This window comes from Myotis daubentonii, chromosome 11 (genome assembly GCF_963259705.1).
Source record: "Myotis daubentonii chromosome 11, mMyoDau2.1, whole genome shotgun sequence".
NCBI classification, from domain to species: domain Eukaryota; kingdom Metazoa; phylum Chordata; class Mammalia; order Chiroptera; family Vespertilionidae; genus Myotis; species Myotis daubentonii.
The window spans coordinates 35,054,694-35,126,782 of NC_081850.1; the positions used below are offsets into that span (position 1 = coordinate 35,054,694).

At 43.5% G+C, this 72,089-nt stretch overlaps 1 protein-coding gene across 3 annotated transcripts; it reads right to left on the reverse strand.

The window, feature by feature from the left end:
* Positions 1-3,410: 3,410 nt before the first annotated feature.
* On the reverse strand, positions 3,411-37,753 carry VLDLR (very low density lipoprotein receptor). 3 transcript variants are annotated; one of them, XM_059656796.1, is made up of 20 exons: positions 37,348-37,753; positions 37,025-37,178; positions 24,705-24,824; positions 20,445-20,567; positions 18,946-19,068; positions 16,888-17,259; positions 16,663-16,785; positions 16,454-16,576; positions 15,902-16,021; positions 15,672-15,797; positions 14,721-14,892; positions 13,919-14,137; positions 12,757-12,875; positions 11,808-11,947; positions 11,353-11,494; positions 7,622-7,768; positions 6,368-6,451; positions 5,912-5,992; positions 4,909-5,078; positions 3,411-4,052 (listed from the first exon to the last, which is right to left on the reverse strand). In XM_059656796.1, exons 2-20 carry the CDS (start codon positions 37,104-37,106, stop codon positions 4,017-4,019), a joined length of 2,622 nt encoding a protein of 873 aa, XP_059512779.1. In that variant the 5' UTR covers positions 37,107-37,178; positions 37,348-37,753; the 3' UTR covers positions 3,411-4,016. The 3 variants fall into 3 exon arrangements, with proteins under 3 accessions (XP_059512779.1, XP_059512778.1, XP_059512781.1); XM_059656795.1 differs by lacking the exon at positions 37,348-37,753 and having other exon boundaries at positions 37,025-37,313; XM_059656798.1 differs by lacking the exons at positions 6,368-6,451; positions 37,348-37,753 and having other exon boundaries at positions 37,025-37,313.
* Between the last annotated feature and the right edge of the window lie 34,336 nt (positions 37,754-72,089).

Sequence of the window (72,089 nt, forward strand, 5' to 3'; positions counted from 1 at the left end):
AAGAGCGCTTGCCTTGGACGCTCAGTGCACTGCGCAGTGGAAGCCACCGTAAGGGCCCAGAGACACCCGAGGAAGTGCCGAAGCACCCCAAGGTCAGCAGCAACAAGGACTCAGCAAACAGACAGTGTGACATCCAACTTCCCCTTGACGCAGTCCTGCCCCTTTTCCTGAGAGCAGATGGCGATAAGCACAGAGGGGATGAAATCACATGTTATTTGTAGCCTCAGTTTTCACATTGGAATAATACTTACCGACTCGGGGTGTTGTGAAGATCAAATAAAACACACGAGAGCATTTATTTAGTATGTTGTTAAGCATATGGTAAAAAGTTTAGGGAGACTGCAAATATTTGTTTCCATGTCTCGGGCAGTAAAGTCAAAAGGCTGAGGCAGAACCATCCCAACTGTTTCTGGGATTAAAACCACGCAGTCCTTTAAGCCTTTCTAACTACACAAAAGTGATATCACACTTGCATTTCAGACTTCGATCTCATTGGGCAGGTGTAGTGGAAAACACTTGGGTGAAGGTGTAATGCGTGTTACCCTCTATATTGATTCATTACCTATATCTCTCACTGGTAAAGGCGCTTCTCAGTTTCTAGACTGTGTCACAACACATGCAAAGAGAGGCATATCATTGAAAGTGATGTTTAGCAGTGATATCTGCCCTGCACCTACTAAATGACAGAGGCTGCGCTGAGCACTTTGTGTGCATTCTCACTTAATCCTGACCCTGTCGCAGAAGACAGTCCCATCGTCTCTATTTAGAGAGAAAATTAGTAACTTCCCTGAGGTACCACCTGCAACACTGATGCAGAAGTCAGTGCTGCCAATCTCCTCACTTTTCCCTTGAGCACAGTGAAGAAAAAACATCTATGATGTGTCACAGAGTCACCTGCAGAGCTGGCACCCCTACCCTCAGCCTCAGTGAGCACAGATGGAAAGAGGTTTATGGGGGATTGTCAGCCAGTGGTCCCAGTTTGCTCCTGTTTCCCTGGTGAGCCAGCCTCAAAAATGTGAAACAGATTCAGGAGATAATAGAGAGATGGACCATGACTGTAATCTGTTTCTTAGTAGCTTATCTGTGGACCCCCAAATTTCAGACAGGACCTCTCTGCTAACTCACATTCAGCTTTTCTTGTGTGAAAGTACACGGGCATGAGGAATGTGCAAAGAAGGTCGATGACCTTTCACATGAAGCTGAAAAGCTTCTATGCTTGATTTGAGAGAAATGAGCCCCCAGAATAAGCCCTTGTTCAATCTTTATATACACTCCCCCTGTATTTGGAAATAAGAACCCTTTGCAGACTTTTACTACTTTTATGTATTCCTAAACTTCTACAATGAGATTCATGATATGCCTAAAACAGGGACATACCATTCTCAGTTTTCCCAAAGAGTAAGGCTGAACACTTGATTATGTAACTGAAGGGCTCAAATTCAGTGTATATGATTTTTGTTTGTTTTGTGAGTTTCCCCACCATTACAAGGATTCTAGTTTCCTTGGATACAAAATAATAAGCTGCTTCCCTAGGTAAGAATTCTAGGAAACCACTCCATTTAGACTACCTGGAACAGGAGTACATCCCACCAGAATTTTTTGGTTGGGGTGAAGATAGTTAAAACATTACGCTTTAAAGTCTCCCATTTCCAAGTGTGAACTGAAGAGTTAGTCCTTGAAATGTCCTATAGTTTTTCTATTTAAAGCCTGTCTTCTTCTTCTTCTTCTTTTTTTTTGAGAACTATCTGACTTGGATAAAAGGAACAGAAGTGAGAGCCAAAGTGGAAGCCTTACTACTACTGCTACTACTACTACTACTACTACTACTACTACTACTACTACTACTACTTCTACTTCTACTATTTCCTTGTGTTCCCATCAAGAACAGAAAAAAGGCTTGAAAGTTATACGAAAACTTTAAGATAGCTGTAAGAATGTTTTCAGGGAGCTGGTTGAACAGCTGGGATTATCTCTCACCAAATAGATAGCTTGCAAAGGCCACTTAACAAACATTTGCATTCAGGGACTTGACTGAATTTCTTTGCCAGGGGCCACAAAATTGTTTATTCCTTTCATCAATCTTAATAGAAATTCTTAGTGTCTGGAGGACCCACTTTCGGCGAATTTGTGTGACAGGCTGATTTAACTCCAAGCATCCCCTTTTAGTGTTTACAAAGATTCACATTTTACCTCTTAATTTTCATCTTCTACAATAAATTCTAGAGACGTAGCAAACTGACCCCAATACATCTCACAGAGGATCCTTGATGTTCTCGTTTGGGTATGGAAGCCCAAGGCTCTGGTCGCTCATCAATGACTATCACATGCTGAACTGACTGGGGATATATAACTCTCCTTAGTTCAATAGAAATATCTGGCTATTTAATTTCTTCAAATGAGTTTGTTCCTCTTAAGTTAAAGTTTCTGTCCTTGGCTACTTACTGAGGAGGGCAAGATAAAAGAATGAGATGTTTTTGACTCTTTGAAGGTTGAAAAATGGAACTTAGCACCTGAAGGAACACACTAGGGACTTGAATCCAAGAGAAGATAATGGAGAATAATACTTTGTTCTTAAAAATGATGACTTTGGGCCTTATAGTTGACTAATACTATATAATACTTGTAACATTGGTATCATTAAGCTTCTTCTTCTACCTAAAATCTGCTTTTCATACTAAATGTTTTAGAAGTTGTCCATGGAAGGAATCCATCCTATGCCAGCTAGACTGAAAAATTAGGAGATGTTACAGATTCTTCACGAAATAACATGAGAACAGTGATTTTCAAACATTAGTTTACATCATCACCTGAAGGGCTTGTGAAAACACATATTCCTGGACCCCACCTCCAGAGCTTCTGACCTAGCGTTTTTAGCAAGTTCCCAGGTAACAGAGATGCTAACCTTAACCTCACTGAGAACCGCTACTTTAGATTGTTCAAGAATGGTACTACTGGTTATTCTTCTTAGCTCTCTTCATGGTAGACTGGTAGACTCATAAAGGAAGAAAGTCCTTTCCCATGGCTTAGAAGGCACTGGTTCTTGAACTATATATATAATTATAGAACATGGAAAAATGAATTTAATATGAAGAAGCCGAATTGATAGAAATCTTAGCATATGTTTCTAGATCAGGAAACAAATTAATAAGAAAAGAAAGTTTCCTCTAAGCAAGAGAAATTCAAGGTACATGCTACCTTAGCTTTCTTTTCTTTTCTTTTTTTTTTAGAAAATAAATTATTGCAGAGGAAATATTTAGTAGTACCTTGTCCTTTTTGCGTTTGGTTATTAAAAAATAGTAATATTATAGACTTAATTATACAACTTCAAGACCTATAGCTCATATATTTAGTTAGAACATTTGATACTATTTAGACTGTTTATAGTTTCTCCTAGAGGAATAGGCATAAACCATGGTTAAGCTGCTTAGTTTAATTTTTTAGCACTTGGAAAAAAAATGTACAGTAGTTTGAACACTCAGTCTTTGCAAACCTCCATTGAGGTCAAAGATTTCACTCATAGGTACAAAATTAGTTTACAAATTTTTTGGCAATTTCATCTTAGTAACCCGTTTTATCCTATTGCCATTGTCCCAACCATTGAAAAAGTTTACAATAATTTACATAGAAATATTTTCAAAGTGCTTAAGAATAGTGATTGTTCTCTGGGATATTTACAGGTGGCCTATACAATGTATGTACAGGTGGTATACACTATAGCACAAGTTTCATTGCTGGAATATGGCTTTCTAGGGAAAGTGCATATTTGGCCAGAGGTGGCAATACTGTCTAGAAATTCAAGGGTTATAGGGAACCACATCCAAAGCTGAAGCAGAGTGTGGACAGGAAATTTATGAAAGTCATATAAAAACGGTCAAGTACACAAGCTTGATCCACGCAGATATCTTGATGTTCTTCCAGGCTGGAGGAAGAAAGAGACTTCAGCTGCTGGCTCGGTTACCATTCCAAATAGGGGAATTATTGGTTTGGATCTCAAAGGTTGAGACTTGTCTCAGAAGTCAAGCTAGATCATCATCTGTGCTTACAATTGATATCTGTGGAAAAGAAAAAAATATGGAGTGAGCTTGATCACTCATTGGTAGCACTTCTAGTCACTAAAATGGACCTTGCTTTTGAGTTGGTCATTCAGAACTCAAAGGTACCTAGAAGGGAAGTCAGATCCAAAATAGTATTGAGTTGTGTCACTAATGCAGTTTAACTTGAATTTAGCTGCATCTACTTGGTAGAGAGAGGAAATAATGTGACTAATTCTGCATCTTCTACTTAATGATCTTAAGTCCTGGAGAAAAATATGAATAGACAGACACACGTGTGCCATGAATTGGCTACCATTCTTTGTTTTACCAGAATGTTGGAGAGGGAGTGCTCAGCACTTGTTTTGTTCAGATTGGTCCCTAAACGAAGGCCAAATACTCCATTTGGGTTTCAACTAAAGAACCAGTGAGTGAAAAACTAGCTCGCTATACCAGGTGGGACAGGACACTTCCAAGCATTTGGTAATTTTGGCCCAAAGAATCTTGCTCAATACACTGACTTGAAGCTAACTCTCCTATATATGATATGCTAATTTACTTATTTAACAGTTCAAAAAGGAGCTACTTGGTTCATGCAAATATTTACATGTAGTTTCTATAACCCAAAATACCTCCAATAGTATAGTGATGACCTGAAGTTGACTTACTTGTCATCCTGTACGGGGCAGGTGCTGGTCAACTGACTGACTTATGTTCTAACAGGCTAGACTGTGTAATCTCTGGTAAATGAAGTATTTGGTGGGTTCATGATCCTACTGGCTCTTCCTAGCCCAGACAGTCATAGCTTGAGTTTGAAGTCTCCTTACCAAAAAGTCTTACTGCAAGCAATGGCATAGAGGACACAAAGCTGACTTACTGCTGGGTACGTGTGTCCAACCGAAGCACTGTGTCTACCAATGTCTATAGACAGGTCCTCTTCAGTGGTCTTCAAGTACACAGGATTGTCAAAGTTCATGCTTTTCATGTTCTTGTGTTGCCAGTTCCGCCACATCAAGTAGCCACCGACTGCTGCCATTGCTAAGAGCACTGAAAAAAGTTAGAAGGCAACTAAGCAAGGTCTTGTCTCAAAACACAGAAAAAAGATCATGTTCATGAATCCGTAAGCGACATTCCTAAAAGTTTCATGTTCTATGATGCTGAATAACCAGAAGTTAGAATCTAAATGGGCAGGAGCTTGAAACAAGGTCAGACCAATGGTTAAGTGTTATTCTCTAGACTGGGCAAACGTAGTGTCCAGGGCCCCTTCCCAGGCGGAACGAATTGAAATTATGGAAGCTTCTGGAGAGCTCTTCAAGGGGTCCTCCTAGTCTAGTGTGTTCGCTAAGCTTGCAATCCAGTAATTTAGGATAAAGAGGCCATTATAGTATAGTGCCTTAGCATCCACATACTCAGTAGTAGCTTTATAGGTCCATCTCCTTGGGTTTGAAAATTCTTAACTTTTTAATTTACTCCCTATACGTCCTAATTCTTCAAGAAAGCATTTGAGCATTGTATCTCCTCTGTGTGAAATACTATATATATCTCCAAGAGAATTAGAACAGTTTTCTTTACTTAAAGGGACTTACTATGAAATGGAGTATGCCAGACTAACCACTCTGAAGTAGCAAGCTATAAGCACCCTTCATGTAATAGCTGAACATTTATCACTGCCAGTCACTGTGGGAAGGATACCACCGAAGAGAAAGGCATGGACTCTCAACTCAGTGTGCCATGTTGGGGAGGGAGTAAAATGTAATTCAGTATCATGAGAGCTATGAAAGTACAAGGGGCCATGGGAAGTATGTCTCTAGATGAACTACAAATGCCCATCTGGTATCTAAGAAGTTCATGGGCTCCACATATATAAAGAATCGACTTACAGAGGGGAAGGATGGCCCACGCAGCAGAAGTCCCTTTTGGGGGAACACTGACCTCCGATACTGCTGTGGTCACGTTGATCCCTATAGGCGGATAAAAAGAACCAGTTTAGAAGAATCTGAACTCAGACTTGGAAATGCACCCATCTCGTGGAGAGCCTCATACCCTTGCATCCATCACGATGCTCAGTATCTACTATGATTGTATAGCAGCAACAACTGATCTAGAAGTATTTGAGAGTCACATGCTGTTATAGCCATTTCATTAACATTTCTGTAACACAGTCCTTAATAAGTCAGGTCAGACTAAGACTCGAAGCTTCTTAGTCTTTGTAGTTTAAAAGTAGGTTACCAATCGGGGCAGAGCTAGTAGTTAAAGGCTGTATTAATTATTTAAGTAATAGATACAAAGTGTGGCTGTTAGTTGAGATTAACAGTTTGCAGTACTGAACCCAATACCTCCAGGAACTAGTCCACTAGTTGGTGAAATTTCTGTTGTGTTGGTATCTTTTGTCTCACTGTAAGCCATAGTAGTTGCAGTACCTGAATTATAAAAACCAAGAACCTGGTTAATGCCAAGGTTCCAGAGTGTCTAGTTGTTTAGTCCAGATTAGCCCTGGCTAGGTTATTTTAATACCACGGGAAACAGACAAATCACTGCTGAACTAAGTTGCATGGTGGATGTATCAAAACTGGGAGAAACAGCAGTCTTCGGACAAAACCAGACACATGAGACTTTAGGCAGAAGAGCAAGCATTTGAAAGTTGACAATTTAAAAAGACACACAGCCACACTTCATGACCCCTCTAAGCAATGTCCAGGTTCCTGAAAGTTACAAAAAAAGCCTGTGAGCCCGGCAGCAGTGGTTCAGTGGTTGAACCAGGAGGTCACTGTTCGATTCCCAGTCAGGGCACATGCCTGGGTTGTGGGTTTGATACCCCAATAGGGGGCATGCAGGAGGCAGCCAATCAATGGTTCACTTTCATCATTGATATTTCTCTCTCTCTCTCTCTCTCTCTCTCTCTCTCTCTCTCTCTCTCTCTCTCTCTCTCTCTCCCTCTCCCTTCCTCTCTGAAATCAATCAATAAAAATATATTTTTAAAAAAGAAATGCTCTTGAAAACAGATGACCAGGAATACTAGTCTTACCCCAGATTGTCTTGCAACTACTTTCTCAATAAATGGAGCTAGTCCCTGAAGGGACTCGGGATTAAACTAATAAAAACCTCACTATATGAGCTCCTTGCTTACAACTTGTGAGTTGAATTTGCCACTTAACCAAAATCTAAGAACAGAAGACTAAAAATGTAAGTTTAAGTGTGAGTTTAAGATAGTGTCACGCACTGGGGCTATGAGGTTTCCTGTAACCATAACCTTCTTTGTGCATAATTTCTGGCCTCTCTCTTCAGAGGAAATGTTAAGGCTTTGTTCTGTTATCTGCACGTTGCCTAGCTCAGTGTTGTTATGGGACTAATCAGTAAGAGGCCTGTTAATACTTTGACAAAAGTGTCACTTATAGACTCATCTGATGTTGAAATGAGTAAAAAGTCAACTCTGAAGTAAAACCATGAGTACCTGGTAGGCAATAGTACCAGGCTATTCCTAGAGTTAGTTAAAACAGAATTCTTAAAATCCAGGCTAGTTTTCATAGCTAGTGTCTTATTCTATAGCCTGTTGTATGTCTGGCTAGTGGATGGAAAGTAAAAAGTCTTACTTTGGCACTCCCGGCCATTTGCCCGTAGGTTGAACCCATTGGGACAGGAACACGTGTATTTTGGGGAGTGATCATTAATCTGTGGTGCTGGCAGACATAGGTATTCACATCCTCCATTCTCCATGTCTTCTTCACACCAATTTTTACCTGTTCAGACACAAAAATCCTTTAAAAGAAGTACGCCAGAGCCTGTTATATACACAAAGTCCTGTTCTAGGTGCTGAAGACATGAATCCTTGGCCCCAAGGAGTTTAAACTTGTCTACTCAGCCTAACCTTCCAGTTAAACCAATACCAGTGAAGACTAAATATAAGAGTACAGACAGCATGCTCTAAGGACACCAGAGATCCAAAGAAACTTCTTGGAAGTAGAACAAGAGTTATGCCTTAAACAGATGGATGCTGAGGGAGTAGGTGGAGAATGGAGGTGAGTGACCAGGAGTGGCACTAATTACTGGTCCAAAGCTCATACTGAAGGCTCTGAGGAAGGAGATAAGCATGTTCTCCAGGCTTTATCATGCCTTGTTCCCACAAAGTGGAAGGCACCCTACTATATGGACGTTTAAGAGTTTCGTTCATTCATTTTTATGCATATAACACCCCTCCACACATACACACACAACATACACACACAGTTCACCTAATCAGCCTTCCTCTCTCAAGCTCCTGGTAACCACTAATCTGTTTATTATTTGTACTAGAGGCCTGGTGCATGAAATTAGTGCACTGGGGGGGGGGCGGTCCCTCAGTCTGGCCTATGACCTCTTGCAGTCCGGGAGCCCTCGGGGGATGTCCGACTGCCACAGAGGCAGGAGAGGCTCCCACCACTGCTGCTGCGCTCGCCAGCCATGAGCCTGGCTTCTGGCTGAGTGGTGTGCCCCCTATAGGAGCACACTGACTAACAGGGGGCAGCTCCTGCATTGAGCGTCTGCCCCCTGGTGGTCAGTGCGCACCATAGCAACCGATCATTAGGCCATTCGGTCGATTTGCATATTAGCCTTTTATTATATTATATAGGATAGTTTCCCCTTCTTCAAGGTGTTATATAAATGTAGTTACACAGTTCTTTTCAAACTCTCTTCTTTCATTTATCAATATTAAGAGTTATGAAGTGTACCTCATTATAGCTTAGTCATTGTATTTCCCTAATGACTAAGGGTTTTGAACATCTTTTCATGTACTTATTGGACATGTAGAGCTTCTTTGGAGAAATGCCTATTCAAATAATTTATCCATTTTTAATTTTTTATATTATTTTCCCCTTTTACCCTCATTTACCCCCTTCTCTGCACTATTGTCTGTCCATGGATTATGCATATATGCATGTAAGTTTTTTGATTAATCTACCCCCCTCCCCAACCTCCCCTTTCCCTCTGAGATTTGTCAGTCTGTTCCATGCTTTTATGTCTCTGGATCTATTTTATTCATCATTTTATTTTGTGCATTAGATTCCATATTTAAGAGAGATCATGTGATACCTGTCTTTTTCTGACTTGCTTATTTTGCCGAGCATAATACTCTCCAGGTCCCTCCATGCTACCTCGGATATTTGCTTTTTTATTTTTGAGTTGTAAGAGTCCTTTATGTATTCTGGGTAATAGATTCTTATTGGCTTTATGGTTTGCAAATATTTTCTCCCATTCTGGGGTTGCCTTTTCACTTTTTTGATGGTATACTTGGAAACACAAAATTTTTAAAAATTCTGATGAAGTTCTATTTATCTATTTCTTCTGTCACTTGTGCTTTTGGTATCATATATTAGAAACCATTAACTCAAGGACATGAAGATTTACTCCTAAGTTCTCTCTCTTTTTTTAAATGAATGTGCATTAGGGTCACTTGAGAAACTGGGAGCATTTTATTCTATGGATTCTAATGCTCAGTCTTTTTCAAACTTATATCTCCAGGGCCTAGAACTGTACCTGTCACCTAATAGATTTTTAAAAAATTATTCCCATTTCATAGCCCCTCCCCTTTGGGAACTAAGCTTGTTCTCTTCTGTATCTCTGGGTCTGTTTCTGTTTATTCATTTATTTTGTTTTTTAGATTCCACATATGTATAAATGAAATAATATGGTATTTGTCTTTCTCTGTCTGACTTACTTCATTTAATCCTAATACCCTCTAGGTCAGCCATGGGCAAACTACGGCCCGCGGGCCGGATCCGGCCCGTTTGAAATGAATAAAACTAAAAAAAAAAAGACCGTACCCTTTTATGTAATGATGTTTACTTTGAATTTATATTAGTTCACACAACCACTCCATCCATGCTTTTGTTCCGGCCCTCCGGTCCAGTTTAAGAACCCATTGTGGCCCTCAAGTCAAAAAGTTTGCCCACCCCTGCTCTAGGTCCATCCATATTGTTGCAAACAGGAAAATTTCATTCTAATTTATTACTCAATAATATTCCATTGATGTCCATTCATTTATGGACATCTAGGTTGCTTCCATATTTTGGCTAGTACTAGTAATGCTGCAATGAACATAGGGGTTCATATATCTTTTTGAATTAGAATTTTTGTTTTCTTCAGGTAAATACTCAGAAGTGGAATTCTGGATCATATGAAAGTTCTATTTTTAATTTTTTTGAGGAATCTCCATATTGTTTTCCATATGGCTGTACTAATTTACAATCCCACCAACAGTGCATGAGGGTTCCCTTTTGAGTACATCATCACCAACACTTGTTGTTTGTTGATTTATTGGTGATAGCCATCTGACAGTGGTGTGAGGTGATGACTCACTGTGACTTTTATTTGCATTTCCCTGGTGATTAGTGACATTGAGCATCTTTTCATATGTCTGTTGGCCACTTGTATGTTGTCTTGGGAGAAATATCAATTCAGGCAGGTCCTCTGCCCATGTTGTTGTTGTTGTTGTTGTTTTAATCCTCGCCCAAGATATTTTCCCATTGATTTTTAGGGAGAATTGAAAAGAGAGGGAAAGACAGAAACATCAATGTGAGAGAAACACATCAATTGGTTGCCTCCTGCATGTGCCCCAGCCAGGGCCTGGGCCGGGGAGGAGCCCGCAACCAATGTACATGCCCTTGACTGGAATCGAACCCGGGATCCTTTGGTCCACAGGCCCACGCTCTATCCACTGAGCTAAACTGGCCAGGGCCCTCTGCCCATTTTTCAGTTGGGTTGTTGTGTGTTTTTTGGTGCTACATTGTATGAGTTCTTTATATATATTGGATATTAACCCCTTATTAGATGTATCATTTGCAAATGTTTTCTTCTATTCAGTAGGTTGTCTTTTCATTTTGTTGGTAGTTTCCTTTGCTGCACAAAAACTCTTTAGGTTGATATTAAAAGTTCCATTTAGATACAACCAATCAAGTCTTTTGAGGAGACAATATGACCAGATGTGTCTGAGCATCTACACAATCCTATACAAGATGCGTCATGAGGGGTGGAGGAAGGGAAAGTTTGTGGCTACTTCGGAGGCTAGTGCCATAGTCTTAGCAAGAAGGGATGTAGGCCGAGGGTATGTGGAAAAGACTGAACATGGAAGGTTGGGAGGGAATAGGAGAGCTCAAGTCCTGAAGCTCTTTTACTAGGAAGCCAGAAATAAAATATCCCAAACTCCAGGTTTGAAGTGTTTGGTATAGAAGGGAAAAGCTCCATTTTAGAGCAAGTTGAATTGCTAACAAGCTACTGATACCCAGCAGGTACTGTGTCATGCTCCTGCCCTTAAAGTGGCCATGAAGGGTCCTGCTTCCCCGGTTACCTGATGGCTGGACGAGTTCATGATAGACAATGATGTCTTGGGCGTCATTAAGGTTGTTAACTAGAGTGGCCAGCTCCGACCCAGTGAATTTATTGGCACCATAGACGGCTTCATTTTCCCCGTCTATCCAGTAGACACGATCCTAAAACAGAACCCCCAGATTAGCACGTGCATGTAGGATTAACACATATCACTGTCTAACTAAGGTCATTATTATTTACTGGCAAATTAATGGACCAAGTTTATTTAAGGCTGGTCTGGGATACTGGATGAGAAACTGTAAGAGAGCAAGTTCAGGTTTCTTAAAGTGCTACAAAGAATCAAAGCGTATCTAACTTGTCCCAGGTTTTAAGTGACAGCAGCTTTTCAAGTCATGCCCTCTGCTCTCCCCTCCTCCCCCCAAGGTGCTATAGTAACTCAAAGGTATACACTTGGACGTGAGGCAGGCGTCTTACCTCAAATATCGTTAGTGCAAGAGGATGGGCGAGGAACTCCAGAGACTTGAGCACTATCCTCCGATCTTGGCCATTCAAGTCCACACTGGATAACATGTGCAACTTGGAATCAAGCCAATAGAGACGGCTCTTTATGAGGTCTAGGCAGGAAAAGAATTTCGTTGCATGGTAAGTCAGTATGGCTCTGGCTTCCATTTAAAATCTCTAAGGAATCCGATATTTGACTTTTATGATTCCTGCTCCAGTAGGGATTCTTTTTTTTTTTTTTTAAATATATTTTATTGATTTTTTACAGAGAGGAAGGGAGGGGGATAGAGTTAGAAACACGATGAGAGAGAAACATCGATCAGCTGCCTCCTGCACGTCCCCTACTGGGATGTGCCCACAACCAAAGTACATGCCCTTGACCAGAATCGAACCTGGGACCCTTCAGTCTGCAGGCTGACGCTCTATCCACTGAGCCAAACCGGTTAGGGCTCCAGCAGGGATTCTTAATGGGATCCGGCAAATCTTGTGACATGGCATGCCATTTCGGGAAACTCAAGGGGTACCTACGGTTCTCAAAGCAACTGACTTAAGAAATGTTACTCACATGATGGAAGTTTTAAAAGAGGCTAGCATTTTGTGGTTCTCCCCTTCTGAGCCAGAAAAACTGTTATAAGCTGGCAATTCAGGAAATGCTAAGGCACCTGGGCCAGGAGTATTTAGGGTGAGAGTTCCCGAGACCCACCAGTCACTGAATTTGTGTCAGATATTAGGCCCCCATGGACTAGCTAGTAATTACGCAGTATGTAATTTAAATTCCCCTTCCATTGGTATTGCTCAGTTATTTCCATCCAAAGCCACTGCTCTAGCACTGTCTGCTGTAGTCTAGAGTTAACAATGGAGATCAGTTAAAGCCAGGTGACGGCTGTTGAGCTGGTGGTCAACATAGGAAGAACATACGTACCAAGTGTAATTCCGTTAGGCCATTGGATATCCACTGCCACCAGCGGCCGTCTATCAAATCCATTCATTCCTGCTTTTTCTATTTTAGCTGGCTCACCCCAGTCTGACCAGTAAACAAATCTGGGAAGAATGAAGTTAGAAATAAGCCTCAGTGGCTTTAGAACGAATAAAGTTGTAGCTTAGGACAAACGTTCAAAGAGTGAACAGAAAAATTCTAGGGGTTGATTACGACAAATAGTAACACTTCAGACTATAACTTATGTTCTGCATAAACAAAACACTGAGAACCTACAAGCTCATTCACTATATTAATGTATTTGAGTCAGCCAAAAGTCACATATTATATGTTCTGTTTTTATTTCTATTTTTTATTTTTTTGTTAATCCTCACCTGAGGAGGATATTTTTTCCCATTGATTTTTAGAGAGACTGGAAGGGAGGGGGAGAGACAGAGAAAACCATCATTGTGAGAGAGACACGTACATTGGAATCAAACCCGGGACTCTTCAGTCCGAGGGCCAATGCCCTCACAACTGAGCCAAACCGGAAGAGCTATGTTCCATTTTTAAAAGGCTGATTCTTTCTGAGGAGTGAAGAAGAGTAACTGTTAAGTTGTATAGCAGGGGTAGCTGATCATGTGCTGGTGAGGTTACAGGGCCCATTTCTGATGACTGCAGGCTTAGCTTCCTTAGCTGTTCTGTTTATTATTTAGTGGCAATTTAGGAAACCTCTCCATGAAATGTTTCTAGCGAGGTCTGTCAATTTCAACAGGACTTTTGGATAAGACTTGAGGTAATGTAGTTACCCAAATCCTCACAACTCATGCTAAGACTTAGGTTTGATCATCCAGAGCTAACCTGACAAAGCATTCCGACAAAAATGAAAAGTCCCTTGTGTAGAAGCTGGGTGGGTACGAGGGTTCAGATCCACCCTCTGTTGCACATCAAATCAGAAGCGTTGTTTCCTTAACTTCCACCAGCAGTCAGGCTGCCCTGGGAGGGCCTGGCACACAGGTGGGACCATGACATGTTGAACCAGACAATTCTTTCTCGTGGGCAGCTGATAGGTCTTGATATTTCAGTTCTACTTCAGGCATGAGGAGGGCTGCTGGCCTATGCAAACGGCACCCAAAAGGCTACGGGATGCAGAACACAGAATACACACCCGGACAGGGGGTCCACGGCTATGGAGGCCGGCTCTCGCAGGTCCGAGTTAAACAGGAGCTTCCTTTTGGTTCCATCCAGGGTAGCCACTGAAATAGTCTTAGAAGCCGCGTCAGTCCAGTAGAGGGTCTTGTACACCCAATCAACAGCAATGGCTGCAGGATTATAGACATTGTCGATCATTTTAACATGTCTACCAACCTTGTCATCCAGGGAGGCGCTGAAACAGAGTAGGTCACAAGAAATTTCAGAGGTTGACGCCATCGGAGCCTGGAGAACAGACTTTCTGCTTACAAAATGGTCCGTAGCCTTGTTCGGAGAGAACTCTAGTAACACCGCTCACCGCTCCAATGACTGAACCGGGCTGCTCACTGGCCCTGCATTAACAGTAGGCTAACTAGTTGCCGTGTGTGTTCCATATGCCAGACCCACACGCTTCTAAGTGGAGCTATTTGTTTCAGTAGCCATCATCTGAGTTCCTCTAGTTCCCATTAAGGAAAAACTGCACTTCCATTTCTATTTGTAGCCACCATAAACGGTTCTCAATTAACAGTTAAGGGGAGAAAATAGGAGACATTAAGATGTCAGCTGGGATCATCTTTTAGCTGTAGACACTTTTTATTTCATAGGTGACTGTTCATTTCTAACGAGGAACTGATAGTCATGGAACAGTTAAAGGATGGGTGTTTAGATTCACTATCTCCAGCTAACGAGATGCTAGATGGAGACAAGAGAAATTCCTTCAAACCTTCCCAAAGGCCAAGCGATTTAGACCAAGACACCAAAATGGAACTGAAAGTTACCTGAAGATGGCCTTTTGGCTCAGATCAGCCCAGAATAGTTTCTGGGCAGCAATGTCAGCATCGAGAGCCACAGTGTTTCTTAGCTGCTCCACTAGTTGGATATATTCTTTCCTCTCTAAGCCAATCTTCCTGATGTCTCTGCGATTAGTGAAGATTAGACTTGGCTCTTTCCCTGCAAGACAGGAGTCCAGTGTATTTAGTTTTGCTGCAAGAAGGTAAGGTCCTTCTCAGCTACCTCCTCCCAAGAAAGCAGCACTTAAAAAGTGAAGCCACCGCCCTGGCCAGTGTGGGCAGTGGTTAGAGCATCAGCCATGCTCCAAAGGGTCTCAGGTCTGGTTCCTGGTCAAGGGCATATACCTGGGTTACAGGTTCCATCCCTACCCCATTTTGGGTGTGTGGGGGAGGCAACCAATTGATGTGTCTCTCTCACATTGATGTTTCTCTCGCCCTCCCTCTCTCCTCCTCCCTCACTCCCTTATATTCTCTAAGAAATCAATGGAAAAAATATCCTTGGGTGAGGATTGGAAAAAAAAAAAAAGTGAAGCCATTGCTGAACACCTCAGGAATACTCGTGCCAGAGGCCGTGCCCCAGAGACCTGCAAGTGCTTCCCACTACTTACGAAGGCAGTTCTGAGGTCTCAGCATTCAGCAACAGGGCTGCTGGCGAATAAGTTATTTATTTGAATTGCACTCAAGTATTGGAAGCAGGAAGTAAGCAAAGCTGGCAGGTATTCATGGTATCATGTGCAAAAGGAATAGACCAAGGCAGGAATCTGGGGAAATGATCTCTGTTTAACCTGTGATAGAGAATGCGCTGTGATCTTAGCAGCATTGCTCTCAGGTACTATTTTAGTTTCATCTTCAATTTGGCTATTGTCATCACAGGCTGTACCTTTCCTAAGCACTTAACTCTTAAAGATATCAGAGCAACACCAGTCCTAGTCCATTTACCTACAGCCTTGCACACGCCAGTGGCAAGATCCATTTGGTAGCCACGACTACATTCACACTTGTAACCGCCTTTTAAGTTGATACAGATCTGACTGCAGATTCCCGGGTTTTGGCATTCGTCAATATCTAGGAGGGAAGTTAGAATTAGTCTTGCTGTTCCTGGGTAACCCACAGAGATTCACTGTCCTTTCCCGCCACCCCCAGGGCTGAGGGCCTCCTCTTTGACTCACCTCCACAGGTTTTCCTGTCTATCAGCTCAAACCCAGCCGCACAGTCACATTCGTAGCCTATAACCAAGTCTCTGCAGATATGGGAGCATCCACCATTGTTAACCAAGCATTCATTTACATCTGAAATAAAAATGTCGTCGAGTTACTTGACAACTTATTCCAAATAGATATTTGTCCTAGTAACATTAAAAATCCAGGCTCTCTGCAATAACTTATCTACTTAGTCTGCTCAAATCTATGATTTTTCCAAGCTCTACTAATTTTTCTTATAAATATGCATCTTAGAGTGTACTGGGGGAATAATAGAGCCCATCTCCCTGGTCAGTTGGTTGAGCAGGATTTGATCAAGCTTCTCTATTACTGGTTAGTTATCTTTAAGGAGGTAAATTATGAACTAGTTTGTCACTACATGGGCTCTTGAGTCATAAAAATTCACTCTTAAGTCCAACAATTAAACTTAGTTCATTAAAAGTGAAGCCAGGCATTATGCATTAGCCATGCTAGATTGAACGAGCCAACCCAGCTCTGTCCCCAAGCAACCCCTTCACTTACGACATTCTTTCAGGGGCTCGTCACTCCAGTCCCTGCAGTCCTGCTCCTGGTTACATACTTTAATGATGTCTATGCATTCCCCGCTTCTGCACTTGAACTTTCCGGGACCCAAGCACTGATTGACTGCAAAGAGAAACACAGAAGAGAGACTCCCTGAGTGGGTCCGATCAGGGTAGTCCCTTGACAAACCCACACGAAGAGGCCCTTACCATTTTTGCAGTTGACTTCGTCAGAACCATCCACACAGTCTCGGATGCCATTACACTGCCTGCTGCCATGGATGCAGCTACCATCCTCACATTCAAACTGGTCTGGTCGGCAGGTTCGAGAAGCTACAAAGGGAGGAAACACCATGGGATGAAGCCAGCCAAGTTGTCCCCAGTGGATCCATGGAAGAGAACCGAACATGCCACACTGATGAGAATGCTACGTACGACAGTTGACCTCATCGCTGCCATCCCTGCAGTCCGGATCGCCGTCACAGCGCCACTTCTTGTGGATGCACTCGCCAGAGCCACACTGGATCTCGCTGGCTGGGCACTTGGTGTGCATCACTGGCTGGCGGCCACACTGCTCCAGGGACTCATCAGACTGGTCCGAGCAGTCGGCATCATCGTCACACACCCAGCTGAGGGGGATGCAGGAGGAGGCGCTGCACTGGAACTCGTGGGCACCACAGGACGGCGGGGCACAGTTGAGCTCATCACTGCCATCGTTACAGTCATCCTGGCCATTGCACACAAAATTCCTGGAGATGCAGCGGCCGCTGGAGCAAGTGAACTCATCAGAGCTGCATGTTACGTTGACTATTAAGAGAGAGGAGGCCCCATTGAAAGTGCATCAGGACTGGTCCTTTTAGGACTTTTGTCTGGAAATCTAACCTGCAGATCTTTGGTCATGAATCCTAGCTTTCTAGCTTAACTTAAAAGCTAAAGTGTAATTATCTCAATATCCAAGTTCCTGGAATACCAGGAACAGTCTCACCACATAAAAGATGCAGGGGCACTTGAATAAGAACAGAAATAAAGGACCAAGAAAAGAGTTGAAGACCAGAAGTTAATTTGAGATGAGAGCCACAGTGAACTCTTACAGGAAGTGATCAATAACTTAAACAAGGAATTCCTTTCTGGAAGGCAGAGACTGAGTTATCTTTAAATGGACATAGTGCTTATCAGGCCAGACCACATTATTAGCTGAGAGGATCATGCATCAGGTATTCAGGCAAATGTACACTCATAGTAAGCACTATCACACGATCACCCGAAAGGAGCCATTATGTTATACCATCATGCATGGCTCCTTCTCTTTACATCCCTCAAATGAGGATCAGGATTAACAGGTCGTAAATACTTAAAAGTTTCAGAAAGTCAGTTCGAGGGCTAGCATGACAGTCTAGCAGCCAGGTATGCCAATAATGATAAGCTAGTCAGAGTCAAAGATAAGCCAGTTTGTACTTTGATTCAGATTCGGGCCAAATGGATTCAGTCACAATTTGGTGGTAATTAGGGTAGAGACCACGACTCTCTTGGGAAGCAAAGTCTAGATTTAAGAGGGAAACACTAGGCAGCTCCAGGTCTTACCAACACACAAAGCTCAATTCTAGGATTAAACACCAAAACTCATTGGACTAGGTGCAGTGGTATTGACCTCCAAAGCTAATTTCTACATGGAGGATGTGTTTCAGCTGCAAGCGTCCTCAGCTCACTGGCACACTACTGCACTAGGAGGCCCGTGCTTCTGGGCAGCTGTAGTTACAGAGGCCCTATAAAAAGGGCGGTAGCTTGAAAGAGCGTTCAAAACAATGTTTGTTCAACCTTGAGATTTTCCCAGGGCCTCACCTTTAAGGTGTAGCATTTATTACACACTTTCCAAGAACAGAAGCATGAAAGGGAAGGAAACAGAGTTGGCTTTTACAGGTAGAAACTGACAGAAGACAAAATTACCACCAGTTGGGTAGTTTTTCTTTGGGTATCTGCTAACGATGTTCACGAACACGTCGGTGCCAGTTTAACTTCTGGAAGGGTTAAAATAGAAGCTGGTGTTGGAGCTAAGACATGCTGGTATGATACTTAAGTGATTTATTTCCATCAGGAGATCCAATTTAGACCGAGGAATGTGTTTGCTGGCCCTATTCCCCTCCTGGGATGGCGCCAAAGCGAGGAAGGCCCATGAATTACTGTCCTCACAGAGACAAAAGCCCACCCACTTGGTGCTTGACTGGGCTACTTCTAAATGTAAGTGCCTTGAATGACTTACCTTTTTATTTCTATTTGTCTAGAAGAAACACCAAAGCAAGCCGTGGTCAATGACCATGTGAACTTCTTTCAGACTTTTTGGGGCAGTTAGGAAGGGCAAGTAGTTGAGCAGATAGTAAAGTCACTGGAAAGCGAGTCAACGTAACTGCCTCTTCATGCTTAAGTTAGCTTCCCCTGCCCACCCTTCTTTGAGCAAAAGGGTCCTTGGGATAAGCCACTCAACACTGATCTTCTTACCACAGTTTTCTTCATCTTCTCCATTGTCACAATCATTTTCACCATCACACCTCCAGGACTCTGGGATACACTGAGTAGAATGGGCGCCACAGCTGATTTCATTTGTGCGGCATGTTCTCATATCTGTTGATGATATACAGTCTCAAAAGAGCCTCCAGACTCATCAGTGCAAAGTCGCTGCTCCTGTGCTGCTTGGAGGTACACCTATTGACTCAGTGGCCTGGCATGCTGGTGAAATTGGACTTAACTAGTTGAAGCCTGGGTAGATCCTTTGCCAGCTCCGTTGCTTAGAAGCCATGCCAACCTATGCTACCTGGCAGTACACCTGAGAGCCTTGACCGTGTTACTCCTTCAAGGTTCCGTGGAGTGCCCAGTTCTGGCTTTTGTTTTACTTGGCCTAGTTAGGTTTACTGGCTGGCCTGCTCCTGGACCATTGTTTATCTGTTGGCTATCAAGTGGTACACACAATCCCAATTTCATTAAAGGCCAGATGGTCTAAGACACATGAAGTCTTCCTTCTAGTTCCTTTACAGGCCTCCTTCACAATCTCCTTTAGATTTATATTTTGCAAAGTAGTGACATCCCATACATTTTGACTTTACTGGGTCATCCTCTACTAAAATGTGGGGCTGAATCTTTATGGAACCAGTCTTTACATGTACTAGCTTACATGCCTTAACCAAGATTCTTATTACTCCCCTCGCTTCCTGCCTAGAAAATTGATATCACACATTTATTTTCCTTTCTGCTTGATTTGCTTTTGTAACCATTTTCCCAACTAAAACTTTGTTCATTGTTCCTCCACATTTGGTGCTTCAGTAGGTTTCTATTGCCTGAAAATGAACTCCTAGACTTTCTTCATCTTGACATTCAAATAATTGCAAATCCTCCTCCTCTATCACCTCATAGGCTTTTTCCAAATATCAGCCTAAGAACTCAGATATACATTTGCTTAACTATGAAATTTCTCTTATTTAAGAACAAGCTGTAAGTTTCCTACTTTAATAACTTTAGATTACATGTTTATTCAAAATAACGATATCACCCTACTTCTAGCCATTCTACCTCTTCAGTAACAGATTTTTTTTTTCCATAAAAGGAGAAGCTGTGTATCTAAAAGCTTATATTTGGCCTACAGGGGAGCCTTACATCTTGACTTAGCTTCCAGGACCAGAGTACCATCTGCTCATATTCATCATTATCAAACATTTGAAATCTGTGCACCTAGTCAAGGAGTTCTTAATGAAGTCTGCTGGCTTCAGTCTTAAATGTGCAACAGTGAAGCTACCCAAGAGAACGTCAGTCTTGTTAAACTAAGGAGAACATTCTTTAGAGGCTACTGATCAACTGTTCACGACTTGACTGACTTTGGAGTCAATTGGCCTACACTTCAAGGGAGTCAAAGGAAATTAACACCAAGTATTGGATTAAACAATACTTAGAGATATGAGACACAGAACGGCTTAGAAAAGTTCAAGTCTAAAGCAAGGCACACTCACGGCACTGTTCTGGGCTGTCATCAGAGCCATCTTCACAGTCGGGATCCCCATCGCACTGCCATCGGCTGGGGATACACTGGCCGTTGTTGCACACAAAGTCAGACTCGGCACATGTCTTCTTCTCTACAAAAGTTTATTTGCAGGGTTAAAGTTGGAGTCCCTTACCCAAGAGCCCTATAATCCCATGGGGGTAAAACTGCATTTTGATGTATTTCACTTGTAAAAGAAAGCTGAATCAGTTAGCACCCAACTGCCAATATCCAGGAGAACTATGAAAATCCCACCCTCCCCAGAGGCCAAAGTCACTCACTTAAGAAACTTGGAGGATACTGAGGTCAAGATAAGACAAAGGTTTCTAATTATCTTACAACCCAGGGATTCCTTACAACTCTTGTCTGTTTCATAATGTTGAGATTAAGTAATAGTTTCATGCTCTTCATGCATTTCTTCCAACTCTTTCCAAGTTCTTTATAAATTGAATAGCCAAACACTCCACCCTATGACTGGATCATAGTGTAATTGCTCTAGGGACATACCTTAACAACACATGGTATAGAGCAGGGGTGGGCAAACTTTCTGACTCGAGGGCCACAATGGGTTCTTAAACTGGACTGGAGGGCCGGAACAAAAGCATGGATAGAGTGTTTGTGTGAACTAATATAAATTCAAAGTAAACATCATTACATAAAAGGGTACGGTCTTTTTTTTCAATAGTTTTATTCATTTCAAACGCCGGATCCGGCCCGCGGGCCATAGTTTGCCCACGGCTGGTATAGAGACAGATGAAGCCTCAGTACTGAATACTGTCACCCCTACAGGTCTATTGGGGAGAGGAATCCACTCAGTAAGAAATAAACAGAGCTTGAATCCAAAAACAGGAGAGGTGCCAGAATCCAGCTTGAAGTGATTGCAGTTGCCAATACCCATAACTGATGGCCTGCAAGGTACCCATTTTGCTATTCTTACTAGGGCAGGCCTTTTCTCCTGTAGTTAGGGTGACCATGCAATTTATTGTCCAAATTGGAACAATCTCAGTAGAAAGGGGACACTGTTCGTTGTACCAAGAAGATAAGCATAAACCAAGACTATCCTAAACCAGGCAGCTTGGTCCCCCTACCCACGAGGAAGTCAGAGGGTAAGAAGAGTGTTAAAAAGTAGCCACATAGGATAGTCTAGGCTCGTCCTTCTCAGACTATATTCTTCCTTACCCATGTGTCTATACCTTCCATCGTAATTTCTAGTTTTAAACATTCTTCTCTAACAAATATTATGTAATGGTACGTCAACTAAAAGCTGACGATTTGCTGAAAATTTGAAAGGAACCGCTTCAAGACAGGGGTTTAAACTAGGCACAACACTCAGAGCTTAGAGTATCCTAACTGAGAGGGCCGCTCTGGTTTAGCCTCTGATATTATAAAGGGGGGAGACAGTGATTAGAGTCAATTTCTAGAACTCAAGATGAGGAATTATAATGATTCGAAAAGGGTTATTTATCTCCTTGAATTGTGTAGCCAAGGAAACAAGAAAGGCCACATTAGCTCTTCGATTCACACCTATTTCTAAAATCACTGAAAATACCAACCCCCTAGTGTTAATGTTTAAGTGATATCCTAGGCCCATGTTCTCCTGAGCATGTAGTGGGGTTGGGGTGGATGGGAGTTGGGGAGTTTACAAAGCCAGTTGCTGTAATTCAACCTGTGATATTCCTTAGAAGTTGTAAAAGAGGGAGTAGGAGGTGGCTGGTTGTAAAGAAACCACATGTCTTTAAGAAGCAGAAAATATTACAGGAATAGGAAAGACTGGCTGTATTACCTAGTGTTTGAGAAAAAGATAAATAGCGACAGATTGCTAGAGTTAATCTCTCTCCATTCTGAGCATAGACTGGGAGGGTAAGGAGGCTACTTGAACTGAGCCTTGAGATGGATAGAAAGTTCGATGTGCCACAGGGCAAGAGAGCTACTCGTTACATCCTTAGGGTATCTGAGTCACTGATAATCAGCTCAGCCTAACACACAAGAATGAGGTACTGGGACCAACAGGAACACACGGCTTGTGGAGTTCAAGCTGCAGTTGACTAAATACGCTAGTTGACATACTTGAAAGAAAGAGCTCGGCTGAAACTGTAACCAAGTTCAATATCAAGAGGTTGGACTAGAAAAACAGAAAGTGGCTTTATAAGTTTCCAGTAATTGTGGAGCTTTTCCCTTGGGAACATCTCAAAATAAGCATATTCAGAGATCCCCTGAGGGCTTTCCTTTCCCGCTTTCATACCTGGGAGGTGGAGACAAATTCTAGTGAAGAAATATTTAATTTTTTCCATCTTGTGTGATCTTGATACACATCCTTCTCTTTACCTCTTCCAAGCCCTCCTGCCATGCGGCTAGAAGTTATTTATGCAAAGACTGTTTTAGGAAAAGCCAGCGATGACCCTAAGACGACCCAGGTCAGTTCCTACTAGGAATTGACTCTAATCGCTGTTTCCCCCTTTACAATATCAGAGGCTAAACCAGAGTGGCCCTCTCCTTTAGGACACTTTAAACCAGTGGTTCTCAACCTTCTGGCCCTTTAAATACAGTTCCTCATGCTGTGACCCAACCATAAAATTATTTTCGTTGCTACTTCATAGCTGTAATGTTGCTACTGTTATGAATCATCATGTAAATATCTGATATGCAGGATGGTCTTAGGCGACCCCTGTGAAAGGGTCGTTCGACCGCCAAAGGGGTCTCGACCCACAGGTTGAGAACCGCTGTTCTAAACTCTGAGAGTGGGACCAAGTTTAAACCCCTGACTTGAAGCGGTCCCTTTCAAATTGTCAGCAAATTGTCAGCAAATTGTCAGCAAATTGTCAGCAAATTGTCAGCTTTTAGTCGACTTCCCATTACAGAATTGGTCAGATGGGAAAAGACTTCCCACCCATGAAGAGAATAATTACTTTCTAAGAAAAAACAGTGGGTTTTGCCAAACATGTAAGCTTAGACTAGAGGAAGAATTACTACTTACACCAAGAGAACAGCTGACAAGAGTGAGTTTACGAGTGGGATAGTTACTGAGGAAATTATAGTACCTAACTAAGTAAACCCAGAAATAGCATAGAACTGAGTGTCTTATAGAATATATGAAAATCTTAGTGTTAGAATGCAAATGATGGAAAAGTGTTGCCCAGAACTATTTTTTTTTGTCTTGAGATTGGAGAGAAGTCTCTTCCCCGAGACTGTAGAATGGACTTCTTATGCTTCCACATAAGCTACTAATCCACAGATTGGCACGACAACATCCATGGTGTTGCTGAGAGCTCAAGCACAGGACAGTCGGCTACAATGTTCACACTATAATATGTTAGTAATGATGCATAAAGAAGTAGGTAACGGTATAACAAGATAGCAGTTGGTGAAATTTACATTAAGCTAGTTTTCTTCTGTATTTCTAGTTTGTATAGTGGAGATCTCTATGTAACATCTTTTAAAAGGCAGATGACGATGTTATCACCGGCATTCACACACAACATTATTTTTACAGCATAGAACAAAGGGGTCAAGGTACCTACATGAGAGCATGTAGTTCTCAGCGGTTCTGGCTTGACATGAGGTTATATACATGGCATAAACAAGCATTCCTCACAATGATCTTTTCATAGATGCTGATCAATTGTCACGATGGCATATCCCCGTGGTCTTGGGAGAGATGTCTTCCACCCTGTCTAATGCTTTAGAATTAGCATCTATTGTAGACAGAGAATTGAAGAATAATTCTTATCTAATCTTTGATCTGTGCTGGCTTGTAGCTTCTGTGCCAGGAGTTAATTGATCCCATGAAACTTTACGGATCTTTTTACCATCTGTGACTTTCTTTTGGGGGGAGGAGGGGAATCAAAGCTATTTGAAAATTGCACAAAGAAAGTCTGTTCTAAGCAGTCTTCTGTCTATCTTCACTTCTGGTCCTCCCCTCCCTTCTCCTAGCTTCCTACACCAAATGTTTGCCTGATCTCAGATAAACCAGCTCCTGTCATTTGAAAGGGACTCCACTTTATCTTCAACATTCTGTACCCAAGTTGATAACCCTGTGTCAAACATTCAATTATATTCCTCTAGACCAGGGAATACAGAATCTTTGGACTCTGGTTCAAAGGAAGTCTTAGGAGTAGATTCTGTTTTCAGAATCTCGATACATTTGTAGAAACTAAGATAACATCACCCCTTTTCAATGAAATGCGTAAGTCCCAGTGAGGTGGCAAGTGAGACTGTCAAACTCGTGACTCACCACAGTTCTTTTCGTCACTGCCATCAGCACAGTCTTCGTCCCCATCGCATTTCCACAGCAGTGTGATACAGCGGCCATTTGTGCACTGGAATTGGGAAGGATCACATTTGGCTTTTCTTCCTAAAATCAGGAGGGAACACTTAGCTAAGCCTGGGATATAGGGGTGATAAGTTAGAGATTCCAGTTACCCAAAACCTATGGACAGGGGTCCTCTGAGAAGGACAGCTACAGACTCAGCAGGCTAACACATTCTCGGATGCAGACTTGGGTGGGCCTTGGGGCAGTGACTGATAGTAACTGAGTTCTTAGCTGGGCACACACCGTTTAGATAAGACTAGATTTCCCAGCCTCCCTCGCAATGAGGAATCACCGTGAGAATCAGTTCTGGTTAATGCACTGTAAGCAGGATTGGCATATACAACTTCTAGGAAATATCCTCTATTTTCCTTCCCTTTATTCCTTTCTGGTTCCTGAAATTTGGGCCTGGTGGCTGGAATAATGATCTTGGACCAATGCAGCCAGATCAAGATAGAAGGGATCTAGATTTCCCAGAGAACATGGGGCATTTCCATCTGCCCTGGACTCACTCCCCTCATTTGTTTAAAAGTCACTTGTGTGGCTATAACCACACAGCCAAATCCTAATCCTTCAATGGCATTTCTGGTCCACATTCCATACTGTTATTCATGAATGATGCTCCTATTACAAGCAAAGTGAAGGAGATTTAGAAGGAGCAGCAGGGAAAGGGGAGACATAGAGGCTTAATACCATGGTTCCTCATCTCAGACCTTGAGGTCTGATTGCAAAAAACACATGTTTACACAATGACTCCAAGATAAGATAAAAAGCATCAAGAAGGTATAGTTAAGAGACAAATGAAAATCTTTTTTAACTTAGTGATAGGAGAAAAGCAAGTAAGGTAGAGCCACAGACTTGGGTTCCATTCCTCCGAACCTCAGTTTTCTTATGTTCAATGTATAAACATTTCACTCACACAATGATATGAACTAATTCTTGTAAATAAGTAGGGCACTTGGGTTGTTTTTGTTTTTTGCCTGGCACAGACAGCTAACATCCAGGTGTTTCCCATCATTAGCAGGTCTGTCCTTCTGGAGGATATGATGTCTTTGAGATAAAAGGCAAAGATCCGGTTGCTTAATGCCAATATCCTGCAAATATTCGAGAAACCCAGTGGAGCCATATATAGTTCAAGCAGATTACTTAGGGAGGCCTTCCGATTTCCTGCCACCTTTCAGCATCTGCAGCTGTGACATGCTGGCGTCAGAACAGATGCTACAGTGACAAGCACAGACTGGAACTCTTGTGTTATGCACACAATACTCTAGTTGGCCTCCCTACTGTTGGCTACTCCCCACTGTCGGGAAGATTCTATGCTTTGTGGCAAATTCCCAGGGAGATTAAAATTTGGTCCAAGTCAAGTTCACCGTATGGGTATGGGTGTGGTTATTTTCTTAGACTAAATGTATTTGCTTAAAACCTGCTCCCAGGAGTCTAGTTAAGCTAAGATCCAGGTAAAAAGCAGTGTGATTCCATCGCATTTCCTACATACATTTCATACTATTCATTCATTCCACAAATATTTTGTTGGGTATAAGATACCAGGGACTTAGAAGGGAAAACAGGGGAGAGTAGAGGTTGCTGTCAGGAAGCATCACCTGCTAGTTTTTATAGAAGTACCTGGCTGCCTCCCAACTCTCCCTCATCATCAGTCTAGTCCCCATCTATTCTCAATATGCTCGGGGTTGAGGTACCTGCTCCAGGGGCCATTGGCTGTAGTTCTATATCCCCACTATGTTTGAGGTCTGTGGGAGTAATAAGAATCTATGCTGAGCATTGCATTTAAAAAGTAGAAAAAAAAAACCCAACTGATAGAGTACACAGATATAAATGTACTTGGAAAGAACAGCTGGGTTATAGTTAGGATACTGTGCAGACTGAAAGGCTCTGAATTTTTCAAAGGTTTTAGTCACCCAGGTCAAAATGAGACAAAAACACTGACATTGATATCTACACTGTCAAAAAGGTAACCGTATGGTAAGACTTGGACATGGACTTAAAAGTAGGTGCCTAATGATGGTTTTCCACGTCAGGGTTAGGTACCTGGAAATCTCCTTACAAATGAGTCACCTGGAAGCTACATATTTTATAGACACTCAAACTGTCTTGAGATTAAATACAGACACACAACACCTTAAGCCTGATGTTTAGTCCAGTGTTCCCTTCAAGAGGGTCTCTGAATGTAGCTGTAATGTACAAGCTATCAACAGTAACAAGAGACATTAACCATTCCAGCCACGCTGTTTCCCGTGTCCATACTGAGCAGGCTCAGGGCAGGCATGAGCATTTCCTTAGTGTGTATTCCAATAGCCCAAGATGAAAAGAAGTGTAGTTTCTACCTTTTCTTATCTGAGCTGTTTCCACTTCCCCCAGGCTTCTGCCTGGCCGTCAAAAAGCTGTGTTTTACCATGACACACGCACAGCCCTCCATTAAGCAGGAGGGGCACATGGGGTAGGAGTACAGTCTGCTCCTAAATGTCCCTGCTTGTTTACAAAAGGAGCGAGATGGGCTGGGTAAGGCTGCCAGGCTTTATAAAGGACCCTTTAGAGAGCGAGGCGCATAAAGGCCTTCAGCTTCATGGCCGCGTCTCTCCGTTTCCCAAGTACTTTGTTTCCAGAGATTGTTACTGGGCAGGAGGGACTCCCGTTCTGTTAGTTCCCTGCCTCGTGCAGAGCGGCAGAGCTCAGACACGAACTCCAGTGCTGAGACCTCGGCCGCCTGACTGCAACCCCGTGTGGGCTTTCTGTCTGAGTTTCAGAAGGATTCTGCCTTATACCTCCGGGGTTCACCTGGCAATGCTGCTGCCCAGAGGAGAGCCAAAAGCACCACACGAGTTAAGATGCTTTTGGTTTGTGAAGCTTTGGGGATTACAGGCTTGTGGACCTGTAGTCTGTTTCCACCCAGAACAGTTAAGTCTCAAGTTCAGGGTTATACTTTCATAGAGGGAGCAGGATGAACTGAAATCACATACTGTGATTTTTTTAATCTTAGGCTCAGCTAGAGCCAGCGATGCCTGGAAAAATAACCTGTGAAGCAGAGGAGCAAGGCACTCTACAGAGTGGGGCAGAAGTAGGTTTGAAGCAGGATGACTTTCTTTTGACTTGGAGTTACATAGAAGAATTTGAAAAGGGTTCTATTGCTTTAAGAATTCAAACTGTTGGACTGGATCTAGGTTTCCTTCTAGCTCTGACACTTTGAATATCCCTACCCCTTTGGATCAGGGTCAGCACATCATCTGCACCTAGTCACACACATGGCTATTTAAATTTGTACTGAATGAAGTGTCGAAAGATTACTCACTCATACTGTCACTTACACAGATGGAATCAGACTATGCAAACTTACTTCAAGGAGCCCATGTCCCAGGAGCCTTGCGTATCTAAATAGTTAACTACCCAGGCAAGTTGGCAGCTCACTGGCTCCAAGAAACTCAGGGTTTCAATGTAAATATAAGTCAGCCTGCCATTGTCTAATTGTCCCTGCAAGGGGTACATAGAAGAGCAATACGTAAGCTTCAGTAAAAAATGGCGTAGACCTTATAATAAATACCAAGCCTCATCAATCCCCAGAAGGAAAGTAGGGGAGGGCGGGGGTAAGGGGAAGAGATCAACCGAAGGACTTGTATACACGTATATAAGCCAAACCAATGGACATGGACAACAGGGGGATGGGAGCATGAGTGTGCGGGGCGGGGGGGGGGGAGGTTGGGGGTTAATGGGGGGTATGAGGACACATTTGTAATACCTTAACTAATAATAATAAAAAAATAAAAACAAAACAAAACAAAACAACAACAACAAAAAAGAACAATAGAGTAACCTTTGAATGGAGATGGGAAGCCCCCTGGCCTTTTGTATAGAATGGATAGGATTGGGACCAAATAGTATAAATACAGATGTTAGATGACAATAAAGAGAAGAACCTGGTTATGATGATCACCTGAAAAAAAAAATACCAAGCCTCACAGTGGGCTACAAATGTCCCTGGAGGGCTCGGAGTGACACCTTGGCAGGAGTGTCCACCAGCAATGCCTGGAATATGCAGATGTTTCTGAGTATCAGGCTCAGACTGAACTTCGACTACTCAGAGGGGCTCGTGTGGCCACACTGCTGGGACTAGCAGGGCCAAGTATTCCAATCGCTCACACCCCTCCTCTCAGCCTGGGCATGCGGGTGTTATCATCTACTGGAATTTCTTCAGTCCATTTGTTTTGGCACTTCTGAGGCTGCCAAGGGCATTTATTTTTAGTAGGACTCACTTCTGCTTGGCACTTGAATGCCAATCTTTCTATTCATAGGCGAAAGCTTGTTTTTAGACAAGCAGATATCCTAGTCAGCAACGTTTCCCACAGGGAAGGTTAGTAAGAGGAACCAGCGAAAGGCCCCCAAGATATCAAGCACCAAGTCTGTGTTCTAGCCTTCAAGGCAGCCTCCAAAACACAGGTGGGGGCCAACTAAAAACTGTTAACTACTTAGGTTAATCCTTCTGATTCACTGCAATGAGTGAATCTTATAATTCCGTGGTCGGCAAACTGCGGCTCTTGAGCCACATGCGGCTTTTTGGCCCCTTGAGTGTGGCTCTTCCTAAGCCTTAGGAGTACCCTAATTAAGTTAATAACAATGTACCTACCTTTATAGTTTAAGTTTAAAAAATTGGGCTCTCAAAAGAAATTTCAATCGTTGTACTGTTGATATTTGGCTCTGTTGACTAATGAGTTTGCTGACCACTGTTATAATTCATTGTCAAACAGTTTTTCCCACTTACATCAGATTGAAATGATCTTAAGAAGCAGGGACAAATAACTCATTCACGTCTCAATGCTACAGGGTCAGAGCTACTATTCCCCTTGTATACATATATCAGGAAACCTGTTCAGAGAACAGAAGTAAAGTACTTGCTCAAGATCACTCTGGGAAGAACTAGAATTTGAACCTGGGCAGTCTGGCTCCAAATTCCGTGTTACTGAGCATGTATGCAACCAAGAGCACCTCACTCAGGACTATTTCTTTCTAGAGTGTCCTGTTGATTTGTAAGTTGGCCAGTCGAGTCAACTTATTCCAGAATTAGGTAGTTTTTCACTTGTCCTAATGACACTATCCCACATAGCGTTATTGTGGAGATGGAGCCCTTTCTCCTGTCCCCATCTTAATTTTTTAAAAATGCTCCAGAGTATCCTCAGTGGGTCCTTTCCTAGGAGGACAACAGTGCTTGGTGTTCCTACTGAGGACATATTGGACAAGTAGTGCAAACGCCCTCTGATACTCTTTGGAAGCTATTAGTTTTCGGTGGGTGGTTCTCAAGCTCTCCTTTGCATCAGAATCCCCTGGAGAGCTTATAAGACACAATGCTGGGCCCCACCCCCTAAAAATTCTGATCCAGTGGCTATAGAGTGGGGCCCACATTTACATTTGTAATGAATTCCCAGATGATGCTGACACTCCTGGTTCCTGACCACACATTGAAACCGCTGCAGGAAGGTTAGAAGGCTCAGATTCTACCGACCATGCAAGTGACTTCCATTTTCAGGGTTGGGATTTACAGTACTCATCCCCATAAGCCCTCCTGCCCATCACTGGATGGATATTGGTGATAAATGCCAATCTTACAAAATATATCGGGTGACAGCCTGCCATAAAGCCTTTGTGCCCATTAGGTAGGGAAATCTTATCCAGATGCCTTAATCAGCATGCACCGAAAAATGTGGTTCTAAAATCTGCCCTGATCTCTCATGTGTCCCATCTTTGATTGGCCCCATCACTTCCTCTACATCAGTAGTCCAAAAACGAGGCCAGATTCTTCTCATTTTGGCATCCAGCCCTGGCCTGTCTAAGCCCTCATCTCTCACTTGATCTAAATTTGTCTCCTGTCCGTCTGCCTCTAGGCTGCCACATTCTGTATCCAAATCAAGATGGTGATTCAAACAACCTAGTGCCAAGGATGGTATCACTTCCAGGTTTCCTACTGACTCTAGAATTGAGTCTAGTTTATGACATATTCCTCCCAACTCTCTCCTATTAATTACCCCCTGCCATCTGCTCTGGCTACACCAAGTTGCCCCGCTCACTTCCCAGGCCTGCACCCTCACTGTTGCTTTGTCTTGATTTGCTCGTGTTACCCCTGTCCATTTATCTACCAGGAGTGGGTCCAGATGTCACCCCTTGAATGAGGCCCTCAGTTCCTATCTTGACCAGTTAGGTATGGTTTGGCTGTGTTTCCATGGTCTCCTGTGCCAATCATACAGATGTCATGGTCTGAGATGCTCTTACCCACCGGTTTGCATCTCTCCCAGTGGACATCCCCTAACATAGGGCCTGGAATTTATCTTTGTAATTCGGGCCCTGGTGTCTACCGCTAATGATTCTTTCAGCACTAGTGAGCATTCATGGATGCGCTAGTTGATTTGTTAGTTCATTAATAAAGCTGGTTTGAACTATAGACTTTCCCCAAGCATTCTTCCCAACTTTTGTGAACTTGAAACCAAGCGTGACAAGCCGTTTCACTAGCTCGAGTACTTTGAAAGAATCTAGGTTATAAAGGCCACTGTTCCCTATGCCTTTGAGGGTTCCTTCCCCTTATCTTTGTGACACTTTCTCATTTAAAAGTATACTTCTTCCAAACTTATCTGTCAGAATGAGGGTGCCAGTGTGGGTATGGCGGCCTCATTTCCACGTGAGGAGAAAGGTTTGACACACAGGGAAAGTTAGCAGTGGCTGACTGGTAAAGTTAGAAATTGGATATGTGGGGCCCAGATTTTACTTCTGACATGTTTGAGCGCTCTGTGGTAATGTTGGCAACAATCTATTGGGCTTGAGTTGCATCACTGCTGTAAGATCATCTGCAGAGGTGGAAGAGTTTCTGGCTTTGGCACATTGGAATCTAAGTTCTTGGTGATTTGGGGGAAACTTCGTAAGGTGTAACCCAGGTGGCATGTGGGAACTCCAGCAACTTTTAGGTGCTGGCAGCCTCTTTTATGATTAAGTCTTAAGCTCTGGTCTGCTCACTTCTATCCAGTGCTTCTCTTCCACGCTGTGTTTGAATCACTGATTTCTCAGGTGAACTTCCTTGCTAGATTAAATGCCAGAAAGGAAGGGACCAACCACCTGGTCACAGTGTCTCCATGCCTGGTGCCATGTGATAGGTGCTCAGTAGATTAGAGGTAAAGTGGGCTCAAGCAGATGCACAAGGAAGGTCAGCACCACTCACCACCTACTCAGTAAACCTACAGATCAGTTAATAATTCAGATCTTGGGAAGGCTTCTTAGGAGAATTAAAGATCAGAGGCAGTTTGTAAAAGAGGAACCCTATTTACTCATGGTATTTGGGTGAAGTATTAAGTTAAAACACATGAAGTAACTTGCAAAAGTTGTCTTTTGCCAAGGTTTTATCACCCCCTTTGCTTGGCAGCTTGCAAGACTCACTCCATCCCCCATATCACATCTAGGTACATAAAAGCTCCTAGCCAGCAAGGCCAACATGGATGACCCAAGTTGGGGGCAAGATGAACCATTCTAGCCAGTGGTCCAATCTTTAGTGTCTGCCTCCAACAGTATCTCTTAAATATAAGGCCATGAATAACACCGCCCCCCCATGTGGCATCTCTGAAATACAAAGTGGGCAAAGGATCCCTAAGCAGACATGAAGACATTTTTCTCAAGTAGAATCTGTACTTTGTCCCCCAGCACCCAGCAGGCATCCTCTTGCTTAATTGAGAGCCCCGAATAGCCATCAGGCCCAGGCTTTCCCAGGGAACTTCACATGAAGGGGAAAGTGTGCTAACTTTAAGGTTTCACCTGCCATCTCATTAGATCCCGCAGTGCACCTAGCAGATCTAACCAGGTGGCATTAACAATATCCAGATTTTTTATTGCAAACCAACAGAAGAGCTTAGCAAAGAGATGCCGATTCAAACTGAAAAATGCACAGAGTGAAATCGAGATGATTTTCACTTACGAAGCCAGATTTTCGTAGAGCTAAGGCATACTCAGCCTTGAAGTCCTATGAAAAGCTATCCTCGGGTCTCCTAGCTAAAAACTCTTTAGCTGGGCAAAAGAAATTGCCTCCGGACCACTTACCTCTGCTCAACAAGTACATCTAATCCATCCCCTCTGCAGAAGGTATTCTTGGACTCGTTGCCTTGAAAATAGTCGCTGTGCTGTGGCCTAAGTACTGTTTTGAGATTAACTTGAAGTAGAAGGGGACATCCTAAGCAATTTTGAAGCTATCAACTAACCATCTGGAGAGCTGGAGAGCAGCTGCATCAGCCCACCAAGAAGCTCTCCTAAGGCAGGTACATTTATTATAAGCATCATCACAGACCTTATCATAGCCTGCTGAGGCACTTAATTTTTTTTATTTTTTAAATATGTCTTTATTGATTTTAGGGAGAGAGAAAGGGAGATGGTGAGAGATAGAAACATCATTGGGAAAGAAACTTTGATTGGCTGCCTACTGCACACCCCCTACTGGGGATCGAGCCCACAACCCGGACATGTTCCCTCACCAGGAATCAAACCAGCAATCTCTTCCTACAGAGGATGACACTCAATTCACTGAGCCGCACCAGCTGGGCGCATTTAATTTCTTACAGGCTAATATGTGAAGGCAGATTTCCAAAGAAAGGTCAGCATCCAGAGTAAATATAATTATGACTCAAAATCATATAGGTGACTGCCTACACTTGATCACTACTCCCTCTACTGCAGTGGTTCTCAACCTGGGGGTCGAACGACCCTTTCACAGTGGTCACCTAAGACTATCGGAAAACACATATATAATTACATATTGTTTTTGTGATTAATCACTATGCTTTAATTATGTTCAATTTGTAACAATGAAAATACATCCTGCATATCAGATATTTACATTACAATTCATAACAGTAGCAAAATTACAGTTATGAAGTACCAACAAAAATAATTTTATGGTTGGGGGTCACCACAACATGAGGAACTGTATTAAAGGGTCACGGCATTAGGAAGGTTGAGAACCACTGCTCTATTGAGAAGGACAGCTTTATTCACATTCTGTGAGAAATAGAAAATGGTCTATAGTTAACGAGTATCTATATATTTATGCTGTGCTCTGAGTCTTCTGGTGTTTGGATCAAAACCCAAAGCCATATGGCTGGGAGCTATCTGTTCCCTTGACCTTACAGCCATGTTCTACTCTAGGAGTTCTTGTTACATCTTATCTATGTGATGCTCCTCCTGAATCAGAAGGGCTTGTAACTACTTTTCAAATTTTCTAGAATTATAAAAACTACTCAAGTGAACTTGAGTCTATGGCCACCCAATTGTATCAAAGGCAGAAACACTTCTAACAGACCTGCCATAATGAACATGTGCAGTTTTGTTGTCCCAAAGTCTTAACTGTTGGCAGCTCCACTGAACTTGGCTTTAGGTATCTTGTGACTCAGGCAATAAAACCAAAGAATCAAAATGACACAGGACAGGTGCATGGCTGAATGTCACATGAAGTGGCCAATTTGGGGCGATTTGGGGACACAAAGCTGCTCAAGAAGCTGTCTCTGCCAATACGGGCTTGCCTGACGACCCTCCCTCCCCATTTAAAGAGCCCTGCTCACGTCCTCGTGCTTTGGCCCAGATGAGAATTATGGCCATTGCCACACCTTCCCTTGGTGCTACCAGATGAACCAGGGTTACTTCCCTCTTGCCCTCTAGTCTCCTATCTTTCCAGGTCCATGACCACTGCCATTCCACCAACCCACCCCCCACAATAAGAAAAGCGCTGTGTACTCTTTTGCTTGTTGCTAGCCATATCTGAATAGCTCTCACAGAACCTTTGCTCTTCTGGGCTTTGGCCTTAACAAGTCTATGGTACCCAGATCCTAGTCTTGACTCCATAGGCTGGAGGAAAATGTCGTAGAATTCCAGGGATTTTGCAGGTATACTGCACCACTGAATTTTAACTCCTCTCAGCCTGTTTTACGTTCCTTGCCAGGGCCTTAGAGCACACCTTCCCTGCCCTAGAGTATTTTAGACCAGCACCATAAGTGTATGTGCGCAAGTGTGTGTGTGTGTGTGTGTGTGTGTGTGTGTGTGTGTGTTGGGGGGGGGGCGGTGTGGTGCAGCAGGGAGGAAAGTGTAGAAGACCAGGGCCAGATGTCAGCCTACATGCCCTGGGACTTTGAACTTCAAACAGGAGCCAGTCTGGGTTGGTTTGTGAGTACCTACATCAGCAGACTCCAACTTCCCACCAGGTCAGAAGGCTGTGCCTCCTTTCCTTTGAAGCATTTAAGTCTTGCGTGGGCTTCTCCACTCTTCATGGCATGTCACACATTTCGTAAGTGACCTAGGGGAGCAGAGGGTCCTCACCTACCTCACACAGGTGAGCATATGGCTGCAAGTGACTGTTTCCAACAATGTAAGTACATTCCTAGCATTTTATAGGATCAAGTTAACCTCCAATGTAAAGGCATGTGTTAAATTAAGAGAATTCCACACAGCAAAGAGAACATGGAGTAAAAATGAGTGCTTTCTCCCACCTTCCTGGACAGTTATCAGTAAGCTCTAGTATATTTTCTTAGTCTTGGAAATGGTGTGAAAAGTGTAATGCAAGTCATGGCACTATTCTGAAAAACGGCTTAATAAGTTAGTGCTGCTCATCCATTAATGATTAATGTTGGAATCTGAAAACTTGTGAGCAGCGCTTTTCAGGCTCTTGGGTTTGTTACACGTCAGAGGCCATGTTCAGGGCGCTCTCCGAGGAGGCCAGGCAGGGGAAAGCATTCGCGAGAACAGTGGGTCTCCGCCTGTGGGGTTTTTACATTCCCTTAAAGATAACACTCCTCAGGCTGCTCAATTGCGAGTCCGCAGAGCCATGTGACCAACCTAAACGTGACCCTGCGGCCAGCCAATCGCAGCGCGCAGACAAGTCCGTCCCAGCTTCACACACGCTCCGGGACAAATGGAACCAAAGGGCAGGGGGCATTCGGAGACTTACAACCACCAAGTATTGCCGGGGAGAGGCTGTCTGACCACACACTTTCAAGTTCGCTCTCACTTCGGGAGACACGTGACTGCAGGCCGGCGGGTCTCCCCAGCTCCCAAGCACCCCGAGCCGGGGACTCTGAGATGGGCACTGAGGACGGGGCAGCGTTCTGTCCAACCCCCTGGCGCTGGCGAGCAAGCCCCCTCGGTGTCCCGCCAAGATCACCGCAGGGCTCCGATCGAGTCCCCTGAGAGGGGCTTCCTGTCTCTTGCCCTGGAAAGTTGTGCGTCCCAGTCGGGAGGGTGGCTGAGCCAGGGCTCCCAGGCCCAGGGGGCAGACCCCGGGGCCCCGACAGCGGTCACCACTGCCCTCCGCACAAGCCCCAGCCGCACACCAGCTCTCGCGCTATCCCCTTTGATCCATTGTTTAAGTCGAAGGCTAATTGCAGTCACTAGATCAGGACTCAGTTCCTCTGGAGGAAATCTCGCCGGAATAAGGATCAGCAAACTAACCTGATTAAGTCTTTGTTCCACTCCCCTCCCCCGATCAGCTATACGGAAGACCCACGAGGTGTACAAGCGCCGCCACGGGCGGGGTGGGCAGGGGAGAGGGGAGCAACACCCAGAGGGGAGTCCAGTTTCAAGCCTCACTCGCCCTCTAACCTGCACTCCGGAGAGACAGCCCGGCGCCGGGGGAGTCAGTCCGGGTGCGCAGGCTGCACACTTCCAGCAGCTCCGGGGCGACTACGGGCTGCAGCCCACGGACCGTGCGCCCTGCTCAGCGCCACAGGGGGGCTGACAGCCCCCGCTGACACCCGGGCCCCTCTCCCGGGTGCCGTGTCCCCAGAGACGCCCACCCTCACCCACCCCCTCCCTGAAGTCCACGGAGCGCGCCGGGGCTGCCGCGCACGTCTCCGGGCCCTCTGCCTCCTCGCTAACACTGCCTGGCAGGGGAGGCAGCACCATTGTTCAGCGGCTCAGAAGCCCACATGCCCTCGCCCCCGCCAAGCGGGGCTGAAAAAGGGGGCGAAGCCGTGGGAGGGAGTGTAAGGGAATGAAGACTAGTTCAGGCAAGGCTTTAGGACACCCCAAACCCCACTCTCCCCCAAGCCCGGCTCTCCGTGGCGGCTACGCTGACAGCTCAGAGGCGCCACCAGGGTGGGGAGGGGGGAAAGGCGAGGAGAGTGGAGAGGTGCCTCCTAGGAGGGGGTGGGCAGGAGGAGACCCGAGCCTCGGGGCCCCTGGGCGCGGCTGGGTCCGGGCAGCCCGCGGAGGGGTGCATCCTCACTTACCTGCTCCGGTGGCGTCGCTCTCCCCGGGCGCCCAGCACAGCGCGAGCAGCAGCCCGAGCGCCCAGAGCGCGGACGTGCCCATGGTGCCCGCCTGGATGGTGCCGCTGCTGCCGCCGCCGCCGCCGCCGTTTGCTCCGCACAACAAGTTACCAGCCTTTCGGAAAGGAGGAAGGAGTTGGGGGCAGGGAGAGAGGAGGGGAAAGGAGGAGGGGAAGGAGTTAGAAGGGGGGAAAGGGAGCTGGGGAGTAGAGGACACCCCCTCTCCTACAACTTGCACAATTTCCTCCCCACCTGCTGGCCCACCCACCCTCCCACCCACCCACCTCCCAGGGCTGCAGCAGCAGTGCAAGCCGAGCCTGTGGGCAGAAATAATGCAGGCGCTGCAGGAGAGGGGAGGGTGCGGGAGAGAAGGGGAGGGAGGGAGAGGGGGTGGGGAGTCGAGAACCAAGAAGACCGAAGAGAGAGGAGCCCGCAGCCGAGCACCCACTGCTGGAGCTAGGGGTGAGGAGCGAGGAGGGGTCAGCAGGGGGAGTGGTCAGCAGGGCGGCGGGGCGGGGGGAGAGGTATTCAGCCCTCCTTTCTCATTGATGCGCTGGTCTCCTAAGGTGCCTGTGCCTGGGGGGTGTGAGTGTGTGTGCGCGAGTGTGAGCATGCGGGCGCGAGTGGCCGTAGCCGTAGCCTTGGCCGTGGCCGCCGCTGCCACCGGGACTGCTCCCGGGGCCGGTTGCTCCGCACGTCCCCCTGAGCTCACGGGGGCCCGGAGCGGCTGCTGGTTGGTTCTCCGGAAGCCCGCGCCTCCAATCCTAGATGCCTGTCCTAATTTCCTGATCCAGGGAACCTGCCGCCGCAGCAACTGTGCGCTCCCTACAGTCATTACTGACTGTACCCTCCCAGCAGCCGCCAACAGTAAATGCAGCAGCGGCCGCAGCAGCAGCTGGGGCAGCAGCAGCAGTTAACGCTGATGCAACGATTGCTGCTATTGCCACCGCCTTTCCACTAACGCGGCTTGCAGCTTCCAGGGGGCAATACCCATCTCTCTACCACCCTCTCCTGCGCCCCAGAGAGAGACTGGTAATGTGAGGCTGGTGGGTAGCATCTTTCTCTGGCCTCTGCTTCCCACGTGAGTGAAAGTGGTCAAGAGAAGGGGGTCCAAACGTGTGGGCTGCCCTGATGTGGGGTTCGGGATGTCTGTCTCAATTGCACGCCGAGATGCCATGTTTGCTAAAAAATGTGTCTTTAAGTGTGTGAGAGTGTGGGTGAGAGCGTGCAGGTTGTGGCTTGTCCCCTGTATAGAACCAGACTAAAATAACCCAGGGAAATTGTCACAGCAGCCCCGCATTCTCTCATCAACATTAGAGTTAATTGCTAATTGCACAGAATGATAGTTTGAGGGCCTGTAATTAAAAGCTTAACTTTTTCTTGTTTGGGGGAGGGGAAGCACACACGTTTATTTTTCCTGATGTAGTTTGTAATATTCAATTACATGGCCCAGGGACGGAAAAAAGGAGCAAAGGCATGACTTCTCTAAAGGATGGATTCTTTTTGTGCCTGGCAGTACCGAGTCCACGTGAAATGCTTTTTGGGCACTTGAGTTTTCTTACACAGTTTCCCCTGCTGTGATCTGTTAGACATAACAGGACACAGTGGGCACACCGAGCTGTTTTACTGTCTTCAATAAAGAGTTTATGCTTTTTAAAAAGTTGTTTTTATCACGAATGCTCAAACTCCACTGATTTCAATAGGACCGCGCTCTGGCTCTATTCTGTTGTTGAGATGGGAAGTGGTGGGCACTGCCTAGCTGTATTCTCCTTGTTCTGGTTCTCCTGGGCATTTGTCAAGGCTAGTTGTCAGGTGGGATGTTTATTAGCAACTTACTGTGTCCAGGAGACAAAGAGGATAGGAAAATTCCAGAAGGACACACTTTGGTAGGACCAGAGGTTATCCACATAGTGACTAATGCCCATGAAAGGGCTTCAGTCTATGTGTGTATCGGTGGGGTCTTGCACAGCAGCTCATTCTGAATGCTATTTTGCCCACCCCATGTTTACATGTTTGAGACCTACAGCAGCCACACACATGTTGCATGTGAAACTGATTTCAAATTTGTTTTATGCCATTTAGTAGTGAAAATGCATGGAGGTACTACGAGTATTCACTTACTGGGCATTACAGTGTGATGGTAAAACCTTAGGTGCATAGCACCTTCAGTATTCTCGGGATTCTGAAAGAGCATCTGGTAATGAACTGTGGCCTTCGTAGGAATAGACACAATATTAATAAACAGTCGTATGGCTTGTTTTTAATATTTTACTCAGAGACAAATGTGTATGACAAGTTAAACATTGATATGGTATAACAAGGCATACTTGACAAACATATCTTATGCTTTCTATCTCTCCAAGGGATACAAATAAACTGTTGGTGAATTTAGCTGCTGCTCTATGCTCAGTCCCATAGCTTTTTTGTTGAATCAAAGGGGAGCATAACTTTTGACTCTGACTCTGATTGGCTGTGTAACTTGGGAAAATCATTGTGCATCTCTGTGCCTGCCTTTGACCTGTAAAGTGAAAAGAAGACCACAACATATCAAAGTTCTCTGTGGCCTCAAAGTATCAGCTCTCTATAAAGTACTGGTTTTTAGAAGAATAGGTTTATAAGGAGGAATGCATTTGATTAATATAGAAAATAACTGAATGACCAAAAAGATAAATGTATCATGAGTGGAGTCTAGTGTGGTTGAACTAACTGGGGTTAGAGAGATTCAGAAGCCTCCAGGGAAGTCCATAGGCAATCCCATTCTTCCCACAATCCACCACATTTATTTATTTGTTGGAGGAATATGCACTGAGCATCCCTGAAGGGCAGGCAGGCACTGTGCTAGGCAGTGGGCATGTGGAGATGCTAACCCCAGGAAGTTCACACAGGATCTGGTGGGGGAGGCAGAGAAGTGGCAATTACACTACCCTATGCACAGCACAAGGATGCTCCAAGTGTTATAAGATTCCAGGGGGGAAGCAGCTAAGCCGGCTGGGGGCAAGGGTAACAGGAGAGGCTTTCTAGAGCACTTGTCTCCAAGCAACTCCAATTCTTCTTACTGCTGGACACATGACAGGATTGTACTTCCTGGCCTCCTCATGGTTGGGTGGGGCTGAGAGATTAATTTTGGCCAGTTATTTGTGAGCAGCAGTTACAGGGTGCCACTTGCAGACTGGAACATAGTTCTCCACTTTCTGCCTGTCTCTGGCAACGATCACAGAGGGTAGAAATTAGCAAGTGGTCACTGGCCTGTGTTGTATGATCTGTCAAAAAGAATAGTGTGTGTGTGTGTGTGTGTGTGTGTGTGTGTGTGTGTGTGTGTGTGTGTGTATTTGTGCCGAGAGAGAAGACTATGCAACAGGAACCGTATGTTGCTCACAAATTCTAACATATTTACCATCTTTGTCTCTAGAGAAAACAAAAAATTCTCACTGACCCCTAACACAGAGTGAGTGAGAAATAAACCCTTTTTTTCCCATCTATTGAGTTTTTGTAACCTCAGCATGACCTAGCATCAACCTGACTGATGTAGGGGGTGAAGGAGGAAGGGAAGCAAAAGAGTATCAAATATTAAAGAAAATGCAAGGGATTCAGGAATGCTCACTGGTGGGAAGTGAGGCAGAAGACAGGCAAGGACTAGATCAGGGGTCCTCAAACTACAGCCCGCGGGCCACATGCAAATACAAATATTACATTTGTTCCCACTTTGTTTTTTTACTTCAAAATAAGATATGTGCAGTGTGCATATGAATTTGTTCATAGTTTTTTTTTTTTAAACTATAGTCCGGCCCTCCAACGGTCTGAGGGACAGTGAACTGGCCCCTGTTTAAAAAGTTTGAGGACCCCTGGACTAGATGATATGGATATTTAAATGTCATGCTGACACTTTGGACTTCATCCCATAGGCCATGATGAGGACTTGTGATCATTTTTTCTTAATTATAAAAAAATTTATTAAGTTATGCAATTTATTATAAAATACAGAGAAAAATAAAATTTTAAAAGCATACTTTCAATACCCAGAGATATGAACATACTTTATTTCTTTCCTTTTAAAAATGTATTTAATTTTGTCCTCAAGTCACAGAATTATATTGACATTATTATAATTGGTACAGTTATGGCTCTATTTATTTAATTATTTGTTAATTTACTTTTGTAAATTAAAAAAATATATATCCATGAGCCCACTAGTAGAGCCCAAGAAGTGGAATATTCACAGTAAGACATCCACCAAGGTGCTTCTCCACATAGGCATCTCCTACCCTTCGCCTCTGAAGGAAGCCGCTGTTGTGATGGATTTGATCAGAGGCCAGACCTCCAGTGTGTTTTATAAAGTTCACTCTGTCAGTGGTATGAAGGGTGATTTATTTGGGAAGCAGAGTAGAATAAGACTAGAGGAAGGACAGATAGAAACTCTGGTGGTGAGGGAACACATAAAGAAAGGAGGGGAAGAAGCTATTGGCAACCAAAAATGTTCATGTAACTCCTTCATGAGTTTTTCTCCCCAGTCCTATGGGTGTATCTCTTAGAACAGTGTTTTCCAGACATGCACAGTCCATAAGAATCTCTGGTCATGTCTGCTGAGAGCACAGATTCCCAGGTTCTCCCTCAGAGACCCTGATTCTGTGGGTCGAGGGCAGTGCCCAAGAAGCTGTGTGTGTGACCTGACCACAGATGAGTCTTCGGGTTAGCCATGACTAAGAAACTTTCTTAGAGAATTCTTCTTGAATGCAGTTTTAACTACCATGTAGCTTTCTTCTCTCAAATATGTGTATATTTACTTGTCCAATTTCTCCATAAAAAATGCTAAGGTTAATGTTGGGCTTTTTTCTTAAGTTCTATAAACTAATAAATATGGGCAGCAGAAGTAATCTTCAAGCCAATTTGTTAGTTTGAAGCACTGATTAATGTGTTTTCTATGCCATAGCCTCACCATAGGAACTAGGAAGTGAAATGAACTGTCCCCTTCTGAAGATGTCCCCTTCTGAAGTAGTTGCCGGCAACTTCCCAGGCCTCCATGTCATCATTTTCTAATTGTGTGGCAACTCAGTGAAATGAGTGGGATTTTCCCCACTTTGGATTCCCTGGGGAGGACCTGATGCTCTAACCAGTGGATCACACACTTCAGTTTTCATAGGAATCACCTGGAAGGCTTGTGAAAACACAGATTATTGGGCTCCACCCCAAGAGTTTCTGATTCACCAGGTCCAGAAGGGGGCCCAAGAATTTATATTTCTAAGAAGTCCTCAGGTGATGTTGATGTCATTGGTCAGGGAATACACGTTGAGAACCACTCTTTTAAACCCACCAGTATAACTTCCTCCCTCAGCCACTGTGATTGATTCATGGGCCTCAATCAGTCTGCCTGTGGTCTTCTGGGCACACTGATTGGCGATTTCAGCCCTTAGCACATTACCCAAGTCGGTCCAGTTACAGTGAAGCTCAGGGCTTTGGCTTGATTAGAAAGGCACTTCTAAGCAATGTGGTGTATGGATATCAGGCCAGAAGTGTTGTAGCCATTGTGCCCCCAGGAAGGAAGCCAATTTGAAGACTGACTCACTCATAGAGAAGAGGAGGCTGAGAGAATCAGAGAAATGGCATCCAAATTGAGCCCAGGTTAGCTTCTCCTGAAAGCTGCCATTCAGCAGAGCTTCTCAGTTACCTGAGCCAGTACATTCCTTTTGTTGCTTAAGCCAGTTTGGTTTGAGTTTTCTGTTACCTGCTACCTAACTGACACAGGTGCCCTCTTGAGGGATATAATATGCTTACTGTAGGCATTGAGCAAAACACATGTGGCCATCCATCCAATGGGAATAACATGCCTGACCCCTCCTGGAGAGTATTCAGAAGAGGCATGTAGGTATTAGTAAGGACTGTCTTAAACAATTGCTTTCTTCTGCATGCTGGCAGGGTCAACACTCACTCCTACTTCTACCCCAACTCAAACGTGCAATGAGGACTTACTACTAATGAACCCTTATTGAGGGTCTGATCCAGGGGTCCTCAAACTTTTTAAACAGGGGGCCAGTTCACTGTCCCTCAGACCGTTGGAGGGCCGGACTATAGTTAAAAAAACAACAACTATAAACAAATTCCTATGCACACTGCACATATCTTATTTTGAAGTAAAAAAACAAAATGGGAATACAATATTTGTATTTGCATGTGGCCTGCGGGCCGTAGTTTGAGGACCCCTGGCTCTGATCTAATAAGAATATGTTTTTTGAAACCCCCAAGTCCAAAACTATTTTGCAGACTGTTTTTGAGCAATTTAAGAAAGAAAAATATGGTCAAATATGGTAAAGAGTTTATGGCTTGAGTGAAACTTCAAAATGAGTTGAGTATGAGGTTAGTCCAGTGGTTCCCAGCTGGAGCAGTTATGTCCCCAGTTGTCCCAAGCATCTGGGGTGTTTATCCAATGCCTCCCTTTAGATAAACTTTAACCGTGCAGGTGTTGGGACATTCAAGTAGTTGCTAGCAAAGAGGTTGCTCTACGCAAGCAGGACCAAGGGCAGGCCTAGGACCGAAAAGACCAAAAACCTTAATTTCAGTTTCAAGCATACGCAAAACAATTCAATTAACGGCCGGAGGAATTACACCACATAAAACATATGCAGTTGCAAATCACACATCGCTTTATTACTCATAAAAGTTCCTGATGCTGCAGGTAGAGGCTTAACTGGATCTCGGTGGTGCTTTCCTCTGGGGTCCGGCAGTTGGACTGGTCCGGTCGGGATGCAGGGGGCCAGCGTTCCCCAGAGAGCTTGGTCGCGACTTGATTGGGGGGTAGGGGGGTACTAGCCGTTCTTCTGTCATCTGGCAGGGAGTGGAGCGTGGAGCGGCACAGTGTGACGGCGATTGCCGGACTGGCAAAAGGATGTGCCTTTGTGGCTGTCTGGACAGGCGAGCACTGTTGGCTGGTCAAGACCCGTTTCTAAAGCCTGTTCGTACCCGCAGCAGTTCAGGTGGCTATCAATGAATTACGTCAATGCATACATGTTAATCTTAACAGGGCGAGGGGCTACACGTGGTTATCAATCAGGGTATGCACTCGTAGATGCATATCTGGGGAAAGTACATCCCTCACACATATGGCTATCATAGCAAGTCACTCTAAGTCAGTAATCGAAGATCAAATCCTTATCTATGGGATACACATGCTTCAGGGCAGTGGGGAATGTGTCCTTAACATCACGCTTTAGGTTTCAGGAAAGTTAACTCAAACATTTTAAAACCTTTTTAACATTTTTAGACATTTTAAAACTTTTTTTAAACATTTCTATATTTTACTACAACACCAGTGAACATTTAGTAATGTCTTGAGACATTTTTAGTGTCCGTGCCTTGGGGAAGGTATTCCTGGCATTTAGGCAGTAGAGGCCAGGGCTGCTGTTGAATATCCCACCGTGCACAGGGAAGTCCCCACAACAAAGAGATATTTGGTCCAAAGTGTCAGTGCTGCCACAGTTGAGACATCCTGGTCTAGACTTATGAGAAGTTAGATGATTTTCGTAATGTGTGAGCTTTCTGGCTGGAGAAGGGTAGGGGTACATTGTTTGGAACTCAGATGGCCCAGTAAAAAGATGGTCTCTTTCTGAACAACGAAAGCATCAGGGCAGTGGGTCCATCCACAGACCTGGGAGATGTGAAGCAAACCACAAACAGTTTACAATTAAACTGAAGTAGCCCCATAGAGGACACCTACGTTCTGGTTGCCTTGTGAACTCATTGGTGTCCTTTAGTTTTGCAAAGTGTTGCGTTGTGTTTGGCTTGTTTTTCTATGAGGAATAAAGCACTGGACCAATTCTCTTTTACTTTCCAGAAACTCTGATAATTAATCCCTATGATTTTTGGCCCCAAACTTGATTGTTCTCATTTGTCATAAATGTGATTTGCAGTGGTTTTGGAATGGAAAGCTAGAGCATTTAAAACACTCTTATAACAGGAGTTTCTATGGACATGGAGGTTGTGTGGCCCCTACTGGGCTAGCTAAGTATAGGTGCATTTTTTGACATAAGAACTTGAATTTGCAAGTTATGAGTGATGCAGTAGGTATCATTTAACTATGAAATTTCCATTTTCAAATGCTTAGTTTTGTGGGAGTGGTTAGTGGATGTATCTAACGCTTTCTTACTGTATGGTTTACTTTTATCTTATGCTATTGCTCACACTCCTTGAAAGGCCGAGTTTCTGAATGAATATGCGTCCTTCTAACCTGGCTCTTTGGGAAGGTCTTGTCGTCACATCCATTAATTGTTTTAGAAACACATTAACGAGGTGCTGCAATGCTAATAATAGTCATAGCTAGAATGGGCGGAGAGTCCCAACTCTCGAGCCTGCCTTTAGGGTTTAATGGTGGGGTGAAGGAGGTGCAAGTAATTCAGGATTGTTGGAAGGTAGATTGGCGTAAGGTGGGAGGACAAGTGCATAAGGTATTTGAATACAGTTTGGATTTGTATCTAATAAACAGTTACTAAGCCACCAAAAGTTTTTGATCAAGGGACAGTGAGATCAGATATGTGTACTTATAAGTATGACTCTCTGAGAAGGTTATTATGTTTGTACACGGTCTGGAAGGCACCAGGTGGTACCTGCAAGCCTTCGTGCATTGAATTAATGCTGAGAGGCAGTGTAAGTTAACGGTTAGGAGAGAAAGTGCTGCCCCTATGTTCATTGCAGTGTTATTTACAATAGCCAAGATATGGAAACAGCCCAGGGGCGCGTCAATAGATGAGTGGATATGTATGAATATTACTCATAAAAAGAGAATGAAATCTTACCATTTCTGACAGCATGCGTGGACCTAGAGGGTATTATGATAAGTGAAATGAGTCAGTCAGGAAAAGACAAGTACCATATGATTTCACTTATGTGTGGAGTCTAAAGAACAAAATAAACGAACAGACAAAATAAAAGCAGACTCATAGATATAGAGAACAGACTGATAGCTGCCAGAGGGGAGAGGGGTTGGGGGACGGGGTGAAAAATGAGGAGGGGATAAGAAGTACACATTAGTAGTTACAAAATAATCACGGGGATGTAAAGTACAGCATAAGCAATAATGCGATAACTATATATGGTGACAGGTGGGTACTGGAAATATTGGGGGAACACTTTGTAAAGTATATGATGGTCTAAAGCAGGGGTCCTCAAACTTTTTAAACAGGGGGCCAGTTCACTGTCCCTCAGACCGTTGGAGGGCCGGACTATAGTTAAAAAAAAAAACTATGAACAAATTCCTGTGCACACTGCACATATCTTATTTTGAAGTAAAAAACCAAAACGGGAACAAATACAATATTTGTATTTGCGTGTGACCCGCGGGCCATAGTTTGAGGACCCCCGGTCTAAAACCACTATGCCATACACCTGGAGCTAATACAAAACAATATTAAATGTAAACTGTAATAGAAAAATAAAATTAAAAAAAAGAAAGAGAAGGTGCTGGAGCCAGTCTTCCTGGATTCAAAGCCTGGTTCCCTCACTTACTCACTGATATTTTAGGCACGTTATTTAACCTCTCTCTGTGTCTCAGGTTTTTCACCTGGAAAATGATCAGAAGTGCCTGTAATAAATGCTCAGGAATTGTTAGCTCCTATTGTTAATAATAATGACATTTAGTATTGTTGTTATCAGCAGGCATCCTATAAAAGATAAGCAAGGAAGCTACAGGTATGGGCCCAGGATTAGAAAACCAGAAGGCAGTGGTTCTGCACTCTGCCCGCAAATTAAAATTCCCAGGAGAGCTTTTAAGACTGTCAACACTGGAATTCTTCCCTGCTAGTGTTCCAGAATGCTCTTCCCTTCCTCACACTGTGGGTCCCGCTCCTGGCCCGGCATCCCAAGTCCAACTAGATTGCTCAGCTGTCAGAGAGCCAAGGACTGTGGGTGGTCAGAGGCTCTTGCACAGCCAGACTGTTAGGAACCCAGCTGGCCTCTGCCTATCGGTGATGGATTACAGATCACCAATCTCATGACTTTACAATTCGACCTACCAACAAGGGCCGGTGGAGTACCTTCTGTGGGACCAGCCGCCTGCCAGGTGACTGGAGGGCAACAGCTAGATAGCCAAGTGGTTGCTGTTGCAGAGTGAGTTGCTGTCGCTTTGTTTGCTTTTTCTATAGGAGCCAAAATCGGGCTTGTTAAGTGGTCATTGACAGTCCTTTCTTCTAAGTTTTCTCTTGGATTCGCTGCCAATAGGAAGTGTATTATTCCTCAGAGCACTATAGCATTCATTTAGCGAGTGCCCACTCAATTATGAGGCATGACAGAGTTTGCCGTATGAAAGAGGAAGGACCACTTAATGATTTCTAGAGTCAGAAGTCTGGAATAAATGGATAGACAGATCAAAGAGTGAAGGGGGTTTCACTGTAATTGGAGAAGCACTTTTAGCAGGAGCTGGGTCTCCCACTGAAACCTTAAAGGAGCCCTTGAATCAGTTGTGTGGGAGAGAAAGTGTGTTTTTTAATATAAAAGGGGTAGTGACGTTAGCTGATCATCTGATGGGATAACGAAGTGCAGATTGTGCTTTTGCTAAACCATGGTGGCAGCAGACTGAACGCCTGGTCGAAACTGGGATTCTGTTTTGGGATCTTAAGGATTATTTTCCCTACACCAGGAGAAATCAGACTTTCTCAGAAAGTGTGTTTATCACAGTAGTTTTCTAGGTCTGATTATTTTTATGAATGGCGGTTCTTGCATGTGCGGGAAATAAAAGGCTTCACCCTTTGGGTGAGGTTTCCTTCTAGAGTTGAATGATAGTTCATGGTTATTGACCCCAAAGGGAAGGACAATTGATGCTTAATGACCCAAATCCAACCTTGTTCCTAAATTATTTAGGATTTGCTTTTGGAAGAAGGTAATGGAAGGCCATTTGGAATCACAGATTAGAGGTCTTACATAGGTAGAGATGAAGAGGTGGGGAAGGACTGGGATTAAGATGAGGGAGTTTGAGAAATGAGACATACCTGAGACTTCTCTAAATGAAATACTTGCCTTTTACCTTCTTATCTGCAACACCCCAACATTACCAATATCCTTTGAAATCAAAATTTACTCTTCCCCCCAGCCCCCACTATAAGATGTAAACACTTTGAGGGGGAAAAATGATGATGGCCGGCCCTGTATGTAAAATTGAATTGGAATATACAAACAAATTTTAATCAGGTTCTTTTGGTGAATGTGGGAAAGGCACCCTTCTGGGAATAAGCGACTGCAAAGAGGATGGATCATTGTTTAATTTTCTCTTTATAGTCTGTCATTTCTCTCTTCCTTCCCTTTGGCAGTCACTTCAGGAAAGAACAATGAGGGCCTGGCCAGTGTGGCTCAGTTGGTTGAGTGTCATCTTGTGCACACTGAGAGGTTGCAGGTTTGATTCTCAAACAGGGTACATGCCCAGGTTGCGGGCTCAATCCCTGGTCCGGGGAGTGCAAGAGGCAGTTGATCAATCCATGTTTCTCTTGTTGATGTTTCCCTCTTCTCTCTCTCTCTCTCTCTCTCTCTCTCTCTCTCTCTCTCTCTCTCTCTCTCTCTCGTTCTCTCTTCCTCTCCCTTCCTGTCTCTCTGAAAAAAATCAATAAAAACATATTTTTAACAAGAAAGAACAAAGAGGTGAGGGAGAGAGTGCTAGCTGGCACAAAGACTATTCAAAATACTCCACAGAAAAATCCATGAAGGGCATTTATGGAAGATCTCTTTCTTTGCTAGTGGCTCCATGGAGCTCGCCTAGCTAGAAGGACAGTTTTAATATGTGAAACAAAAAAGTAATGATGGCTATGTCTTGCGTCGTGTGAGAGGAATGTCTTGGGTTTGCACACTCCTCTGCTGAGGAGGTTCAAAGTGCTCTGCAAACATGACATCATCACTCCCTGGGTGGAGACTGAGGACTGACTCTCAGGAGAATAATCCCTCTACAGCAGTTTGGAGGTGCTCAGGCACAGACCAATGTCCTTACTGAGTTTAAGCCAGTGTCCCCAGATAGTATGAGTTCTGAATCTCACGATAAGATGGGCATTAATACTAAACATGGCTAGATGAAGTCTAAGTGAGGTCTCTTGATGAATTCTACGTCTCATGCTTCAAAAAGTAAATTTTTATAGTTTCTTATTCTTTTCTTCCAAAGGATCATACTTAGAACTAGCCTCCATCTAGCATCTTTTTTTGTTTTTGTTTTTGAGCCAGGCAAAAATAAAATGATAGAACAGAACAAGAGATGCCAAGTAGCATTTGTGTTATTATGACAGAACCAAATTCTCATCCCAGGTAAAACCTGGAGTCTTAGACAAGATTCCTTGAAGAGAGACATGAAAACATTCTTTCTCCCTCTATTTTGATTAGGACCTCATGGCAGAGTGCAGTAGTTACAAATTTTGTTAATAACATGAAGGGAAAAAATAGCAGTAGTTATTTCTTTGTTTTGTCTTTGCAAGGAAATTTAAATCATATCGACTAAAGTTGCATATTTTTCTTTACTTCATTCCATTCCCCCACTCACAATCCCTGCCCTGCCTTCTGCCCGGCTCTCTTAAAAAATCTCAGGAGGGCCTTGCCAGATGGCTCAGTTGGTTGGAGCATTTTCCTGAACACCAAAAGGTTGTGGGTTCGATCCCCAGTCAGGGCGAGTACAGGAGGCAACCAATCAGTGTTTCTCTCTCACATTGATGTTTCTCTCTCTCCCTCTTTTTCCCTCCCTTCCTCCCTCCCTCCCCCTCTCTCTGAAAAATCAATAAAAACATATCCTTGGGTGAGCATTAAAAAAAAAAAAAGAACTCAGGAGGTACTGCCCATGGGGAAAAAAATTTACAGGATATGAAGAGAAATGGAACTGTGTCTTGTAGATCTAATATCATTTCCTCAAATCAAGTCCGCTTCAGGGGAAGATTCACTGGAGAAATTATCGGAAATATTGCAACAAGAGTTATTTGGAAATTGAGGGTGAAAACAGGAACTATTAACATCAGGTCAAATTCTCTTCCCATTTCCTTTGACTCTGATGTGACTGGCTTCAGTTCATGGATTTCTACTAACAGGTCTGATACCCTGTCAGACAGAGTAGCTGTTTCATTATAAACTTTATTTAACCACCAAAGTATCTCTGGAAGGGAATGTTACTGGCCATTTAAATCTTGCTCTGCTGTAAATACTTGCTCTGTGTCTGGACCTGACAGTGCGCATGTTGGATTGACAATCACAGCAGCAAGTCAACTGCCTTTTCATGTGGTTATCTGGATTTTTTGAGGGCTTTTTGTGTTTCTCTCTCCAAATGCTCCTTTATTGTTTTTTAAAATGGGGGGAGAGAGAGAGAGAGAGAGAGAGAGAGAGAGAGAGAGAGAGAGAGAGAGAGAGAGAGAGAAGAGAGGGAAAGAGAAACATTGACGTAAGAGAGAAATATTGATCGATTGCCTCCCGGGCATGTGCCCTGACCAGGAATCAAAAAGGTGACCTTTTGGTGCACAGGACAATGCTCAACCAACTGAGCCACATCAGCCAGGTCCTCCCTTGTTAATTTTTGAAAATATCTTCTTGGGGATATGGTGGGAATCTTTGACTTATTTGCATTGAATGAGAGATGGTGATGATCTGTGTAATTTATTTATAATGAGACTGCCAAATTCATCTTCTCAACTTTCCTGTTGTACACATTGCTCTTGCTGAGAAATGTCCAGTGTCTTTCTTTTCAAAATTTAACCTCCTTAATATGGATACTTGGAGCCTCCTGTCCCCACCCATCTCTGTGAGTTCACCACACGCTCTTCCCAACTAGAACCCCTGCTATAGTCATGTGTATTCTCATAGTTTACCTTGGAGCGAGTATCATGTGGGAAGGGGGAGGTGGGGGTGTCTATGACATTTTTGCCATTATATACATGTTGTCATATCCAGTTGGGAATCACAAAACATGACTATTTGTTTGACATGTAACTTTGCCCTCCTTTTGTTATTTTTAATTTTTTAAGGCTCTGCCCAGACTTTTAACTGCATTGACATTCCTATCATTTTTGGGATCACACATTTTGGGAGCTCACACTAGAATGTGATGACTCTGGAATGGCTAGCATGCACACATGTAAAGGGCTCTTTCAGTGGTTGATTAAGATTATCTGTACCCAGCCTGTACTGACTGTACCTTCCACAACCTACTGAAATTCCTGCTGGAATCAGGGTTCAGACTCACAGTACTGGAAATGCTCATATAGTTCTGTCCTTTGGAGCACATAGCATGGCCTCTCATAGATGTGACTCTTTGTACTGGAACCCTTGTGTAACTTGGCAGCAGAGAATCTGGAATTGTACACAGGAGAAATCTCTCTCTATATATATATATATATATAAGACTAAGCGACCAGCTGACCAGATGGTAGGTCTGATGTGCACTGACCACCAGGGGCAGATGCTTAACGCAGGAGCTGCTGAGCAACAGCAACTTTGCAGAGTGCCCTCTCACACTCCGGGACCCATCAGGGGATGTAGGACTGCCAGTTTTGGCCTGATCCCCGCAGGCCAGGCCGAGTGACCCCACCTGCTAGAGGGCCCCACTCACTCCACAGATGCCTTTCAAGCCCCAGTACCACCCCAGGTGCGGCCGGCCAGGGAGGGACCACAGGAGGTTGGCTCCAGGGTGTGTCTGGCCACCTTCTAATTAATTTCCTTTCAATGTGCACGAATCCGTGCACCAGGCCTCTAGTCTTGTAATAAAGTTGCTTCATGGAAAGAAGTTAACAGTGGGATTCCACTGTGTGTGATTTAACCATTGAATGTGATCTAGGATAGTTGTTCATTGATGTAGATTACGCAGCACAAGCACCATTGTTAAGGATGAGCTCTGATGGATGGGCATTGGGGCTGCAGGCCTGTGGTAACAAACACTGCTTCTGGGTCCCGGAAGCCCAAAGCCTTTCTCACTCACAGAGCTGCATGTAGCTCCCTGGAACCTGTCATGCCCTCTGAGGAGAAATGGTGAGGGGCCCGTGTTTGATAAGGGAAAGACAGAATGGCCCTTGTCCAAGCAACACAGGATTTCAGAGAAGACAGAGACCTTAACTGTCCTGCAGTGATGAGGAACTCATACCAGGAGTGGTGCTCTTGAAATGTCCTGCTCTTCCCAGGCTCTGCAGGACCTTTGGGCTTAGGAACGCAGGGGATAGCCAGCAGTGGTGTCTGCTAATTCCAGTAGGAAGGTGGCAGCCCCTGGGCACAATTTTAAAGTGCCTGGATGTGTCCCATTAATAAGCAGGCAAGGAAATGACAGGTGGGAGATTGGATGTGAGAGCATTAGAAGGATTTCTGCCCCTATTGGTGGTAAAATACTGTCCAATTATAAATATCCTTCCTGTCTAGAGTAGTGGTTCTCAACCTGTGGGTTGCGACCCCTTTGGCGGTCGAACGACCCTTTCACAGGGGTCGCCTAAGACCATCCTGCATATCAGATATTTACATTACAATTCATAACAGTAGCAACATTACAGTTATGAAGTAGCAACGAAAATAATTTTATGGTTGGGTCACAACATGAGGAACTGTATTTAAAGGGCCAGAAGGTTGAGAACCACTGGTCTAGAGGATATTTAGACAGAGGGGCCTATTTGACCCTGGGATGGCTTTGCAACATTTTCCATTTTCATCCCTTTAATGTTATGTGACCTGTTCTGGCATTTGGATTCAAAAACTGGGAGCTGAGTGTAGGTCCTGCTATTCGCCAGCTCTGTGTCCTGAAGAAAGCCCCTTACCTGCTCCTGAGCCTCACTTTCCTCATCTGCGTAAGGAGATAGTTCTTGCCCTGTCTATCTCTTACAGCATCTTATCTGACTCAAAAGAGAGAATGTACATATAAGTGATTGTCATTGGTTTTCATGGAGTATCCAGTGAGGTTTTTGCTGTGACAGTTGTACTGATAGTCAGAATTTAAAATTATACAGGAAGGAGAGGGTGGAGTAAGTACATTTGCATAAGGACTCTAATGACACTCCTGGGAGGGAAGGGACGAAAATCTCATTCCCATCTCCTATAATTTCAGATTACAGAAACCTTCAGGATGTGCTGGTGATTCACTGCCATAGGAGTATAAAGAGGCCTCTATCAAAGCCCTCAGGATAGAAAAATGTTCTGGATGTTGCCTTGTTCTGAAAAAAGCAAAGGATTTGGCCTTGAGCAAATGGCTTGGGTGAGTGAATCTAAAGAGATGGCAGTTGGGAGCCCAAGTCACTTTTCTTTTTTAATATGTTTTTATTGATTTTTTTTTTGAGGGAGAGAGAAGAAGGGAGAGAGAATAGAGAGATAGAAACATTGATGAGAGAGAGACATCAATTGGCTGCCTCCTGCACATGCCTACTGGGGATTGAGCAGGCAACCCGGGCACATGCCCTGGCCAGGAATCGAACCAGGGACCTCTTGGTTCATGGGTTGACACTCAACCACTGAGCCACATGGCTGGGCCCAGAACACCAGTAGAACACCAGGTATATTAATCAACTTGGCTGGCATAAAAAATGCCATAAATTGGCCCAGCTGGTGTGGCTCAGTGGTTGAGGGTCAACTATGAACCAGGAGGTCATGGTTCAATTCCTGGTCAGGGCACATGCCCACGTTGCAGGCTCAATTCCCAGTGTGGAGCATGTAGGAGGCAACTGATCAATGATTCTCTCTCATCATTGGTCTCTCTCCCTCTCCCTCTCCCTCTCCCTCTCCCTCTCCCTCTCCCTCTCCCTCTCCCTCTCCCTCTCCCTCTCCCTCTCCCTCTCCCTCTCCCTCTCCCTCTCTCCCTCCCTCTCCCTTTCCCTTCTTCTTTGAAATCAATAAAACAAAAATTTAAAAATACCATAAACTGGATCGCTTAACCACCAGGAATTTATTTCTCACAATTCTGGAAGCTGGCAATTCCAAGATTAAGGTGCCAGCTGACTTGGTTCCTGGTGAGGGCTCTCTTTCTGGCTTACTGACGGCTGCCTTCTCGCTGTGTCCTCACATGGCAGGGAGAGCACTCTGGTCTCTCTTTCTTTTCTTAGGGCACTAATGCCATCATGGAAGCCCCACCCTCATGTCATGTCCTCATCTAAACCTAGTTATTTCCAAGATGTCACCTCCAGGGCTTCAACATCTGAGCGTTTGGATACAAACATTCATTCTACACCACCAGGTTTCTGGCCTACCGTTGTTTTCTAAAGCAACCATCTTCTATTGGAAACTACTATGCTCTCCTACTATGAGGTCAAGGAGCACCTCTGAGTTCTGGCTCTAGGGTCTAACTGGGGGCAAAGACTAACAGACCCTTTGTCCATGAGAAAATACTGGGGGAGTCCTTAGATCTGTTGAGGTGGGAAGACCCTGGAAAGAAAATTTAGGTCTTTTTGCTCCTCTGGACAAGTAGAGTTCCAATCAAGTCATGTTTAGGAGCATCTATCTGAGAGTGGGACAAATCTGGGTTTGAATACTATTTCTGTCATCTAGCAGCCAGCTCTGTGACCCTGTGCAAATTACTCAGTGTTCTGAGCCTCAGCACGAAAATGGGGATAGCTTTTCCTCAAAAACTGGGGGTGAGGAGTAATGAGATCTTGCATCGAGAGCTTTGCGGGGTTCCAGGCACATGGTAAGAACTCACTCCATTGAACGATGTTGCTCTTGCTAATGCAGCCATCTTTTGAGGACTTGTTTTTGTGGGGAGGGCATTAGTCACAACTGCGGATACACAGAACAGCCCTGTGACAAGGTACAGCGCTATTTCAGCAAAAAGGGATGGAAGGTTTTCTAGAAAGTAATTTAGGGGAAAAACAAATCAGCTCTGAATCACATTCAATGGGATGTTTTAAACATGAAAGAAAATATCCTTCTGACCCTTAATACTTAAGGGTATTCCCTCTTCATATTTCATGCTGAGTCCTAAGGGACCTCTGAGGAATTAGGGGAATATGGCAATCACACAAAAATCTTTATACAACTGAGGTATATTCAAGGGCTGCCATGGAATTGCAGGTTTGTCATCTCCTCAGCCAAACAGAGTTAGCACCTATTACTACTTCTCTGTGGGGAAGAGGCCTGGAACAGAAACTCAGGATTCTTCCTTACCTTCAATCTGTCCCTAAAAAATGAATATGAATATGTGCTATGCTCATACAAAACAAGCAACCAGGCTTTCTCATGCATACACGTTTTCCTGGGAGAAACCACAGAGAAGAACTGTTTGAATGTATTTAATGGAAACATTTTCCAAGTTCAACAATTCTTAAAGAGATCCAGCTTTCTTATGGAAAACAGCCCGGATTCTTAGAGGAAATTTTGAAGGTTGGAGAAATACTCTTCTTTCTCTTTATCGATATCCTTTTGCCAAAGAAGACACTGACTGTCTTTTTCACTGCAGAGTGAAAGGAAGTTCTGGTTATAGGCTTACATCAATCCAGGGGCACTTTTTCCAAATTTGTTTTCCTTTATAACATTAACCCAGGTCCTTAAAAATACTGTCTTTGTCTCATAAAGGCTTTAAAGCCATGACAAAACAAGTATGCACAATGTAAGAAGGACTGAAGGGAGAGAGAAATAAGGCAAAGCTGGGGCAGAACATGTGTGCCGATAGAACAAAAATGTGGCTTTGGGCTTCCCAGTGGCCAGGCAAAGAGGAAAATCTCAATTGGTTGCATAACTGTTAAAAAGTGAAGTTTCTTAGGATGGGCTCAGTTGTCCCTGGCACTGAGGACAGAAGTCAGTTTTCTCACGGGCAGTTGCGAAGAGGACATTTTTGAGCTCTGACGATGAATTTCCTCCGAGGCCCCCCCAGTGCCTGCTCCTGAATTATATGGGCCTGTAGACAGCCCTCATTGTTGGCATTTGCTACTGAATTATAAGGGACTATAGACAGCTCTCATCGTTGGCGTTTTGTCAAAGCATCATTCTATAAAGGTAGAGAAAGGACCTCCAGGCAATTTTCCATTTGTGTTCTCAATTTTCAACTGAGCGTTTGTGAAATGTTGAGCAACGAAGAGTTAGAGGTCATCTCTGATAAGTACCTGGAATGCAATTCCTTGGAAAAGGGAAAATGTGGAGCCACCGGCTTAAAGCAGTTCCATAAGCTGGGGCAGAAATGACATTGCTTTATGACTGTTAAAATGAAACCCTGCCTTGGCCAGTGGTTAGAGAGTCAGCCCAAGAACTGAAGGGTCCTGGGTTCAATTTCTGGTCAAGGGTATGTACCTGGGTTGCAGGTTCGATCTCTGGCCTGCTCAGGGTGCATGTAAGAGGCAACCCATCAATGTGTCGCTCTCACTTCTCTCTCTCTCTCTTTCTCTCCCCCCCCCCTCCATCCCACTCTCCCTTCCACTCTCTCTAGAAATCATTGGAGAAAATATCCTCAGGTAGGATTTAAAAAAAAGAAAGAAAACCAAAGGTATGGAAGCTGGGAGAGAAGGCTACCCATCTCTGCATGCAAAGGCAAATGCATCAAAGATGTAGAAAATTTGGGGGGAAGGGAAGAAAAAAATGAATGATAGTTTTATTACTTTAATGCATCAATTTTCAACCAGTGTGCTGCAAGAATTTTAAAATCATGCAATACCTATTTAGCCAGGGGCCCTGGCTTCTTTTCCCTTAGATTGTCAAATAAAAAAATGACAACAGCCAGCACAACCATAGCCGCCTGGTGTGAATGAATCAAAATTATACCTTTTTTTTTTCTGGTCAGATCTACAATAAAATATATTTTTTGGTGTGCAGCAGAACTTTAGTAATTAGTTTATGTGTGCCAACCTTTGAGATGAAAAAGGTTGAAAATTGCTGCTTTAAGGTAACTGCTATTAACCCTTTTGTATACTTCCTTCCTTTTCTTCCAATAGATAATGTTAACACAATCATAATTTGCATACAACGTTATATCATTCTTCTTTAAGCAGCATAAAATAAGCTAATGTATTTTATATTGTTTGGTGTGTGGGTGCTGGGATAGAATTCCCACCATGGCTGCAGCCCTTCTGTAGAGTGTGTAATATGGTCACATGACACAAATACACAACGTTTTGTGAAAAATAAGACAAGAGGCTGTTTAAATGGATTGGTGATCAGTAAAGAGACCAGAGGGGTCGTGGGGGGAAGAGGTTGAGACCTGAGAGTGGGAAGGAGCATAACAGGAACCTAGAATCAGGAGGAGAAATTCTGTGAGAACATAAATCCCTAGAGCAGTGGTTCTCAACCTTCTGGCCCTTTAAATACATTTCCTCATGTTGTGACTCAACCATAAAATTATTTCCGCTGCTACTTCATAACTGTAATGTTGCTACTGTTATGAATCGTAATGTAAATATCTGATATGCAGGATGGTCTTAGGCAACCCCTGTGAAAGGGTTGTTTGACTGCCAAAGGGGTCGCGACCCATAGGTTGAGAACCGCTGCCATAGAGGATGTCTAAACCCTTGGGGCTCCCCACCGAATGTGGGAATCGGGTTTTAATTTCATGTGTATCTCAAGGTGAAGTAAGTGCACCTCCTATAATGGTTTTTAAAATATATAAACACTAGGGGCCCGGTGCACGAAATTCGTGCACTGGGTGTGTGTGGGAAGGGGAGTGTCCCTCAGCCCAGCCTGCCCCCTCTCACATACTGGGAGCCCTCAGGCATTGACCCCCATCACCCTGCAATCGCAGGATCAGCCCCTTGCCCAGGCCTGATGCCTCGGCCAGAGGCGTAGACCCCCATCACCCTCCGATCGCCTGATCGGCCCCTTGCCCAGGATTGTCGCCTCCGCCAGAGGTGTCAGGTTTGGACAGGGGACCCCCATCTTCCCCTGATCACTGGCTCTGGCCCCCGCCCAGGCCTGAGGCCTCTGGCCCAGGAATCATGCCTGGGCAGGGGACCCCCATCTCCCTCTGATCGCTTGCTCCACCCCCCACCCAAGCCTGACGCCTCTGACCCAGGCTTCAGGCCTGGGCAAGGGGACCATCATATCCCCCCAATCCCCGGCTCCGCCCCCCACCCAGGCCTGATGCCTCGGCCAGAGGAGTTGACCCTCATCACCCTCCGATCACCAATCACTGGATCGGCCCCTTGACCAGGCCTGAGGCCTCCGGCAGAGGTGTCAGGCCTGGGCAGGGGACCCCCAGCTCCCCGCGGTTGCAGGCTCCGCCCCTGCCCAGGCCTAACGCCTCTGGCTGAGGCGTTCGGCCCGGGCAGCGGGGACCCGCAGCTGCAGTGGCTCCGTGATCGTGGGCTCCGCTTTAGGCCCAGGCAAGGGACCCCTAGCTCCCGGGACTGCCAGCTTCGACCGTGCCCAGCTCCCATCGCTGGCTCCACCCCTACTTCCTGCTATCACTGGCCAGGGCGGCAAAGGCACCTGATTCTCCGATCATGGCTGGGGGGCAGGGCAAAGGCGGCCCCAGGGCCGCCTTTGCCCTGCCCCCCAGCTCTTAGCTCCCCCCTGGGTTTCCGATCACTGTCAGTGGCAGGGGGCTTCTTCCTGCTTTCCCTTTCGCCTCCCTGCATTGTGCCTACATATGCAAATTAACCGCCATCTTGTTGTCAGTTAACTGCCAATCTTAGTTGGCAGTTAACTGCCAATCATAGTTGTCAGTTAACTGCCAATCATAGTTGGCAGTTAATTTGCATATAGCCCTGATTAGCCAATGAAAAGGGTATCATCGTACGCCAATTACCATTTTTCTCTTTTATTAGATAGATGAATAAGATCTGCCCTTTCATAAAAGAGGTAAAAATAGAACATTGAATGGGTCAACAAATGTGATATAGTGGTGCTATTTGGCAAGTTTTTTCTCGTTTAAAGTAGTCCTTCTAGCAGTTTCTTTTTCATGGTCAAGAATGTTTCTTCTTTTTAGTGGGTGGGTACCAAAAGTCATCTCTTATTATGCAGGGAGACCCTGGGGTTTACATTCAAACCAATGCAAACACTTCCCATCAACCCAGTGTTCACTCTGTTCAGGTTGGAGTTCCCTTCCAGAGGTAAAACACAGATTCACTGAAATCATGTCTTGTGTGACCTCTGGATGCTGATACCCCACTGCTGACCTTGCATAGACGTCTTCTCCCCTGGTCGTATGGCTTTGAAATGTGCCGCTTTCTTTTAGTTACTTGGCATTGCCTTCTGGTCCAGGAAGGGGCGGATAAGTACGTTTTTTCACATTGTGGTCATTTGCTGCTGGCCGGATGCTGTGGTAAAATCCCACCTTCCCATGGGACTGAAATGTGACTGTCTAGTGAAGAGGCTCACCTTTTTGCTGTTATCCTATGTGGCCAATGGAACCAGTCCCACTGTGCACAACCGCTTTGTTCTCTGATAGGTTAAAAAGACGGAAGAGGGAATCTGTCAGTAGCTTGTCTCAGACAATCCCTTTTGTAGTAAGACTATTTTTTTTCCCCCTCAGGAAATTCAATCAAATGGGATTTTAACCATCTAAAATCTTCCCTTCCCAATAAATGAGTGTGAGTATCTGGAAAGACACAATGAAATTAGAACCTTTTGATTGATTTAATTAAGCAGCTGGGATTAATGAGAGGATGTGTGTTGGCGGCAGTTATGACTCCTCCTCCATTGCCTAGTATTCAGTTAATGAAAGGAAGCAATCGATACATGCTTGGAATTTCATCTCCTCTCCAACACTGAAAATTTTATTATAAGCTGCTAGTTTTACTTCTGGATGTTAAAGTCTTTGAAGAATAGAAACCGCAGCTTTCTTGGTTATATCAAAGGGAATGAATGTTTGTGCTTCTCACCGGGTGGTACTGTTTACTGGCCACAGGTCTATTTCAGAACTGTAAATGCAATATAGGTCTGCATCGTCGGAAAGGTCAATTTCCTGACAGGTTGATTCAGAAGTCATTGTAGAGTGGGTTCTCTTTTCTCGCTGGCTTCCATTTTAAAGCCAGAGAAACACTGCCATGCTAGACTGTATAGATGATTTCACACTGTCCCTGGGATTCTGGTAACGTCAATAGAATCCACCTGTTGACTATAATTGTCTTCTCTCCTTTGGCGCCGTGGGTAGAACTTTTCCCAGAAGGACTTCTGTGGTCTTTCCCTGGATCCTAAGCATTTCTGGCTCTAGTCGTGGCTTCTAGCACTTCATTCTTCCCTTTGGGTACCTGTAATACCTCTGCAGAACTGGGTTTCGGTAGCAGTTTACCACTGGGTTCACTGATAGCCTCATGGAGCCTTTCAACATGAATGCTTCTTCCTTTTCCCCGTCCACTCCCCTTTCCTCTCATACCCCCTCCCTCTAGTTCTAACCCTCTCTCTTCTAACGCCCCTACCTTCCTCTCAGCATCTTTCGGGCTCTCTTCTGTTTGTTTTGATACATTAAAAACTATAGAAAAGCACAGGCAATAATATAACAAACAACTTATTTGTACTATGAAAAATTAATAACTAACATTTTAAACTTCAAATTTGGTTTTTTAAAATAAAACAAAACATTAGAGATGAAATTAAAGTCCTTTGATGCCCTTGACCCATATTTTTCCTTACCCTTCCTAGAGGTAATCCCCATCTAGTGTGCATCCCCTCGGGCCAGACTCATCAGATGGCCCTTCTTTGTCTGCAAGGCCTTGCCAACTGGAGCCCCACAGAAGGCCGTTCTCTTGCTCTGGGTGATTACTTTATTATATGATGATGGGCCTAGGGGTCTCCAGAAGCAAACTAAATAAACATCCACTCTTACCTCTACTATATGGGAAAATAAGAAGATTGAGCGGCCCAGGAGGTGAACTTGCGAGGAAGAATTATGTGCAGGAGACCTCAGCTGATGCAGCCAGGTTCTTTCAAGCCACAGGACCTGTTCTTGTTGGAGTCCTGTCTGCCTCGTCTCCCATCTGTGTAAGCAGCTAGGTCCTTTGTGACGGCCCCTTATTCTGCTTTCTTTTCCAGCAAACCTAACTTGGGGATTTAGGATTTCTGATCACATTCTTTATGTTCTCTTGGCTTCTTATGGATTCTGAGTCCACATTTCTAGCCCTGGCCTCATGGCTGTTTTCTGATTCCCTGGTTGTATAATGGTTTGGTATTGATGTTCTTAAATCTAACACCATCCCAAAGCTCTGCCTAATTTAGTTGAAGAAACTCAGCAATGGGCTCAGATTGTCTCTTCATCTGAACCCACCAGAGCATGCTAGGAGATAGGTAAGACCTGGTAAGCTACCTGGCTAAGAGTTGACTTTGCCCCTAGATCTGCACAGTGTTGTTCCCTTACTGCCAACTCTCGGGTCCTCAGGGTAAGTAGGGACCTGGAAAACATGGCACCAAGACTTAGCAGGTCAGGGAGCCTGGAGTCTGTGCTGTCAACATCAATTCTAAAAGTCAGCCTGCAGCCTACTAAGACAGGTCTTAGAAGGAGCGAGTGGATGTTGAAATTGGCCATAGTTCAATGTTCTTGTCTAGGTCTCCTCTTGGTACTGAATCTGAGATTGAAGACTCTTTTTTCCAGAGCTCCAGGAAATGTTCACTGTGACACGGAAACTGAGCCTGACAGTGCCAGGATACTGCTGGGTGTACGTAGGGTACCTTTTCACTCACCCTGCCAGCTTCATTCTATGTCAATCAGTCAATTCGCAAGCTTCTTTATGAGCTTCTTTTTTTTTTATTGCTTAAAGTATTACAAAGGGTATTACATATGTATCCATTTTATCCCCCCGCCCTAGACAGTCCCCTAGCCTCCCCTATCCCCCAGTGTCTTATGTCCATTGGTTATGCTTATATGCATGCATACAAGTCCTTTCGTTGATCTCTTACCCCTATGAGCTTCTTAATTGCCATGCTTCTTCTCACCTTTCTTCCCCCCGGCTTCTCTACGTTAATTTCTTCCTTCTCATTTAGCATTGCTTTCTCTCTCATGCTGTATCCAGTTTATTTGTCCTCTCAGCAGGTGAGTTGTAGTGGCACATAAATAGGGAAATGGAAACTATTGATCAGCCTTGTGTAAAGCCTGCCAAATTTTTCATCATCGCTTCTCACTTTCATTAAATTCTAGGGAAATAATATCGTGGGGTGATAATTTCCAACAAGTGCCTGAGATTCAGGACTCGGGTTGTAGATTGTATTTGCTCAGGGCAGGGGTGAGTGGGGGAGGGAGGAGATTCTATTTAGAGTCTGCAAAAAGAGAATATTATTCAAGAACAACTATTTTTACCTATACTCTTTTTAGTGTTCATTGGTCTTCAACCCCCCCAGTGATTAAACTTGTGGCCCATGAGGAAGAGTAATTGGTCCACTTTTCTGCTTACAAACATGCCATCTCTCTTCAAGGTTAAGGCATAGTGTTTTAGGACCCTCTCACCTGTGCCCTTTCCATGCTTCTTAAGGAAAACAAACCAAATAACATAACTAAATAACATAAAACACCAAACAAAACAAAACTTCCCTAACTTTCTGGAAATTAGAACATGCTCAAGACTCGAATCACCAGCCAGACCTCTCAGTGAGCACCTCGTCCTGCCAACAAGAATCTGTGTCCATTGACAGCAGGGCATGTGCCTATCTGGATTCCAATACTGGCTCCAGCATTTACCAGCTCGGGGACCACAGACACACCATCTAACCCTTTGAAGCTAGTTTTTTTCATATGTGAAATAGGAGTTGAGAAAAAAAAGCCTATCGTAGGAGATTGTCTAAGCAGAGGCAATGTGTGAAAGGTGGGCACTTAGTCAGCCGTCAGGTGCGGCTGACTCACAGTTACTGTTCTTTCTCTGTCCCCTGTCCTTTCCCCGTCCAGCCCCTGCGCCACCCATTCTTGGTATGTCGCCTGCGACAAAACCTTCCACCTTGCTGAGGTTTTTTCTGTATCTAGAAATTGGTGACAACGACGATGATGATGATGGTGACAATGATGATATACATAAGTTCATTTCGAGTTTTAACACAGTGCTTTGAGCATAGTAAATGTTCAATAATTGTTTTTATCATAATATGATTCTTAATATTCCCTTAAGGGTCAAAGGCTTAGATCCCTGCTGAATTACTGGGACGCTGTGGCAGAGTTGAGATGGGTGTGGGGTAAACTATAAGTATAGATGAGTAGTTGTTGACTTCAGAGAAGACATGCTACTTTGATCATTTAAATTTAAATGAGTCTTAAGTGATCTCTAAGGTTCTATTAGTTCTAGCATAGCAGCTCCCCCAATATGATGCCAGAGAAGTGGAACTGCCTTAGTCTCCTTTCCCAGAAGCTCCTTTTGAGGGGCCATCAGGAGCAGGGGAGCCCCTGGTCCTGTAAGGCAACAAATGTTTGCTTGCTTGTTTTTCTGGACTTTTCTACATTCCCCTCTCCTGCCCCTCCAAGATGTAAATAGACTCAAGGAAGGCCATGGCTTGTGGCGTTGCCAGTCAGCCTGCTCCTTTGCTGATTTAGGGTTTATTGGGAATTAACTAAGAATTGTTTGAAAACAAAGACAGGACCTGGGGTGAGTCCCGGGGAGCAGAGTCGGGCTGGAGTGCAGAGCAGGGGAGAAGGACCCCAGCACCCACTGCCTGTTTTATAGTTGTTACTGAGCTCACTAACACTCAGCTCCTCTGTGGAGCCTGCCTAGAATACAATCACAGCCATTGTCTTTGCCCTTAACAAACACAGGCACTCTAATAACTTTGGCTCTTAGTTTGGCTTCCTCCAAGCACTGATTAGGGCCCAGCTGGTGTGGCTCAGTGGTTGAGCATTGAATCATGAAGTAGGAGATCAGGGTTTGATTCCTAGTCAGAGCCCATGCCCAAGTTGCAGGCTCAGTCTCCAGTAGGGGCCATGCAGGAGACAGCTGATTCATGATTCTCTCTCATCATTGATGTTTCTGTCTCTCTCTCCCTCTCCCTCTTTCTCTGAAATCAATAAAAACATCTTTTTTTTTTTTTTAAAGCACTGATTAGGCTGAATCTAATATAAGCTGTAATAGTCCTCTGTGTGTCCGGTGGTAACTACACACTCTTTCCCTCTAGTGCAGTGGTCAGCAAACTGCGGCTCGGCCAACCGCGGCTCGCGAGCCACATGCGGCTCTTTGGCCCCTTCAGTGTGGCTCTTCCATAATATACCGGCTCTTCCACAAAATACCGACTTCTGCGCATGGGCCATGAAGTTTCAATCGCACTGTACGTGCACACCCGCACGTGGTATTTTGTGGAAGAGCCACACTGAAGAGGCCAAAGAGCCACATGTGGCTCGCGAGCCGCGGTTTGCCGACCATGGCTCTAGTGTATTCAAGCCTCATGACTTGAATAGTAGCTCAAGTCTGCCTCTCCCAAACGATTGAGAAAGAGCGCTTTTCCTCATCCGTGGCTGAAAAGCAGATAGCAAGGGGTTCCCACCCTCTGCGCTGGACGCATGGCCAGCTTCTCTTTCTACCTTCTCAGCCAAGATGACAGCAGTCCTTCTCTGTAGTGTAGTGACTCAGACTGGACGCCTACCCACCCCCAACAGAACTTGTGCACTTTTTCTGAAATGATTTAAATTAGGGGGTTACCTCAAGTCATCAAAACAGTAATTAACTCAAACCATGACATTAAGCCAGCTGTTTCCCTGGGGAATGTAAAATTGGAAACCAATGCTACAGTGTGTTTGGTTTAGCTATGAGCTTCCATGAAGCGAAACCAAACATTCCAAGTGTAAATATTATAAATATTGTAGTTCAGAGGGGCAGTGGACAGCCTCTTCTTTTTGGAGAAAGAATCATGGGGACAAAGAGAAATGTTCAGAAGGAAGAATGAAAAAAAGAGAATACCTAAGTCTTGGGAAACATCTTTATAAATGAATATCCACAGCTTCCTATGTTGTTTATTGTATCACACATTATCTACTATATTTAACATAGTAAGGAAAAGTTCTGGTTAAATTTCTCCTAGGAAGTTAATAATTTTGGCAACAATGGTGTAAAAAAAAATCGGGCTAACCATATTATACATGCTGACTGTATATACTTGTATTTCTTTTAAAATTACATTTTTAAGATTAAATTACACGTTTCATAAAATAGAAATGCTAATTTTACAAAGGAACTATGGGAGCTTTCTTTAAAAATGTACTTTATTTCAAACTTATTTGATCACTTAATGTTGAAAATCAAGTTTTCTAGGCACCCCTATACTCAGTTAATATGGCAGTAGTACTTTCCAACCAAATAAGGGTCCCACAAGTATTACAACCAAAGACTTTAGAAAAAGTTTTTCCCCCTGAGTATAAGTTTAACATGTGTACATAGATTATTTGAAAAAATACAGAAAAGTATAAATTAATATCTAGATATATAAAAGCCTAATATGCAAAGTGTCCCCTCAGGAGTTCGACTGACTGACTGGGAGGTCAGTTGCTCGCTATGACGTGTGCTGACCACCAGGGGGCGGTGCGGAATGAAGGAAGGCCCTGGCTGGCAGCCGGCAGCCTCTAGGGACCCTACCTGTTCCCGAATTTTGTGCACTGGGCCTCTAGTTACTAATAAAAGCTTACCAGAAGACTTACTAATACTTTGCTGTTAATACTCAATATGCTTTCTTTCTTTTTTGTATGTATACATTTTTCACATAGTTTGGATTATACCATAATATATACACTTTCATCTGACTTTTACATATAATCTCATTAGTGGGTTCTCATTTTTGAAATTTTCTTTTTGAAAATGTTTTAACACAAATGTATAACCTATTTAATTTTATTCATTAATGGATATTGCCAATAATAACTATTGTTGCTGGGAACATTTCAGTATATGAATCCTTGATTCTCTGCCCATTTTTTAGGATATATTCTTAGAAAGGAAATCATTTTGTTTAGGTACTTGATATATTGCCAAATTGTATTTTAGACAGATGATGTTAATTGTCACATATTAGTGTTTCTGTGTGCTCTGACTTTCCTGTACCCTCAATGTCATTGAGCATTATCTTTCTGATCCAATTTTTCTCAACTCTGGCTTCACTTTGGAATCAATCCAGAGCTTTAAACAAACAAACCAACAAAACAAGCCCATGCCTAAGCTCTACCCCCAAACCAATTAAATCAGAATTTCTAGGGAGTTGGGGGCCCAAGGCATCTTCAAGTTTTAAAACTCCAAAATGAGTCTAGTTGATAGAAGCACTTTGCTAATTGAGCAAGTGAAAAGTATTCTGTTTCAAAGCCCTTTGATATCAAAGCACATTAGCATCTAAGTAGTGTATGTTTGCCTCATTAGCTTAAAATACATACTGTGAAATTATGGTCCTGGCCAAAATATTTCCCCCCAATGGATTTTCATATACTTGGGGGAAATAATAAGGCCATTTCTATACCACGACAGCATCCTCCCCCTAATCTCCCTCATCTAACATTCATTTTAGAAATGTTTTACAGGGCCTCTTCTATTTCCCCCATGTCATCTCTAATCTTTATATCTCTAAGACTCTTTTAGAGTGGTAGAATTAAATTGTCTCCTTTTAGAAGTAGTAAATTTAAATGGCCTTAATTTCATTTACATCAAAGTTATTTGTATTAGTTATTTCGTTTACTTTGGCATTTTTATCACTAGACCATGCATTGTCAATGTAAGGTTTTATGCTGTATAATAGTGTACCATCATTTCCTCATTTTATTTGTTTGCTAGATAAAAATACTAAAGAAGACTATAAGTAGTTTGGCTTGTCAGGTTTGATGAAGTGCCAGACATGTTCTGGGTCCCATTTATGGTTACATTAGTCCAGGGAAACCATTTACTATACTCACCCTGTTAGGGTAAGCTAATAGGAAATATTCTGCTCTTTGGCAAAATATTTTCTGGTATGTGAGAAATAAGGAATATGTCCTTCTCGCTTCTAGTAACCTTTCCTCAAGATCTGATGCCAGATATTTATGTCTTCTCCTTAAAAGCTCTTATTTCCTTATTTTTATCTTGCCCCCATCCTCCTCCCCTACTCTTTCCCAAGCAGGAGGAGAACTCCCTTTCCCACATCCCGAACACTCATCCTCTTGCAGCCAAGAGTGGCCATAGAAAACAGTTTTGTCTAATTGCATGTAAACAACATTCTGCTGACAGTTTGGGGGGAAGGGTCTTATTTTCTGAATCGATATTGGAACCCCCTTCCCTTGTCCCTGGCCTTTCATTCTGATGTGATACCTGGATTGCAGTGACCATCTTGCAACCACGAGGTAGCCGGTCTGAGAAAAAGACCAAGAGAATAGCAGAGACATGGGCTCTGTTATCTGTGAGCTGGTGAATCTATACTAACCATTGCCTGTGGAGTCGATGTTTTTTCTGTTAGTGTTAGCTGAAAGCATTTTTGGCTCACCCAAAGAGAAGTCAGTATCACATTTAACCATTGATTATAGCTTACGGTTTCCTAGTTCTTTCATTTTAGAGCTGAATTATTAAGACCAAGACCATTCCTCAAGGGGACAACGCCTAGCTGTCTTATCTCCCTTGTATTCTCTTCTCCCTCCTTCGGGCAGTGGTCAGATTTGGGACAGTTATTGGGCTAAGAACTGGGGAAAGTCACTGCTTCTTGTTGTCTGTCTCTGATTATGTTCCTGCCTATGTTGGTAGGTAAGCTTGCTTCAGTGTAAAGCTATTTAGGCTTAATTTAAATTAAAAAATGGGACATTCTTGTTTATATCAACTTCTCCAAGCTTTCGTTTTAGAGCCCACAAGCACACTTTATGACATTTGTTGGCTTCCTATTTGCTATTGTTTCTTGTGGGTTTCTATCTTTCACAATTCTGGTAGGCTGGGAGACTGAGATCTAAGACAGGATATTGGTACTTCTTGCTCTGAATGCCATCTACATGGATCCCATTTTGACACCATTTTCCTGACCCTTACTGATTGGTAATGAATGTTATTTAAGGTTACATCTATTTACTCTGTGCAGCCAAACGTTATGCCAGTGCTTTAATTGGTTTTGTTAGGGTGAGCTTGAAGCCTTGGGTATAGAAAGCAATTAAACTATTTTGGCATTTTGCATTAATCACTGAAGCATCATAAATTTTTTTTAAATATATTTTATTGATTTTTTTACAGAGAGGAAGGGGGAGAGATAGAGAGTTAGAAACATCGATGAGAGAGAAACATCGATCAGCCGCCTCCTGCATATTCCCCACCGGGGATGTGCCCGCAGCCCAGGTACATGCCCCTGACTGGAATCGAACCCGGGACCCCTCAGTCCGCAAGCCGACGCTCTATCCACTGAGCCGAACCGGTTTCGGCGCCATCATAATTTTTTGATAGGCTATGTGATGTACATGTTTACTGAACACAAGTAGATATAATTTATGTATGTGCAACCAGGGGATGGCCAAGAAAAAGCAAATATGTTTGAGCTTAAAGAGAAACATATCAAATGTCCAGTCATTACTAGAACAGCTAAGTGTTGAATCAAGTGGGAAAATAAAGGTAAATTTAATCTCTTTCCTCTATATAATCATCACAAGCTTTACCTGTTTCAAATTTTTAGCTAAGAGATTTTTAGATAGGTTTTGCATTGTTTTCTAACTGTTCACTATTTGTTTCTATTAAATGTGTAGGAATTTCTAGAACTGGTCAGTATTTTGCCACTACATTTAACTCATCTTAAGTCTGTGGAAAGCATAACAAAAAAATAGGTATTTTCAATTCTAGCCTCAAACTAAAATGCTGAAACAAAGACCCAGTTTATTTGTAACCAAGAATCACCAAGTCCATCTTATTTTTCAGATGCAACATATACTGAACTGTGAAAGCAGCTATGAAAAAGAGCTTATTTTGAAGCATTGGTCCTAATACTTGCTTACTAGGGCATCCTCTTTCCAGAATCACCGTGATTCTAGCTCCATCTAATCAGAACGGAGATTGATTATGAAAAAGGTGAGCCTGTGTAGGTGGTATTTCCCAGCAGAATGCCCAGGCAGAGGAAAACCCAGGCAGGTCCTTTGTAGATGGACACGTGAGATCATGTAGCGGCCTTTTCCAGAACCTTTACATTTAATTCACTTCATCAGTTTCAGCTTCCTTTGTGGCCAGATAACTGGGCTGGAGCTTCAGCCTGACATCTTGATTTGAAATATGTAAAGGGATTTTTGTGGTCTGTCCTGCACCCCAGGCTTATGGTATGTTCTTCACATGCTTCCAGGAATGAGCTGGGTCAGTTCTTTGTGAGGCAGGGATGTGGGTGGAGGAGACTATGTCCCTTTTTGACTCTTCATGTCTTTCTAGAGACGTCTGACTCCAACTTATCCTTCTGGTAGGGCGGGGAGGCTGAAATCATTAAGATCATTATAAATGAATGAATGAATGAGTGAGTGAGTGAAAAATCAATAAATCAGACTTTATTCTAGTAATTAGCCACCAAACCTTGAAATCCCCCAACCTCGGGCTGGGCAACAGCAATACTCAACTACAAAGGCAGTGTCCTTCCCTGCCAACACTATAGTCATTAATACATCTTCTCCGTATTCTTAGGAAATGGACAGATAGGTAATAGGTACCTTCTTTATAGATGAGGAACTGGCAAGACCTCTCCCAGTTTCAGTGGCCCTCATTTAGACCCCACCCTGTGTTCTCATTCAGCTCCTGGTCTTTGCTCTGTTCCTGGCTTGCCACATTGGGAACTGGCCAGACTCCATCACCTGTTGGGCTGTGAGCCCTACCCCTCTTTTCCCAGTCCTCTCTCCTTGTTAATGATCAGCACAGACAACCCCTACTGTGGTAAGACAATAAAATTCTCACAAGCCTCAAGCGATGAGGATAAGAACTAAAAAAAAAAAAAAAATCTCTGCCATGGAAGCTAATTGTGTGCTTTTAATTAATTGCTCCAATTAGTCCCACTCTTTTCATCTACGACGCTCTGTAACAGTGGCAGTTGGGATGCTTTTGAAAGTGGAAATTGCTGTAATGGTCAGGTGCTCATCCATTAAAACTTACTATGTGCGATCAGCTTCTCTTCATGTTTTCATGGCAACACTGGGAGTGTGGCAAGCAGCATGGATGCAGCCTCACCACTGCCAGAATGAATGGCATCAGTCCATTTCTAGTCCTATGATCTATGGCCTCCATATTTTATTATAGATAAAAGGCAGTCATCAGAGATAGTACAATTAATGAGGGGATAATTTTTTTTTAAAAAAAAACTAGTCTTGCCCCTTTGTTAAATGTTGTTATTTAAAATTTAAAAAACAAACAATAAGAGCAGTAGATGGTGTGTAGTTAAGAGCTTGGAGGAAAAATGTCTTTCAAATATTTCAACTAAACACTTTAGAAGCATCTTTAACATATTATTGATATGAATATCTGTGGCTAGCATATTTATTTGTTTAACAGAGCCAGGCTTCTTATGCATCACAAATAAGAAGTGAGGTTACACTAGTGTTAGTTATATACCTGGAGCTCATATCACTTTTTTTTCTCAAATATTCAGCCTTTTCCTGCTGTAGACTAAACTTCCATGGTACAATAAAGTTTGCTTTCAAATGCAGCTAGTGTGGTATTTGGCAGTTATGGTATGATTAGTAATAATAGCGTTTTCTATCACAATCTATTTTTTGAACTTACTGTGAACTATTACATACAGGAAAGTACACATCATAAATGTATAGCTCATTGGTTTACCATGAAGTAAATATCTATAAAAGCGTATCCAGATTAAGAAGTAAAATAATTGTAACATAGAAACCCATACCTGAAACTTATATGATCATGTTGACCAATGTCACCCCAATAAATTTAAAAATTTTTAAAGGAAAAAACAAAGAAGTAAAATACTGACAGCAGCCCCAAAGTCCCCCTCATGTCTCCTCCTGTCCTTCCTTCCTCCCCGAAAAGGCAATCATTTTGAAGAAATCATTCCATTTGGCTTTCATGTCTACGTTTTAATAAGATGGCTGTTGGTTTCCTTGCTTCTTTGAAAGCAATTTTTTTAAAAATTCTAGCTATATTAAATTTTTTTCTTTTTTTGTATTTGATTTTAAGCCATTTTGCTATGATTTACCTATGTGAGAATGTCTTTATCCAAATTGAAGTTCATAGGACCTGTTGAACACAATTTATTGTTTTTCATCATTTTGGAAAATGATCAGCCACTATTTTTTCAAATGTTGCTTTGGTCTCATTCTTTCTCTCCTTACTCTCCAGGATTCCAGAAGTATGTTAGGTCTTTTCACTGTTTTCTATCACCTCCTACCCTTTTAAAAAATATTTTCCAACTTTGTATCTCTTTATGCTTCAATCTGAGTATTTTTTTCTAACCTTGTCCACTAGTTCTAGTTTATGAAATATGTCTTTAGCTGTGTATCAATTGTTCTAAACTGATCCACTGAATCTTAATTTGATTACTGTATTTTTCTTTTGGCCTTCTGTCTCACCTTTCCATATTTGGCATCTAATGTAACATTTATATAAGCCATAAAAAGAGTATTAACTGTTACCTTATATATGTTGGATTGTATAGAAACACTCAAATAACAAGTATAACTATTATTATGACTAATATCATTATCAGACAAGTAAAGACACAGAATTGATTCTAAGTTTGATGCGCTTAGTTATTATATTTTTCAATTCTAAAATTTCTAAGTTTTTTTTTAATCTAATATATCCTTCAAAAATAATTTTTATTCTGTGCTGAATTCACAATTGAGTCTTTCATTTCTTGGAAAGAGTAAGTTGGTTTTATTTTTATGTTTCATTGCTATTCGTGACATACCTACTTTGAGAAATGTCACAGAGATGATGCACTGTTTCCCGAGGCAATGGTTTGCAGTGTATTTCTGACATGGTAACAAAAGAGCCAGCTAAGATTATCTTCGGGTCGGTTCATAGACTTTTTATTATGAAAACTTAATAATAAATATTAAAGTAGAAGGAAAATTAAATGAACCCACAAAAATCTATCACCCAGTTTCAACAATTATCAACATTTAGCAACCATAGTTATATTAAGGTTCATACCTGATAAACCTAGTATCTGAATCCCCTGTGGGCCTATTTCTATTTTCTGTTGGTTCTGCTGTTTCTATTTCTGTCTTCTTGCTATTATTTTATTGTGTTTCAGAAATCTATTAAAAAACCATTTGTAGAAGTAATTGATGTTTAGGATAATTTATATCTGCAGGGAAGGTTTATATATTCTTTCTACT

Coding starts and splice junctions, on each gene's coding strand:
- VLDLR (XM_059656796.1), bottom strand. CDS start 37,106: ATGGGCACGTCCGCGCTCTGGGCGCTCGGGCTGCTGCTCGCGCTGTGC. Junction 17,260..18,945: donor AGAAGATGAAGAAAACTGTG/GTAAGAAGATCA, acceptor CTCTCTTAATAG/TCAACGTAACATGCAGCTCT. Junction 11,495..11,807: donor TTGCACTAACGATATTTGAG/GTAAGACGCCTG, acceptor GTTCTGTTTTAG/GATCGTGTCTACTGGATAGA.